Source organism: Struthio camelus, chromosome 3, assembly GCF_040807025.1.
Source record: "Struthio camelus isolate bStrCam1 chromosome 3, bStrCam1.hap1, whole genome shotgun sequence".
Taxonomy (NCBI): domain Eukaryota; kingdom Metazoa; phylum Chordata; class Aves; order Struthioniformes; family Struthionidae; genus Struthio; species Struthio camelus.
In genome coordinates, this window is record NC_090944.1 from 18283559 (window position 1) to 18344506 (window position 60948).

Below are 60948 nucleotides of genomic sequence, written 5' to 3' on the forward strand. Positions count from 1 at the left end.
GTCTGGGAACATTGACCAGGCAAGCAGGTGAGAAAAAAAGATTGGGTGGTGAATCATACCCTCTGTGAGGATAAATAAGACTATTAGCACTTTCCTCTCTTCCTCTGCAATGCCCATTCAGCTGTTAGCACTTTCCTTTCTCCCTCTGCAATGCCCAATTCAAGCTAACAGAGCATCTGTATGTGTGATATATTGTCCCCAGCTGTCCACCAAGCACAGGACAAACAGTATGAATGGCACATTGGAGCAGCATTGCCCTATTGCAGAGTGTGTTTAACAGGGCATGACAACACTCCCGAACAATAGCAAGTCTGCAAGTCCTTGCTGAAACTGCGAGGGAGTCATTTAGGCAGCCAAAGATAAAATATTATACATAGGAATCTGGCTGCAATGACAGAGCTAATACCTCTTAGAGAATTAGGCTAGCAGTGCAGAGGCTGAGCTGCTGAACAGTCATTGTGCAGAGGCATCATTTTGCACCAGACCCTGCATCCCACAGCTGCCTGCTCTAGGGCATGAATGAACGTGAACGAGTGATACCAGTGATACCTTCTTCTTCTGTACTTAGACTTAAATTGCAGGTGGTCTGGGCTAGTAGTGAGGCCTCTCTGCCCTGCCCCAGTGTTCATGAAACAATCTAACTCTGTGACTGCACTCTTCAGGCCAGCTATTAATATTTGTGGCCAAACACCACAGTGGAGGGAAGGCTTTCATGTTCATCATTAAATATGTATCTAAATACCTCAACTGGAGTGATGGTTTTCTTCCTGTCTTGTTGGCTATGTACATTAGCAAAGGAAAAACTTAACTAGACCTTTGCAGAGCTTCATTTTTCTGTTACACTTGTGATATCACAAGCTTCATCACTAAACTGAAAACCAAGGCATTTCTTGTGGCACCGAAGCTGCAAATTGGAATGTCAAGCAAAATGAAGACTTATGGGGTTGTAATTCCCCAGGGGAAAAGAGGGGCTGCTTCTATAAAACACTCCTGCAAGCTCCTTGCAAATCTTTCCAGCAGGCTCAGCCTCTGAAGAAGGAATTTACAAGATGGTGATGATTAAAATCTAGAATTGTGAAAATGGCTAACAGCCCTTGCTTAAAAGGCTACTTGAGTCCAAGGCAATTAAGGCACAGCTAATAGAAAGGCAGTATTCAGTACATAATTTCATCAGCTGTCAAAAACACAAGGTGAAACAACAATACCATCTTCGATATTCCTTCTTATCGCAAGTTGCAGACTTGTCACTTTGCATCAACACCTCAAACCACTCAGATTCCCTTCCAAGGAACGTTCAGGGCCCAACAAAGATCTAGTTAAGTGCATGAAAAACCCAAAACGAATAACCAGATTCTGCTTTCCTTATTCAGGTCAGGTATCAGTGCTGAACAAAGGGGACAGAATCTGGCCTTGACATCCCAGACATACTGTGAGCTGAGGCAGATGTTGTACTGGCTTTATCCACTATTAGTTACTTTCTTATGCAACTCCAGTCATTCAGCGTTCCCTAAATAGAAGTTCACACCTTTTCACCTTCAAGGCTGGCCTATTTCTGCTCTCTAAAACCTATTCAGAGATGCCTCCCTCCTCCCAGTAAGCAGCCATGTTATAAATATCTCTGTGCAAGTTTCCTTGAGTCCTAACCTTTCTTGACAAATGGTGCTGTTCCTTGACCAGCAGTGACAAGCCTGGCTGGTTTTTTCAAAATGCCTTTAAAAGTCTCATTGTGCTGCTACAATTCTACCAGCGCAGAGAAGAAGCAGTGTCAGAGACTAGTTGTCTTAGGTACTGGATGAACAGATTGAAACAGTATGAATCATGAGAGGGGAGAGGGGACCCTAAAGGGATGAAATGTTTTGCCTAGGAGAATCAACAGCTGACCTAGAATCACAGTGGAAGGCTCCTGACACCATGCATCACACGCACTAGTTGGCCATGCTTCTCCTGCCTGAAAGTAGCTTATTAAAAAAATTAAGCAATGGCAAACTGCAAGGCTTTCACTGCCTTACAATGCCTGCCAAGCAGGTTTAGTTATTACTTCAACAAAACTTCAGTCCTATCATTTGCAATGGAGTTTCTGTCGGCACAGCTGAATTTTCCCACTAGGAGAAGGAAAAGCCAAGGCTTCGCCTGTTCTGGCTGTGGAAATGGGGGGAATAGGACAGGCAAAGAGACCCAGGGGAAATCCTACAGTGTCAGGGAGCAGGGAAATGGGGATGTGCCTGGAATGCTGCTGCTGCTAGCTCTGACTGTTGGTTTCACCCCTCCACTCCCCAGCTAAACCAGGCTGCGTTCCTGAGCTGGAGCTCAGGGCAGGAAGGCAGCACCTGGCAGTGGCTTTTCTCTTCCCCAGCAGCTGATGCCCCAGGTTGTCTGTGCCTGAAGGCAGCCCTTGCTGGCAAGCTCTGATCCCTGTTGAAAGCATCACTGGGAGGTGAACAGCAGCCACCACTGTGTACTGGTACACTCCCAGGACACAGAAACAAGGGGTGCAGAAGGGATCGAAAATGGAAGAAGAAACGCCTTCCACATTGTGCATAAGCACCACAGGTGCTTCAAAGTAACAGCCTCAGCCTTGTCTACATACAAAAACTGGCACTCTAAAAGAAATATAAACCCTGTAGTGTAGATGCAGTGATGCAGGAAGAAATGTGTTTTATCTAGTCCCATATGGGAGGGAAATGAGCTAAGTGGTGTATAGCACCTTCACGCTCTGAGCTGTTCTGATAGCGCTATTTCTGGGGATTTCTAAATCCCCTCCTTGTCCCACATAGTTATCACATGAAACTAATACCAGAAGCATGTATGAGCCAGGCCCGCAGAGGAGATTGCATAGCAGAGCAGATGTTCAGGGTGGCTGATGGTATTATCCACAACCAAGCCAGTAATTAGAAACATTTATAAGGAACATTAGCTTTCTTGCCTTAAGGCATAGAAAGATTGAGGGGGCACCTGAAGCCCAGTGTATTTCTCCTGACAAAAAAGTTTTTTGGTAGGAAACCCCTTCTAAAGCTTTCCCACCAACTGCCCAGCAATAGCTGCCATGGCAGAGCCTGTCCTACACCCCACCGGCTAGATGACATCCCCACGGACCCAGAAACAGCTGATGGCTTAAATGGACCATGTGAAAACCCGAAGTTCTGGTAATCTCAAGAAATAAAAGCCCTATGACTGAAAAAGATGCTGTCAGACTGTTAAATATTTAGCTGCCAGTTACTATGGAGAAGGGTGGTTCTGTATGCGTGGTGAGAATCACAGAGGGCACAGTTTAAGGAGACTGAAAGGAAGAAATGCAATAGGGATAATGATACATGGTAGGTAGAAGATGTAAGGATGCAAGTCCAGCACCTTTTAGGCTGTTCATTTGTTGCCATGGCTGTATTTCCTTTGCTTCACATTCTATGTATCCTGTGAACAGCAGGCACTTTGTTATCAAAAGGAGAAGAAATACTTGGCGGGGGGGGGGGGGGGGGGAATCCCTTGTGAGTCAACTATGAATGAACATGAGGAAAGGAAGGAGAGTCAGGTGCCCCTGGCATCTTTTCAGCCTCATTTACTTTTTCTTATCTGCAGGGCAGAAAACATCTGAAGAGGGAGAGCCAACAGTTTCCTCTGCTAAACAAAAACGGCATGAGTGAAGGGCAAACATGGTGCTGTTAGCATCTGTGGCCAGATAAGAGCTGTGCAAAGATGCTGATAAAGATGATCTTTCTTATCCAGCTATCAAGCCCGGGGATTTGGCAGAAATGCCACATGTTTAATGTGAAAGGAGTGCACTCCCCAAATCCCGTCTTCATTGACTGCTCCGCTGAAGGGCCCAGCAAGGTCCTGGTGATAATTCTCCCTGTCCAAGGTGGAATATTGCCATCTTTGGAGGGGTTGTACTTGTTTCTCTATAAACTGCTAAAATATAGCCAAGAGAAATTAATGGGGGTCCTTCCCTTACCCTGGGCCAGGGAAAGGAGAGGAGACTGATTACCAGGTGTTTTTTTCATTGAGTCATATGCGAAGGTGAGCATTCTTCAGGGATCAAGAGGGCTCTGCATCTTTTTCCCTTATTTCTAAAGGCTCAGTCCTAGCAACCCGCCCTCCAGACCAAGCACAGAAGTTGCCAGGCAGCTGGCCAGCTTGTTAATGTGGAAAAAGGACTGACAGTGCTCTGCACAGAGCACCAGAGCAGAGCACACACACCAGACAGGGATGGCATTTGCCTGCCTCTCTCCCTCTCTCTCAAGATTAAAGAAAGAGATCTTTCAAAATAGGTTTGCATGGAAGAAATAGTCTTTATTTTGGGCAGCTAAGAGATTCCCTGGATTTAAAAAAATTTCTGAAATGAGACACTGAAGAACAGTCTTTCTGTCAGCTCTTGATTTTAACAGGTGCCTGGATTATCGCAGCTGAACATGGTTCAGGGTGGCAAATGGCAATACCGCCACGGCTGCTACTGGAGGTAAGGCCGCTGGAGGCTCACAGGCAGCAGAGCATTGAGTCATTGAAATCCCACCTGTGTGCCAAAAGTGATGGGGAGAAAGGCTTGTGAGGAAGCAGGAATACCAAACTAAGAGGACATGTGAATCATGACAGCTGATTTCTAAAAAAACTAAATAGCTCATATAAAGTGCTTCCAGAGCTTGTTAAACTGTTGAGCAAGCTCGAAAAGCAAACAATTCCCCCTCCCAACACTTAATCTATTAACTCACCTAGGAAGCATCCCTTTCCTTATGGTACTTACTACAGCCTGAGTGGGGAGAGGAAACGCACCTCAAACTTGACAGTACTGTTTTATAAGAGTAATTTGTTGCTCTCACAGTACAAAGCTGAGTTATCGAAGGTGTAGGAGGAATAAATGCTCTACAAGTGCAGTCTAGCGCCATCAGTCCTAATAACTAATAGATGCTTGCGGGCTTTCAAAGTCATTTTTCCTTTCTCTTTTAAAACAGAAAAACAAAGCTACTTCCCATGACTGACAGTTATGGAAAATAAATTCAGCTGTTTCAGGCACAAAAATGGGCCCAGCATGCGAATCAGCAGTGACTCAGCTCCCTTTCACCCTCCCCACTTCTGAATTTGCCTCATTGCTGGCAAAAAGGGGTTACTCAAGGCACAGGCAGCAAACAAGGCCCATGCGCGTAGTGCAGCATTGCCTTATCAGAGCGGGTATCTGCGGTGCAGCGTGAATTCAGTCATGAATAAGTCAGATTCTCTTCCGTGGCAGCGGGGGAGCGGATTATATTAAGATATATATTGTTCCCCAGGCCAAAAGCATCATGAAACACAGGTAAGATGGTTCTGTGTCAAGCCGAGAGAAAGGCTGTCAGTAATACTCAAAATAAATAGTCTGAGACCTTGCCTGCTTTTACTTATACTGGGAATTGTTCCACTCATGCTTCTGCACCACAGACACGATGCATCTCCCCTACAGCTGCCCAAGAGAAAAACAGACACTGAAACATCTCCCTAGGAGAAGGCCAGCTGAAAATTTTCCATCCGTAAAGACTGACTTTCAGAGAGATTCTGGTAATATGGGAAAATCCTAGGGGATTAGCAGATCTAGGATGGAGAGGATACACAGAGCACATCCACCCCAGTCAGGATACAGCCGGGGTCTGCACCTGGGACAAGGGCTGTTAGTGCAATGCTGACTACAACTGTCCGTGCAGAGAGACGGTACCTGTAACAACCAGGGCCAGATGTGGTGAGATCGGAAGGGGCTCCTGGGCTGGTGTGTGCCCACACCAGAGCGGGCAGCCCAACTGGTGTGGAGAGAGGGGGGAGTCTCAGCCTCCACGTCTGCCTGAATGCCTGAAATCCTGAATGCCCCGGGGTCTGCCACCTGAGCAGCGCAAGAGCAGGAGCGATGGCTAGAGCCCGTGGTTTCCCATGCAGAGACGCGTGACAGTCAGGATATTATCAGCACAGCACATTATGTGAGGAAAACACCTCACACGGTGCCTGAATAACGCCTAATGTTATGGTGCGATAAAGCTGCAATTCAGTTGCAATTTAGCTAGTTGTTCAGCTGCTGTCCAGGAGACAAAGGCATCGTGCAGCATGTCTCAGTTTGTCTACAATCAAAGCTATAATTATGTGTTCACAGTGGCGAGTTACCCAGGCCCTGTTTACATCAAAAATTAGCACACTACTTAAAACTGCAAGAGGGACCGAACAGTCTAACAGGTCTCTTTCAACTCTAGTAGGGCTCTGTCAGCTGAACAAGGTGTTGAGGAGGCTCCAGCCAGACACACAGATCTTCCCAGCTCTTGCTTCTAACCTCTCTCAAGCCAAAGCTGCGTGCTGTACCACGAGGTCTCTGGTAGAGCTTTTTAGAAGCGGGTGAAATGCTCAAGCTATCGAGCTGAGTAGGTCGGATGTTCTTCTGTCCAGCCTCCATTTGTACTAAGAAAATTGCATGTTGTCCTTTCTCAGCCTTTACAGTTCCCCATGACAGCTGCCCTCAGGCTCTTTTTTGCAGTTGTGAAGGCTGGACAGACCCAGAGAGATGCAGCAAGCAAGCCCAACAAGTCTCCTATATCACATGGCTATCACAGGTGAAGCTTTAACTCTAAACATTGTGACATTCCCTGCGTGCAGTGCCAGGGACAGCGCTGTGGAGGAGGTCAGCACCTATCCTCATTGCACTGCTTAACATCATTGCATATTTTGTGCTTTGGCTTAGAAATGTGCGGTATGCCAAACTCCACATACAGCAATGAGGGTGTACGATCACAGCCAGGCTCCAGACATCAATCACAGGGGATCTGCACCTGAGCTGGAGCTAGGAGCGCGACCCTCGCAGCGATCCTAGCCTTAAACCCTAGTTGTCAGGAAGGAAACATCCTCCCAGTGCAGGGCATGGTCCCGGTGTTTAAGAAGCCCCATTTAATAGGCATAACAGGCCGGGTGAGGGTATGCTTCTCTGCACTGTCATCTCTGTTCACCTGGTGTCCCACATAGTTCAGTACTGGTCCTCATTTCACCTGTGAAACTCAGTCATCTTCCTTCAGTTTAAACAATAGCCTCAGAGTATAACAGGATGGAAATTTTTGACATATTTTCCCTTGAGGGCTTGATGACTGACTGCATAAGCTGTGTGGTGGGTAGGACAGTCACTGCAACATCAAAACTGTCACGCAGGGAGGAGAGAGATTTGAATGTAGGTCTCCCTAGGGGATAGTAGGTGAAAGATGAGCTTGATCCCCTCCTGATTTTGTGAGTGACATCTAAGACATGACTTTCAGAGTCATAGGATAATCTAGGTTGGAAGGACCTCATCAGGTCACCTGGTCCAAAGATGGGCCAACACTGACATTAACTTAGGTGAAACAGAGGCATGAATTTCCTCTCAACATGTGGACAGCTTCTGACTGTTAGAACTTCTCTTTGGTGGCAAATGACATGCCCGGAAAAAAACCAAAACAAAAACCCCTCAGCCTTACCATGGGCTGGGCTTTTCCATTTAGTGCTCTGCTCCCCAGAGACACAACCCACCGTCTCAGTCCTGGAGTGGGAGACTAAAATTTGGCTTGTGGGGAAAGAGGGGCGTCCACAAAATCCTCAGCAAATCAAGTATCAGTTAGAGGAAGCAGGTCTGTTACTTTCTAGGATCTGCAGCCCTTAGCCAAGGAACTCAGCTAGCTGGGAATCTGTCCCAGAGACGTCACAGAGCTCTGCAGTAACCCAGACGATGGGGCTGCGTGCCAGCGTGACTCCTTCAGCGCTTGGAGATTTTTTGCTGAAAATGTCTGATGGTTTCTAGAGAATTGGTTGTTGTTTTTTTTCTTCAGGGCTATTCATTATTTTTGTAGTACCATTTTCAAGCACAAAAAGAGTTGTCTAGTCTGAATTGTTTAAAATAAACAAAAGGCTGAAGAGCTTTAAGAGAAACTTTAAGAGAAGCTTTAAGGAAATTCTATAGAGCAGTTATGAAACTCTCAAACTCTGGAAAATTTCAGTCTTGCAAATAGTATGGATTAAACAATCTTGTTAGCATAGCTATTTGCATTTGATTTTCCAGACCTATCTTTTGTCCAGAAAACCATCACCAACCTGTGCTATCTACAGTTTTGCTGAGACACCTTGATCACCCTACACACAACAGTTCCCTTGTCCAGAAACGCTCATTAAAGATGGTCTAAAATCTACCAGCACTTTACCGGGAGTGTGAGAAAGAGTTAAAATACGATTAGGTTATATCTGCACAGCAATAAAAACAGGCGTTAGCTATACCAAGGGCAATATTTTAATAATTTCAGAGAGATCCAAAACAATCCATTATCTAACAAGTGTTTCTGTATGGGAAAATAATCATTCCAAAACCTTCACTTAAATTTCCTTCAGTTTGTTAGTAGTAGGTTTGAGAAGCTGGTGGCCAAAGCCCAGACAGAGCTGCCACTTCATTTCACAGAATACACAACATTTGCCAGTGCCGTCCAGCAGTGATGCAGAGATGTGAGTTAATAGGCCATACATTAAGTGCAGTTCGAAAGGCCCCCAGCCCAGCCTCAGCGCCACTGCCTCCTCCGTTAATTTCATGCATTAGCGCAACTCAGCACATTTTGGGCTGTGAGCACTTTCCACGTTGTTTCTTGTTAGCTTTTGAGAGCACAGCCACTCATTTCCCATGCAAATTTAGCATGTGAGACTGCATATTTTTCTTAGTTTTATTAAAACCATTCACGTACAAAATTAATTTGGGGCCAGTCTGACCGCAGAAGAGCCGAGAGTTCCAAAACCCGTGCGTGACTGGTTTACAAACTAGCCACCTGGGAACGCCTAATAAATGTTTGCTTTAAATTTTAAACATTTGGATCTTTAACATTAAGAGCAACTGATACGGCCCCCTATCAGTCCTGCGCTCAAACACTAGCTGAGTAAGGACTGAGAGCAGCCTGAAATGTTTATCTCGTCTTGCCCTGGCTTCTTTGCCTGCAGGTAATTCTAGCCCTCTGTGGTTCATCCTGGCTGATTTTCCGCTGAAACTTGATCTTTTTTAAACAGATCAAAGGAGCAAAATGAGAACAAGAAACTTTTGCAGTGAATTTTCAGCCGCTGCCGAATGAGCTATGGCTCCAGTTTAGGCATTGCTCTTGGTCAGCCTGCTGCTGCTTGCAGAGGAATGTGCTGGGGTTATCACGCTCATATCATTTCCCTGCTGCTACGGTTTACCATGTGGACAATCCTAGCGGGAGGGCACCAACCTGCGAAAGATCAGTGCGGTAATAACACAGGAAGTTCTACCAGTGCGCCAATAGTCATATGACTGTGTTGATATCAGTGTAATTATGCTGATAAATTTACCTCCTTAGATAAGCTTATAATAGTCCTGAAGAACGCAGAGTTCCCGAGCTCAGTCTCACCTGTGGAGGGAATCGGTACATTATTTATGCTTTGTCTGCTGTATGGTATGGGGGAATCCTGCGCTTGCTATGAGGCGCTTGTGCTAGAAGAGTGCCTGGGGCACCCATGCACACCGGCCCTGCAGGCCAGCATGCCTCGAGGGTAGCAGGGACCCCTTGTCCGCACCTGCCCCGTGCTCACCACCAAATGCAGCTCACGAGCAGCTCACCGTGAGCTGCCCAGGGGTGCACGGCAAGGGCACAGCAGCTCCCTGCTCCTGGGGTCCCCACCTCGCTCACGCAGCTTCAGGCAGGATTTAGGCAGCGGTTGGCTTAGGGGCAAACAAGCTGTAGGTAAGCCCTTCAACGCTTTTAAATGATTGTGTGCCCCACTTTCTCATGATCACACGGAAGAAATCTCTGTCAGGCTTATTTCCTCACCTAGCATATGGCACATAAAATTTCAGAAGTTTATGCTTCAAATACAAGCCTATACCAATTGAGTTAAAAAAATGGCTGAAACCGGTGTCTCATATTACATACTACCACTTGCTCTAGCTGTATTACTCTAAAGATGCAAGTCAAGCTAGGCATGTGCAGCGGGGTAGTGGCTTTTTATTAAACACAGTGCTAGGGCTGAAAAAGACAAAGAAGCCTTCCCACACCCAAGCCCTTTTCAAGTCTGAAACAGAGGCAGCAATCTTCGAAGCTAAATATAGGTTGACAACAGTTGCTCTAAATTTAACATGACAGTGTTAGTCAATGAGAGCACTGGAGGGGCCACCGGCGTGTGGGAACCAAGGCGGGCTGTTAGCAGGAGGCCGGGCATTAGTCACACCTTTGCTAAATTCCAGATTGCAAAAAAATTATTACAGTTCACTCCCCTTCTTACCATTTTACACGTACATGCATCTCTTGGTCTTGCCAGCGTCTCATTCTAGTTTATCCTCAGGAGTGTTTTGAGTGAAACACTGGAATCATCAGCGATACAAAGTGTCTCCAGCTTTCTTTTTGTCCCTAGCTGAAAGACTCCTTGTTCTGGGAACACTGGGATAAAATGCAAGCATCGGAGTGTGAAAACTGTGAAAACTGTGAAAACTTTGCCTGCCCGCCACCTCACTGTGGGGAGACAGGTTGGTACAAGGATGTTTTGACGTTAACTCTCTCCCACTCAGTCTCCTTGATGCTCTAGACGATAGCGACTTTAGTGTCTCTCCCCCCAAATGTCAGAGAAATTCAGAGTGTATGAGAAAAACTTATGGATACTTCTAGAGTAACCTGAAACTTGGAGGAGTTTCTTGCAGATGTCCATGGGGGCCGGGTCAGTTTAAGTCCTGAAACATAAAGATTGTTCTACCCTCAGAAGAAAAAAAGAGAATGCATTAATCTGTCAGGGTGGCTGTACAACTTTTATCACTAACCTAAGTTATACTTGCACAGCAAGCCGTGATGTTCCTTAGTATCTTCAGGACTGATGAGACTAAAGATGCAAACTGCCCATTTACTCAATCTGAAATGCGAGAGGATGGATTTTCTTTTCCATTTTTTACACAGATAGATAGCGTGTCTACATCTAGCTATGCACGCCATTATGAAAACTTCTAGTCTAAAACTCACTCTGTTTCCACTGAAGGAGACAATCGGATATCCCGGAAAGGGTCAGACTGCTGACATCAAATCCCAGAAAAGTCTGCAAAACAAGACCTGATTCTACATTCCTGACTTGTTCTGCTGAGGTCATGTATGTGAGGGAAAAAACCCACTGCACAAAAGCTTGGCACCAGGAGAAAAGGCTATTCCAGGACCTCAGCCCGCCAGCACCTCCCTCCCTCCTTCCTGCCTCCTTGGAGACCGCAGTGGGTTTCCAAAGGTTGCCGCAGCCCCCCCTTGTCCCTGAGAGCTGGGAGAGGAGGGGACATTATCATGCAAATGAGCCCACCAGGAAACCCACTTTGTTTCCAAATTCCTCTCTCCAGCCCTGCCACATCAAGCTTTGAATGCAGGGGAGGATGAGTGGCGTAAAAGCAACGGAATCAAGTATTTAGAGCTAAATCTCATCCACCGGTCCCCTTTATTTGGAACCAAGATTTAGCACACACAAAAACAACACTCAGGCTGTTTAAAAGTGTATACATGTATTTACTATGTGCTGCAGGCACCAATCTAATATTCTTCCTGCTATGCCGCTACAATTCGATACGGATATTGCATCAGGGCCTCTGGTTCCAACCTCTATTCTTACATCCCACCTTTTATCATGAGTTCAGTATTTCATTCATATAAGAGAAGCAGGTATGCCTGCACTTATTATTATAGCAAGTGGTATTTTCTGCTGAATTATGCATGAATAATAAACTGCTGACACATATAGGCACCTGTTAAAAGTAAGCACAAAGCCTCTTGCTGCGCCGACCCTGTGGAAAGCTGAGAAAGGTCCTTCTTATTGGGCAGAGTGAGAGTGTCTGCCCACAAAACTTAATGTATCTGACTGCTGCTTATCTCAAACTGTGGCTTACCACTGGCACTGCAAGCAAATCTAAGAAAGCTCCTTCCTCTCAACAGGAACTCTGAAAAAATCAAGAGGATAGGAACAACTCATTCTCTCCTCTGGTTGGGCGGAAAAAAATGTCCATCCATTGCATCATCAGGCTACACAAACCAAGCCCATAGAGGCATCTCTCTGGTAATATCGGTATATACACATCTCCCCCAGATCCTAGGCCTGATGATGTTGTGTGTACACCTGTACTCACAAACTATCTCACCCTAATTTGAACTCTCTGGCATTCTCTGTCTAGATGTAGTTAAGTTGCTCAGACTCCCTCTGTAGACAACATTTCTCCCTCTCCTTCCTTGCCCCAGCCCTGGTGCCAGCGCTGGCGCTGGATGAGCCAGCTGAGCTCACCAGCCTGGCAGAAAAACCGCTGCCTCCCTGCAGCAGTGGCAGGATCCGCTCAGCCGCATGGGGGACCCTACTCTGGCTCTTTCTGCTGGCTACCCAGAGTAGGGAAACAACAGATGTGGCCTAGACAGCTACATTTTAGACAAGTAATGCTCGAGGGGGCAAATGTCACCCGCCACGTCAACCGCTGCAGGAACAGACCTATCAGCACGTCAGCTGCTCTGGGGTGAGGTGAGCAGGCAGCGGTGTCAGCAAAGCCTCGCTCACGCGGCTTCTCCCTCGAGCACTCCCGGAGGCCAAAGTCTTCCCTTCCCTGGCAGCGGAGAATTGCTGCCTGTACTGTTTCTACCTGATGGCTATAAAGGGCCCCTGGACGATTAGCTTAGACAAGACACCTAACTTTGAGATGGCTGAAGTTAGCTGAGATCCTTCCCTCCCTTAGTCTCCACACCTGAAGATATCCACGAGGAGCTTCCTCGAGCAGCTGCCCTGGTTTCAAAGAAGAGACTCCTCCAGCAATAGATCTAAGCCTTTCTCCAGATGCTTCCTTGAGGTAGGTGCTTATTAGCTTCCTCCACTCCACCATTTCTGCTAGCTGCCTAAACACTGAAGACGACCTGATTCGCTGACCTAGAGCAACTATCTTCACATACAGACCGGATGAGCCAGACCCGTGAAGAGTTCTTCAGACCAGCCAGGGACAAATGACTTGTCTTAGACAGAGCTTTTGAAGTTAGCTCAGTAGACTATTTATTTAATTTCTGTTTATGAACAGATACTGCTACAGAGCCAGCATAAAAAGGAAAGAACTGGATTCACTAGTGCTAACCTTCACTAATATCCGAAAGATGAAACTGAGCATCTTTTACTTTCTGCAGTCAAGGAATAAAACCCATGAATGACTTAAAGTCGGTGACACTGACACTAGTAAAATACTCCTGGATTTCCTCAAAGTACTTCTTTCTTTTCCGGTACACTGAGTTTGTGCTCATTCTTTATTGAATTGCTAAAACAGAATTGAAACCCACCCAATGAACAGTAAGGCAAATGGAGCTGTATTAAGTTATTGCTGCAAAAACTAAAAGCCGTATAAGAAGACATTGCTTCAAATTCTGCTCTTGCTTACATCCATGCAACCCTACTGTAGCATGTGGAGTTGCAGGAGAGTAAGAAAAAAGGATGGAGAAAACATGCGATCTCATTTCCTTGCAAAACAAGTACCTTAATAAACATTTTACCAAAACTACCAGTGATTTTTACTGACGCCCAGTGAAAGAGAAGTTATCCTTTGTTTTGCAGTTTAAACAGACAGTCTCCACTTGTTCACCTAAAGACTACTTACAACTTCTGTTACTGCATCTCTTAAAGGAGAGAGGAAGGTACTGACCTTCCCTGAGGGACTTAATTTTCAGTCTGCCCCGAGGAGATACCCTTGCACTGACAGAGTGTCCAACTGGGTCACAGGGTAAGAGCGTGGAAGCGGCCTCCTCGCTTGAACAGAGAACAACTGAGACGAATGGGCCTTTGAATGAGGTTTTTCTGCACTTCCAGGACTTGCTGCTAAGGGTGGGCTCATATCATCACCTGGGCAAACTCCCCCAGTGGAGCTTGGGCTTCCACCAGCAGAAGCATCCCTTTGTGGAGCCTGAACATGTGCCTCAATAGAGTAAGGGAAGGTGCAGCCTTCCCTCAGCTGGGGACATGTGTGTAGGCATGAGGACACAGCAGAGAAAGTCTCTGAGTGCTCAGCCATGTGCAGGGGTGCGCTAAGAGATGAGCTGGTTGTTAAGCGTCTTTTGATGCTCTAAGGAACTGCTCCCTGTCTCCTCTTCTCCTATCAAAAGGCTACAGAAGACCAGGCAGGGGACCAGAGGAAGACAAGCGAGGGACAAGCGAGGGTGGGATGAGCTGTGTGTCCTCCCTGCCAAAGAGGAGATGTTAATGAACAAGTACAGTATGTGGCACAAGGCAGAACACATTATCGCTCCGATCCTGCCATCTGACCCCGAAGGGTGGACTCCCACGCTAGGATCTCACTCTGTAGGCTTATTCATGACTTCACAAGTACTGGCGAAAGTTCACGCTCAGTTAAAACTGAAATGTGCTTTCTTACATTTTTTCCCCCTTGGGCCACATACTGTAGCCCCGACTTGGACAAAAGTCCAATTTGAAATAATGAATGTAATTACCTTGTAAGCACGTTAGTGGAAAATATTGATAGAGCTAATTATACAGAGATGCAATGCTAACTCTTTTCCCACTGTTTAAAATACAAGTATTAGTGCTTTCGCCTTTGGGATTTTGTGAAGATTAGTTATTGCTGTACAGTCTCAACAAATTTATATGTTTGGCAGCTATCACAGTCAGCTTGAAGAAAAAGTTTCCCATGCTAATTTTATTATCATTGATTGATACTGTTTGGAAAAGTGCTAAAATATGTAGAATTGGGCTTTTGAATGTCTTTGTAAGAATGGAGAGTTTGGCCATGGCCCTTTAAAAATAAAAAGTCAATATTTTTTTCAAAGAAGTGATTTTAGGATTTTCAAACTGAGGCTGAGAAACTTACCTTTTTAGTATCAGGAAATATTGAAATCCTTGGAGACAGATACCCAAAACATGGTGCTTGGGTATCTTTTAAAAAATCCTTTCTGAATTGTCTAAGTGAAAATGCCATTATCTTTCATTAAGGGCCATATGAAGCAACAGAATAAACTCACGTCATGAACTGAGTGTGTAGTCTAGTATTTGAAGTCTTTAAAATACACACCCGGAGTTTTCCATATTATTTATGATTGACTTTCCAAAGGTAGAACAAGAAGCCCACAATCTATATATATGGTGGTCTGTAGGAGAAGTTCTATGAGCTTCAGCAGGCGGCTTACAGAGCCCTCTGTGTACAAAGCAAGAACAGTTAAATGTAGCTCGTTTGCCTTGAAATTTGTGAATGTTTCTGAACAACCCAGCGCATCCTAGCAAATATTCATATGCTAGATAAACAAGAGGCTTGGTTTCTTTCTCACACCCCTGCAAAAGGAGTCAAGAGGATTTGCAAAAATATAAAACTGTCCGGAGCAGACCCTCAGGCAAAGCTGCAATGTAAAGAGATTTCTCTTAGAGGTACTTAAGGGAGTTTTTCCGAAACAAAGGGAGACCTCAGCACTTTATGCATAGGCCTCACTCACTGTTAGACCAAAGTCTATGTAATGCATTTTGTACCAGACTGAGGAACACCTCACACCTCTTAATCTCTAAGACTCTTCTTAATAAATGAGGAATGCAGATCATTTGCTACAGTTGCAGGTGGACAGCCGTGATGCTCTCCACATTTGAAGCCAAAACACCACACAGAAGGGTTCAAAGTGACATATGGTGTCAGTGAAACGCTGCCTGGCTGTTAAAAGAGAAGGCAAAGACAGCTCTGCTTGCTTCTGGCGTTGTCTGACGCCGTCTCTTCTGCCTGAAGCTGTCGGTGATGCAGCTACCTCCACCACCACACGCAGGTACCTCCTCCTCCCCACAAAGGTTCCTCCACCACCACACGCAAGCCTTTGCACTTAGGCCTGCATTGGCCCAGAGCTCAAGGAACAGAGGTCACGCCTCAAAGTGCAGAGATGATGAGGGAAGAAAGGTTGTAACCCTGCCAGGGCTGCCCAACATAGAAAAAAATAAATTTTCTTGCATTTCTATGGAATTAATGAGGCAAGCAATTAGAAAATCTATTGACATGCCTTGGAACGTGCAGTGTAAGTGTAGCCTCCTGCTTCTGATTCACCAGCAACTGCAGCCCATCCACAAGCCCTGCTGCTTCCAGCAAAGGTATTCACTCAAAGGACAGTCCACGAAGTAAACATTGCTTTCTTAAAGAGATATTTGGCCCTAACCTGAGCCCCACAGCTGCTGCTACCTTTCAGTTCTCTGCAGTAACAGCACTGCTTTGTTATTAAACAAGCCCAAACCTCACAGAACCAACGGGTGCAGCCACAATCCCTGGCTCTGGCCACCAAAGAGCAGTGACCACAGAGCATAGGACCCACAGCCTGCACCAGGAAGACCTCCCCCCCCCCCCCCCCCAGCAGCACGAGAGTAGCTTGTGTCCCCCAGCTGGTCTCTAACAGCAAGGGGACGCTGATCAGTCCCCTGGTTATTGTCCAAGCGCACTGCCAGGCTCAGCCTGCACAGAAAACTAAGAATCTGGCTTCCCGCACAGAAAATAAATCCACCAGTCCTGCTAAAAAGAGTGTGTGCAGGCAGGAAGTGACTCTTTTCCACTCCAACACCTTTGAGGTTTATTTTTGTAAGCTGAGCTCTATAAAATTAAAACAATGCTCTCACAAACGGTCAGCATAGAATCTTTTAATACTTTACATAAAAAACTGCATACACAGCTCATAGTTTTATGTAAACATCATATACATCTCATTGTTTTTGCCATGTCAGTTTATTAAAAACAGAAACAGTCTCAGTACCACTGTTGGGGAAGAGGGAAAGAAAAGTAAACAAACATAAATGGATACATTTGTTCTCTGAACCAGAGAAACGCAAGATTATTTTCACCCAGGTTTGCCACCCTGTGAAAATAAGTTTTAAATAAACCTAAATACTTTAAACTGCCCTTGAGTATTAAACTTGATGTACTCAATGCACAAGGAACAGTGCTTTCACCCATTTTTTTCTCCCTCAAGGCAAAGATACAGTGGTTTTATTTCCTCTTCTGTCAAAAGAAAAAAAATCACAATTTAAAAAAAAGGACCCAGATGAGGTTACTGCGTAGAGTGTTTGCAATGCTACAGTGTTGTATGCCGATGACAAGTGCATTGAGTGTTTAATTTAAAAAAAATAAAACCCAAGTTGTGCAAAGTAAATTCTCTTGAAAATAAACTCTTAAATAAACCCAAATCGACATATTTGCAGAAGACATTAAATGAAGGAGCAGGCACCAAGATCGTAATATATGGCAATATCACCCCCTCCCCCCTTGCTCATCCTGCCACGTCCATCAGGAAGATGATGTCCAGCAAGAAGGATGAAGCAGTCCAGCTTCTCACTTTCCAGCCTGGCGACTTCTGCAGCTGGAGTCAGTTCAAGGCTCACATTATCAGCAGGCATCAGTCCCTCCGGGCAAGCTCCTCCACACAAGGCAAGTCCCAGCTGGGCACCCCCTCCCCGCTTCACTGTAAATAAGCTCCCCCTGCCCTACCCCCATTTGCACAAAACAGAAAAGGTAAGATATATACACGCATGGCTGGCGATGGCCCGGCCACAGGGCACAATGCTCCGCAGCAGGCCAAGGCTCAGGCCACGACATCCGCCAGGGAGGTGGGATGCTGCCGGCAGCCCGTGACGCAGCCCCTTCCCCAGCCCACCCACGCAGGGGCCGGGGGAGGCAGACACATGCACACAAGCTGCAAGAGTCTCTTGGAGCACCTCAACTCCACTGCCCTCCTCCGAGGAGGGCAAGGAGGCTGTGCAAGAGCCAGGAGCCACAGGTGGTGGGCCAAGGGGGAAGAGCCGGGCACACGGTTCACGCAGTCCAGTCTCAGCAGCTTTTGGTTGGTGAGGGTCAGCAGTTAACTCGCAGGGAGCAGTGCTGGGAGGAGGCTTCTTCCCACCTTTCCTCCCCCCCCCACCAGACCTCAGGGCATGCAACCCCCCCCCCACCCATCACCCCCGTGGCCAAGTCAGCACAACTCTCCTTGGCCAAGGCTGAGGCAGCATGTCCCCTACGCATGTGCATAACCCAACTCCTCTCCACCTGCCAACAGGTGACCTGGGGGCCATGGGCCAGCTGCACCCTATAGGACTTTGCAGCAGTTGATGCAGCCATTCTGGGTGCCGTAACGCTTCTGCAAGGCCGCCCGGGTGGCGGTCTCGAAAACCTCCCGGACGCCCTCCTTGGTCTTGGCCGAGCACTCTAGGTAGTCGTAGGCCTGGATGCGAATGGCCATGGCACGGCCATCCTCGGTGCGCACCGGCTCCTGCTTCATGCGGGCTAGCTCGTTGCGCACGTGCTCATCGTTGCGCAGGTCTTTCTTGTTGGCCACCAGGATGATGGGGACGTTGGGACAGAAATGCTTGACTTCAGGCACCCACTTCTCCGGGATGTTCTCCAGCGAGTCCGGGCTGTCCACAGAGAAGCACATGAGGATCACGTCGGTGTCGGGGTAGGAGAGGGGGCGCAGGCGGTCGTAGTCCTCCTGGCCGGCCGTGTCCCAGAGGGCCAACTCCACCTGCTTGCCGTCCACCTCAATGTCGGCCACGTAGTTCTCGAAGACGGTGGGCACGTACACCTCGGGGAACTCGTCCTTGCTGAAGACGATGAGGAGGCAGGTCTTGCCGCAGGCGCCGTCCCCCACCACCACCAGCTTCTTGCGGATGGCAGCCATGGCCAGGCTCGCCAAGCTGGCCTTGTTGTGCAGCAGGACGATGGCAGCGCCCTCCTCCCCTCGGCCGCCGCCGCCTGCCCCTTCCTCTGCCTTGTCACAGGGCACCGTGGCGAGCCGGGGCCCGCGCGGCCAGGCGGGCGCAGCCCTGCTCTCCCCGCCCGCCTCCGGCCTGCGCCCTCGGGCACCCGCACGGCCGGGAGCGCCCCCGCTGCGGCCAGCGGCGCCGGCTCCGCTCTGCTCGGGCCTCGGCGGCGAAGCGCTGGCACTGCTGCTGCTGCTGCTGCCGCTGCCGCCGCCCGCCGAGCCCTGCTCCGCTCCGCTCCGCAGCCTCCCGCTCCGCGCCGCGCCGCCGCCACTGCCGCAAGCTGCGCCCAGCGCCGCTATTTAAAGGCGCTGGCCACTTTCTTAATATAGCCGGCCAATGGGAGCGAAGCGAGTGAGGTCATCCCCGGCGGGGAGCGCCGCGATTGGCGGCGGGCGGCGGGCGGGGCCAGGCTGCAGCGCCGGCGGGAGGGGCGGCGGCGCCGGGGGCGGGGAGGCCGGGAGGGGGCGGCTCGCGGCGGCGGCGGCGGCGGCGCCGGGCCGGGGGGAGGGGGCTGTTTGGGGCTGGGTTATGGGGTGGCGGGGGCCATGTTGTGCGGCGGCTGCGGACGGGCTGTGAGGGGACCGGGCCGGGCCGGGCCGGGCCGGGCTGGGCTGGGGGGGGCGGCGGGGCCGGGTCGTGAGGGGACCGGGCCTGAGGGCGGCTGTGGCGCAGGCTGCGCGGGGCCCGGCGGGTTGTGCCGCCTGCTGGGGCCGGGAGGGGGTTGTGGGGGGCCGAGGCCGGGGCCGGGAGGGGGTTGCGGGGGGCCGGGGCCGGGAGGGGGTTGTGGGGGGCCGGGGCCGGGGCCGGGAGGGGGTTGTGGGGGGCCGAGGCCGGGGCCGGGAGGGGGTTGCGGGGGGCCGGGGCCGGGAGGGGGTTGCGGGGGGCCGAGGCCGGGGCCGGGAGGGGGTTGTGGGGGGCCGGGGCCGGGAGGGGGTTGCGGGGGGCCGGGGCCGGGAGGGGGTTGCGGGGGGCCGGGGCAGGCCCTTGTCGCGTCCCCGGTTGCTCCGGTCCTGCCGCTCTGAACTTCCCTCCCCAGGAGGGGGGGAAGCAAGGGGGGGGGGAAGAAAGGGAGAACCGCTGCACCCCGGATCCAATCTTTAAAGCGCAAGCAAAGGAGAAGTGAAGATTATTTCAGGCAGTTAAATAAAACCAAAGCACTCGCTGGATATTACTAACAAAAAAAAAAAAAAAACACCCAAAAACGCAGAGCTCAGCCACTTCCCTTCCTTAAAGGAAAAAATTCATCATGTTTTGAGTCTGTCTCCTGCCAGCTCTTGGCCAAAAGGGATCTGAGGAATTATAAACCGGGAGAAGTAGCAGACTTGAACTGAAATGCCCTCTTAGTCTCACTTTACAGAGATAGCGGAAGTCACAGTAATGAAAAAATGAGTGTGGAAAATAAATTGAGTGCAAAAGGCAGGAGTTTCAGATAGCTTGGAGGATAGGGTGTAAGTACCGTAATATAAACAAATGGCTCATGCTGGGTGCATTAATAAAGCTGTGCATTGTACAGTCTTATACTGTGAAATTGCTGGTACTGATTTGCTACATCCCCGCTGCAGCTATGGCTGTTTACTGGCTGTTGTCTTAAGCTTTTTTTCTGCAAACATTTTTGCCTAGATGATATTTTGTAGCTACTGCCTCTCAGGGTTAGATCCAAAGTGTCCTCTTCTGCTAGCCAGTACAGTATATATATATATATTTGACCGATATGATTCCGTCTGTATAAAAAAATGCACTTAAAGACCAAATGAGCAGTTTGACAGGTTACTTCCAGTAGACTGCTGCAAAAGTGTATTGTCCGTAAGGCAAAGAAGTGGTTATGGTTCACTTAATCCTACACAGTGAAATATAATTCATCTTCTATTAGGGTTTTTCTGATTCCCCTTTCTCCTTGTCAAAAGAATGTATCTCTGGTTGGTGATGAATTTGGTGACTGTGATGACCAATTCCATCTCTAATTTACAGGATAGTTTTGTGCCTTGATCTTACATCACTATACGCACTTGTATAGTATCCTTCACATGAAAGATTTCATCTGTGCACATGTGCACTTGGCAGCTTGAAAAAACAAGTTAATAGGCGTTTTGATTTTAGGATTAGGATTTGAAACGTGCAAGTGGTTATCATAATTTCAAGCTGATGTTTGAACAAACAAGGAACTGAAAATGCAGTCACACACACACGAATGTTCTCCAGTACCTCTGACCTTTTAATGGGTTTAATTTCCAATTTGCATCGTCCCTTTACGTTTATGGTCATCACTCACAGTTTTAAATTCTTCATGAAACAGAAGTGACGTCTGTAGAAAGGAGATCTTCCACGTGCTGCCCCCTCCTTCTTCTGATGGCACAGTTGCAGCTTGTAACTGTTTTCACTATGAATATAACAGCAAGCGTGTAGACCCTTTGGATAGGTAAATGGAGTTACTTTGCTGTATAATATAAATCTTCTAAATATATTTGCTGTTTTTGTTGAAGCTCTTCAAAAATACTAAACTGAGGATGGATTTTACGTTGGAGTTCAGTGCCATCTTGTGGCTCGAATGCCTGTGTTCCTTATGCGTCAAAAGCAAGAAAACGGTCTCGGGGTCAGAGAGAAAAGCTGCAAGTATTTTATAGATAGTGGTGGGTGTTGTTTAAATACATTTTTAAATACTTTTAAATCTGCTTTTTTGGGTGCATGAAGAACTATGCCTGAATATTTGGATTTGTCTTTTCATCGGTATTAGCACTTTGTTAAATAGGAAAAAGAACCATTTGACTGAGCAGTTAGGTTGATCATCTCATCTGTACGGTGCCATGAAAGCTAGGGAAGTGTGCAGCTCATTCATTCCAGAGCGCACAGCTTTGTTGCTCACCCAAAGTGCTGGTAGCAATTGTCTGTGTGCCTCGGCGTTCAGTAAGTGAACATGCATTCATGCTTTCAAACTCTCTTAGACTTCAAAACGGGGAGGCCTCATCTAAACTGTCTGCTGGGGATTGTCTCTGGTCCCAGTTTCCAAACTATGCTCAGAAAATTAATAGCAAAGGTCTAGCTGGCCTAAGTCCAACCCATGCCAGGAGCCACTGAACAGGGCAGATGTAGCGACAGTACCCAGTTGCAGCCTGAGCAACTGCTTAGTTTACTAGTGTAGGCTTGTATCTGTAGTCTTCTGCAGTTACATTGAAGCTGGTGGGCATGATACTTCATGTCTCGCCTTGCAAGAAAAACGCCAGGAAAGTCCGTGTGGTCCCTTGACCTAGGAATTGGAAATGCCTGCACAGACTTTATACTAGGAGGCCCAGTCTTGTGACTTATTTACACTGAAGCCTCACTCACTTCACTGTCCCAGGACACATGCCAGAAATGGTCTCTACAGGGAACATCGAAGTCACTGTAGTTATACATTTAAACTTAAATGTGTAAGACATGTGATGCTTGATGTCTGGCCTGGGCTTCAGACACAATGGAAATTTGCTACATGCTGCCTTTCTCCTGCGGTGGATTTAGCCCATAAATATTATCTGAAAGCCACAACATGAATCCCCACAATCTGATTTTTAACTGACGTTGCCAGAAGCAACAGTGTGGTGCCTGCACTGAACTGTTGAACTCAAAATGAGGAGGCCCTTAATTTATATTTTTGGTTTTATTTACTTCTCTTCTCTGGAGCATCCTTTCTTCAGGTTATACGCAAAAGCATGAAGAGAGCCAATTTCAGGAACAGTGGAAATCAAGAGAGGAGCTATACATAGGAATTCTTTTCTCTTCCTGCTTAGACCCATGCATCAGGGGAAACGAGAATCTGGTCAGCATCACAGTACCGTGAGTGCCGCAGAAAGAGGAATTGTAGCAAGACATGAGCGCAGTGGGTACTACTCTGTGGAAGTGCTTAGACTTCCTTCTTGAGGTAGTGGTTGCGAGCAGAGATGGAAACTCTGGAAAGGGAAAAATGAAAATAGGCTCTGGGTTGGGGTGGCTTTCTCCCCTCCCCAGGGGATTTTGTACAGGCTTGAGTCTATATGCAGGCATGGTCTGGAAGGGACCAGGGAGTGTAGCCAGCTCACATATTTTAAGGCTGAATTTGAGCCTTATGTTGTGATTTTTGTATATCCTGCTCAAATTTACATGATATGCTAAATTATACTTCTTAAGCAAGCTGAAACTTCACTTCCAGTAATCCTCAAATGTAAGCCCTCTGACCAGAGAATGTATTAGTTATGCTGCACCACATATATCTGTATGATTGATGAGGAGAGTATGAAGCAGGAGTAAGAAGACACCACTTCTTTGCTTTCACTGCTTGTGCTGGTGGTTTTGAGATAAAAATTCAGCCTTTTGCTTTTTACACGATTTAATCCAATTGACATTTTTTGCTCAAGAAGACAATTCCAGTACAATTACTGGAGATTGTTTCCAGATTATAGAGCCCCCTATTCTTTTTCCTAAGCAGATTTTGTAAAGGGCACATCTGTAATTCAGATAATTCGTGCTCAAGCCTAAATCTGTACCGAAAGCATGAAAGTCTAGCAGGGAATGTAATCTCTGTCCATTTTGTCGATGTGTAGGCAAGTAAGTACATTGCCTGCTGTGGCAGAGTGGCAACTCAAGTCCTGCATGCAGACTTGTACTGTAATGCTAGTAACAAGCATCCTGCAGTCCTCACCAATCCCCATGCAGGCAAGACTGTGAGTAAAGAAAGGAAAGCAGGAGCTAGCTAGGTATGAGCAGTTCACAGTCCACTGCTAAAAATCCTCTAAATAGCTGTGGGAAGACAGGCAGAAATGATAAGTATCCGGCTCTCCACGCTGAGAAGAGTTTCTGTCACGTATAGGAACCAGAACACTTGTTGCTCATCATGGTACGTTCATTGCTTTCCAGTGTCCCTGAAAAAAACCAGAATTTAACTCTCAGATCCTCTTGTGATCAGTGCTCTCAGCAGAGAAGCCAGACCGATCTACCTAGACACTGGGATACCGAGGTTCAAAAGAGGGAGTAGAAAAGACCTGTGTGTTTTCAAGCAGAGGTTCAGGCTAAATACAGCACAAGGGAAAGCACATCCCAAACAAGAAATGGCTTTATGATCTTAAAGAGCTATAGGGGACTCACTGGCATTGCTCTACCTGAGAATAAGTGAAACAAGGCAGAATCCAATGGCTGTTATTTTGTCAAGTTACTATAAAATGTGGGCTTTAGTAGCAAGACTATCAGAGTTACACTTGAACAGTACTGAGGAAATACAGTGTGGCAAAGTAAAATTAGACCACCATCAGACTACTAAAGTGCCCTCAGGTATCCAACTCACTCACATTAAAGACAGAGCAAGATATGAAGTTCCCCATCTTCAGGCTAAAACTTTTAGACCTAAAACTTTCCTCTCAAATGAAGAACTCTTCAGTAGCTATATGAAAAAAAAAGTGTTGACCTCATAACTACATGCCAGCAGTTAAGTGTCCGTCTCACCAATAATGCGTTTGCAGTCACTTCTCTCTGCAGAGTCCAAATTAAGCTGTCTCGGTTTCCTTCGTCCTTAGTTTTTAGCGGATGTGAGCACCTTGCAGTCTTTATCTACTAGGGAAACTGAGACGCACACAAAAGAAATGACTTGTCCAGGCCAGCAGGATAGCAGCGAATTCGGTCTTCATCTCTGAAGTCCAAAATGGTTCATGCTATCACTTAATTTGAACACTAGACAGTTCTTTCTCTATAGACTGTCACCTTGAGAGATTTCGTTTGACTACTGTGAGGGTAGTCAAACACTGAAACAGGTTACCTACAGAGATTGTGGAGTCTCCATCCTTGGAGTTATTCAAAACCCAACTGGACACAAAGCCCCGAGAACCTGCTGTAGTTGGCCCTGCTTTGAGCAGGGGGTTGGACCGGGTGATCTCCAGAGCTGCCTTCCCACCTCAGCTGTTCTGTGATTCATTTCTCTAAGGTGTATCGGCAGATCTGGAGAAGAGTATCATGAGGGTCTGACTGGCAGGACTTTGGTCTAGTGCTGGTCTACTCTCTAGTACTCAGCCCTGCGCACAAAACCAGTTTAGCACACCTGGTACTGACATGAGACTCAACATGAGACTTTAGGTCTTTTGCAATAGGAGCAGGGAATTTCTAAAGCAAATATACTGTGATTCATTAGTGGATTGCGTAACCTGCACTTTATTGCCAGCAAAGTAGATTTCCTTTAAAAGCCGTGATCTCATCCAGTTCTCTTTGTAGATTGGTTAGCTAAATTTAGAAACATCAACCTATTCCTTATAAATACAATGTTCATCATAATGATCTTCGTAAAGTGGTGGTGAGTCCTCTATATAGGGGAATCTGTGATCTAAGGAAACTGAAGCGATAACAAGATTGGAAGAAACCGATCTAATACTGAAAATCAAGAAAGGAAGATTGATGCTGGAAATTACTATCCTGTAAGTCTAGCAAACTTCTATTTTATATAAAATAACAATGAATATATGAAGAGAGAGAACATTTTTTTAATCCCACATGAGAACAGATCTATGAACAAAAGCATCATGGTTTTACAAAGAATAGCTATTGCTGTTGCTAGAATTTCACTGGTAGACCATGATGGGAAAAATGTAGGCAATAAAACCTATCTGGATAGTTGTTCCGTACAGTGTTTTATATTCCATCTCACTTACAAAATTAAGACATTCAATCTAGAAAATGAAATCTGTTATGGACTGAACACTGTCCATAAACAATGCATGAGATGATAAAACAGAAGCATAGGACACTCCAGGAATCTTGGTTACATCCAGACTTGGTTTATATCTTGATTTTGTGATCTATGAAAACAGTCAAGAGCAAGGTAATCACAATTCAGAACATTCTAATACCAGAGGAACTGAAGGGCAAAAAAAAAAAAAAAAAAGGGAAACACAGGTAAAATGGAAGTAAGGAGAGAAAAGATGAGATAATGGGAAGAATTCCAAACTAATGGGATTTCTTCTTCCATTCTCCTTGTACTCTTCACAAAAGCACAAAACCTAGAAAAAAAAAAAGAGAGACAGAGAACTGGAATAATTAATTTTGTACCTCATCTTGGTTTTCAAGGCATGGCTGCCCTTAGGAGAAAGCTAACTGTTGTCGGAGATGACAGCTGTGGTAAGACAAGCCTCCTCTTTGCTCTGTGCCATGAACAGCTTCCCAAATGCTATGAGCCGACTGTGTTTGACACTTATGCCACTGACATAGACGTTGATGGGAAGGATATGAAGCTAATTCTCTTTGATGTGGCAGGGAAGGATGAAGCCACTTACCAAAATCTCCGCTCAGTTTTCTATCAGGACACGGACATTATTTTAATGTGCTTTTCCGTGGACAAGCCAGACTCACTGCAAAACATTCTTGATATTTGGATTCCAGAAATCCAACTCTTCTGCCCCACAGTACCTATTATTCTGGTGGCTACCAAGATCGAGCTAAGGGATGATGAAAGTATCAAGAAGAAACTAGCCACTCCAGGCAAAGAGCCAATTAGCACTGCAAAAGGAAAAGCTTTGGCTGCTAGCATTGGGGCATATGCTTACCTGGAGTGCTCTGCCAAGACAAAAGAAGGGGTTGATACAGCCCTGGAGATTATTAGCCAATGCGTGTTAAATGAGAAAAGGAGGAGAAGGAGGAGGCATCATAGGTCCTGCCGAATTTTGTAAGAAGAGTAAATATTATTTTGCTGTTGGATTTCATGATGTGGAAAGGTAAGTAGATGTCTTTGTTGCTGTTCTGTGGATGCTTTTTGGGCTACTCTTTATGTGATAGAAAGAAAAAAATCCTGCATCTGGCTGATGGAAAGTCTGCAAAGTCTCACAATTGAAAAGTTAGATTTGAAAAGTTAGATTTCCATGTTAAGAGATGGAGATGACCAAGTAACAGTTCTCCAGTGAGGTCCTTTGATCAAGGGAGATACACACCAGCAAGAGCAGGAGCTAGACCAGTACTACTGGGACACTTGTGAGAACATGGAGTCGAGTGACTCTAACCTCAGCTCCTTGCTAGCAGGGCTCACTGGTAAGCAGCCATGCTGACAAGGTTTCCTAGTACGCACACCATTCTGTACACTTCCTTGTAGGATGTCCTTAGGGAAGGGAGTCTCCATGCACATATGCAGTAATCTGCTGGGTTAATAGCAGTGAATTTCTGACTGGCAGAACAGGTCTGACTTTCTCCAGGACTCATTTGCAGAACTGGCCTGGGCTTGGGTCCATAAGTGCGTTACGGATGCAGTGTACAATATAGAGTGCAACAGAGGCAGTGCTGTCTCCACCTCTTCTTCAGGCACAGGGAAATAAAACTGAGTTAGAACAGCCTGGCTCTGGGTTAGTTTTGGATAGAATCTAGTTTTTGGTAGAATTCTTACGTGCAAGATAAGAGAGATTTGAGGGCTCTGGTAAAAGACCAGACTTCATTTTCTTAGCCTCTTTGTCCATATGCTCTGAATGTATCTTAAATCTTTCTCTCTTTCCTTAGCGCTCACAGGCAGAAGAGGTGAAGTAAAGGGAATGCCAGCAACTACACTTTCAGCTTTGCAAGTCACTAACAGTCTGGAAGGAGACTGAGGTGTGTTGTCAACCTAAACCAGAGAATCTCAAAAAGGCACAGAGATGGACCAAAATGGAAAGGCTTGGGGTGCATCTCTGTACTCCTCCCTTCTCTGAAGCAGTGAATGCTGCCAGCACAAGAAACTGAGTTATGAATTCACATTAAAGGTGCAACACTGGGAGCTGGTAAATAATGTGAATGCAGGATTTGAAAGGACGCGTGCTGTAACTGAGTAAGCAAATGGAAAAAAATTCTAAGGTGAACTCCTTAGGATCCTGAAATAAAGGGACAGAGCTGTGAGTGTCATGAAGTGTGACTATCATGAACTAGGAGAATACGGCAGGCTAGCATTTTTCTTCACTGACTTCCTCTGTGGTGGCTTCGTCACGCTGGCAGCTGGGTTACAGTTCCCCAGGAGGAAACAAAATGAGAATAAACACAAATTTCTAAACTGATTATGCTACCTGGAGCTGTGCACTTCACAAACTAGCTTTCCCAGCTGGGAAACCTAGTAAAATACACACTTAAGATATTTTCTTACCCATTCTTCCCACCAGTATTTGTCTGTTGATGGTATCATGGTATCATGGGTAGAAATGCTAGAGTTGGCCCAGTATTCATTACTGAATGGTTTGCTACTTTCCTTCTACATCACTTTTAAGTAGTAGTTTTGAAATCTACAGTCTGGGGCATAACAATAGATATTTCAAGGATGATACTTTACAGTTCTAAAAGTACCTTTCTTCCAAGAGTCTCAGAGCACTTTTCAACATGCATTACCAACCCAGTTCTTGGTAATAAGTAGGTGTTTTTTCCATTTTCAAAAATGAGAAACTTAAACTGCATGGAGATTAAGTGAACTGCCTGAAGTAATTGCAAACCATCTACTTTCTGGAGCTTCCTTTTTTTGAATCTTTTTCCTTGCCCTTTCTTTTTGCCCTCCTGGACCATTCTCAACCTTCATTTCCTTTCCCCTCTGTTTATAGTAATCTGCTCAATGCAACCTGATATTGTTCCTAAATTTAGAAAAGAAATCCTGTTCTCCACTTGCAACTTGGATGTGAGTTTGTGTTGTGCATAGGTGCTCTCCTGATTCAGGTAATAACATACATTAGTGCTTTTCAAAGAGCTGTATTTATGTAGATGGCTTTAAACTGTTATTTCCATTTTATAAGTTTGTGTGTGGGTGAGGAGGATTAGACTGTAGATAAGTAAAAGAACGCAGGTGTCTCAGGTGTCTCTGATGTGGGATATTGAATTGGAGGGATACAGTTTTGCAAAGATGCCAAGCACTTACTGCTCCCGCTACTTTGAAAGTGGAGACCACTTTGAGCTTGCACTGAGTGTTTCTCAGTGGAACACTGGCCAACATGTTGTCTGGCATCTTTTTTTAATCTAAATCAACAAATATTTTCCTTCAGAAGGGTGCTTTCTTCAAGATAAGAGTAATTGGTTTCACTGTCACTATATATCTCTGAATTAAACTGTTCTTACATTGATCTTAAAATCTACTTCTTAAGATTAACATTTTAAAATATTTTTTATGTGAAATAAAATGCTGACAATCTGTTTGCACAGTATACTCCTCTGTAAGTGGAAAAGGAAAATCTCTGGGAGCTTTTTGGTCATCACTTACGCTAGAACTGTAAAAATTCTCTTTTTGACATTTTTGTCAAAAATCTAAATGCTTTTTCTTTTTACCTGTCTCAGAGCACTTTTGCAAGAGCAGGTTACCAGCTGGCTATTCAATAAATCCTTTGGACGGTTGTCCACATTTTAGGACGTGGTTCCCGTGAGAAATCTGCAGACTGGATTATTTCCTGACTCCTTTTAGCATTTGAATGTGATTCAAAAAGGAGGGAACATAGACATTAGTCAGAGTATTAGCCTAAGAAGTACATATCTGGGTTTACTGCTCTACGAGCTTCCTGCGTGACTGTACAGAAGAGACTGTGCATGTCTACACTGCAAAGTCACTGGAAGGAAACCGTCCATGTTCCTATGGCACCATGGAGCTCAACAAGTTCATCCTTCCTGTTTCGGATTGTGTCTTTGCGAGGGTCTGCAGTTGGCAGTGCACGCACCCTCTAGCTGGTTTTGAAGTTCCTACCCCAGCCTGCTGGGACAGGTTGTATTCAGGCATGTGAAGAAGCATGGGAGAGCTAGAAAATCTGTGTGACACTGGCATTGGGAATGTGACTGTCTATACATGCCTATATCTTCAAATCGGGAACAAAAATCAATAGTGGTGAATCCATGTGGAAGGAAACTGCCAGCACTCAAAATCGAGGCTGAACTTGAGCCAGAAGCGCTATCTTCTAAGGCAAGTCTTTCTTCCCGTGTTAGAGAGGAGAGGAGAGGAGAGGAGAGGAGAGGAGAAGGGAAAGGGGAAAACACAGACTGTTTTATCAAGCCTATTTTTTATAATTCTATGGATTTAAATAAATTTTTGTTCAGGAGAATTAAAGGAGAGAAGTACTGTGGAAGAGAAGACCAAAATTGACTGAATCGTTCACATATCATTCAACAGTGCCATTTCTAGGGTGAAATGCACTGCTTTTTTCCCCTCACAACAGTTTAAGACAGATGTCCAAATGAAACAGCAGGAGACATTTATACTAAATTAGGTGAATATGATCATATGCATGGCAATTAAATGAGAGCTTCTTTGCAATTTCAGTGAAGCAATTATGCAAATAAAGGATGCTTATGGCTTTCAGTTAAATGAGAGAAAGAGAGAGAGAGAGAGAAAGAAAGGAAGAAAAAGAGGAAGAGGGAGGAAGAAAGAAAGGAAAGAAGGAAGACAATATCCATACATAGCAATAATAAGACATTATGCAAGAATAATTTTCCAATTTCAGTGCAAAGAGTTTATGTATTTCATGCAGTAGTGTTATTAATAGCTAGCAAGTGTAAAACTGCCATCCAGACAAGGTTTGTAGACAAGCTGACTTTGTTGGAAAAAACAGGCAAGCTTTTGGACATTCACGTCTTCAAGCTCCTCTTCCAGATCTGGTCTGATAAAGAACCTGTCTTTTCCCTATAAAACTCTATATACTATGATGAGCTACAGAACCATAACAAAACTAGAACGTGCTTTGTACAGAGATTTGGGCGAAACCTATAAGCTTCAGTATCATCTATGAAATGACACATTATAGTGCTTTAGCAAAAACATACCACCACACCATATAGGGCTTTGGGAAGAAGAGAAGTATGAAATACTCATTGCCCTTTTTGGGGGTGGAATGGAGGGAGGGTAATACACCTTGCTTAGCAAGACCATTCTCCACTTTGTATTTGTTTCCTGTGTCAATATTAGGTCTTTGTAGCGGCCAGTCTATCGGTCTACCTACTCATTCACCTATTTACTCAAGATTATCATCAGTCAGGAAACATGCTAGATCTTATGAAAATAAATTCTCTTAGGATTTTGTCTCAAGTTTCTTCATAATATCTTACCACTTAATCACATTCATTTTGCAAAATGTACTGCATCTGATTTAAATAATTCATCAGCTTAGAGTGTATCTATCTCAGCAATCACTCACAGAATGACAACTGTTACAAGAGCCTATAATTTATTACTATGTTTTGATGGAAATAAGAGGCTCGTGCGTGTTATTCCTCCATAGCAGCTCAGAGTAGGATATGAAAGAGCAGAAGGACTAGAATTTTGTTTAAAAAATGTAAATTTTACACATCTCGAAAGCCCTGAAAGCTTCAGTATCCAGCTTCATTTCTGCCATGTCCGTATATGCTTTATCTGCCCAGTCTGGCATTTCACAATGGGAAGATGTGGAGACAGGACTCAGTGGTCAAGATGTTTTCAAGGCCTTGCTCTGCTTTGGAGCTGAGAATAAACACAGTCCCCGAATACATGCCTTACGCCGCTGCCTCCTGTGTCTGAGCGAGACTTGTCCTGGTGGGGATGGCTCAGCACACCCCTCAGGCTCTGCCCCTTTAGGGGACAGTAGAGGAATATCTGGTTCATGAATCACTCCAAAGATTGGTTTTTGATCAGCTCAAAGCCATCAGGAGCAACTTCATCAGGTGTGTCTGACCCAAGCAACATCGCAAGGTGGAGGTACCTAGATGCTGAGGGGGATTTAGCTGCCAGCCATCATTCGACTTAGATTGAAGGGGAATCTGCAAGCTGGAAGGCATTAAAAAGAGTAATCTTTTCCCTTTTAATCCTTTTGCTCAGACAGTAAGGGGAAATCACCTTTGTGGAGGTTGTCCTTGGTTCAAACCTAGCTGCTAGCCCAAGTGAATGCATCATTGTCAGGGGCTGCGGAAGCTGACAGCCTGATAGAGGCGAGGCTGCTGCAGCTCCATGTCTCCGGGTCTCACCAGTAGTGAGGCTGAGCATGTATTCGCAACAGGTGCACACACACAGGCTGCTTCAATCCCTGGCTCCCAAGCCTCTTATCCTGCTTGCAGGGTAGTCCAGCTGGATGCTAACAATCGATTACACACTGGCGCACACACCTACACAACATGCATGTGCTCCAGTCCCTCTGGATGCCAGAACTTAGACCTCCACACCCACACGCACACAGAGTCCCTCACCCAGGGAAATAGGTAGAAATGGAGCTGATTGAGAAGGGAGGACAGACAGCAGTGGTCGGGTGCAGGGCATGGCCAGACAAGCGTAGTGACCGGCCACCAGTTTACACACAACTGGACCCTTTTATCCCCTCTCTCTCTATTTTCCCACACTTGTTCCTCCCCAGACCACCTTGATCTCTTCTTTTCCCTTGGGTTCCCCCCTCTAAACACTGGATAATAAGCCTTGTCCCAAGATGCTCTTTCCCTGCACCCCATAATGGGTCCCATACCCCTGGGCAGTAACATCCCTCAGGCTGTAGCAGCCTCTCGTTCGCTTATCTTGCTGGGCTTCACACCTGGACCATGGAGCTGCTGAATCTCCTGGGACAGCCCTGGAGGGGCCGAGGCCAGGGCATGGGCTTGTTTCTTGAACTGGATTACTGGGGCTCCCTGGCCTGCTACTGTGCCTCTGTGACCCTTGCTGTTTGCAGGGATGATCCTGTACTCGCAGGTCCTTACAGCCATTAGTAGATATTTTCAGGTTTGCCTACTGCTACCCTTGCCCTCAAGCACTGTCCGTCACTGACCACTGTTTGCCATCACTTATCCCTGGAAGGAAATGAAATGTGGCTGTGTTTCAGGCCTTTGGCGGGGAAAGTCTAAATAAATATTAATCAGTAGGCAGATGTAGAAGAGAGAGCTAATAAAAAACACATCTTCTGGAAGGCTCTCTGTCCACCATTAAGTAGTTATGGGCAGGAGGATAACTTTAAATTAAGGTTCGACTGAAAGCATTGCTCTACTATTAAAAATGATGAATGGGTCCAGCTATGTTTTCAGTGACCTGCTGTAAGCATGGTATAGGCTGCCTTAGTAATAAATTGCTAGCAGGTGGCAGTGCTCTGAAACATAAGGTAGGCAGCTCAGACTTTTGTTTCTCTTCCTACCTGTCTTGTGAGAAGGGGCACCCTCATGCTTTCTTGAGCAACAGGAGCTTTAAGTCCTCTAAGACTTGGTCATCTTCTGCTGCGGTTGCTAGGGCAGCTCGACGTTCCCCTTCACTGAGCTTCTGCCTCAAGGAGGACCGTGAACATCAGGCAAAGGCCCAAGCGAAGGGCAGGCCAAGGACGCATGAATGAGTGACCTCCAGCGTCTCAAAAACAAACTCGTTATTTTCCTCTCCTGCAGCCCAGATAGCTGGATCCCCATTAGCAGACAGACTTGGCTTTATAATTAGATAGATATGAAAGAGTCTCGTGGTAACACATTTTAGACTTTGCTGGCACTTTTCTGTGAAGATTTCCAAGGGGACCAGGAGATGAGATGGCAAACTCAGGCTCATCCTTTGGTTACGTTTCGGTACAGCACATAGCACAAGGGGCAGAGCCATCCTGGACAAGAAGGAAGAGCTCCCAGCAATGGCAGAGTTTCAGTCCCTCACTGCTGGTTTCCACAAACCAATGCTTTAAGATAACAGCAAGTTATTGAGAAGGGTAAATTTCCCTAACCAGAGACCTTCCTGGCCTCTCAATCTGTTGAGAAAAGAGCTAATAGAGTGCCATCATCACAGTCGCTTTCTACACATTTAGGTACCCAGCCTCAAAGATCCCCAGGAGAGAAAGAGCCCAGGGTTAATCCCTTAAGAACTGTGCCTTATGAGGAAGCCTTCCACCTAATACAGGTCCTGATCCTGGCATTCAGCCTGCTGTCCTAACTCAGTTACAAATTAATGCTAGAGATAAATGTTATTTATTTCTAATTCATTACTAAGGCACCTTGTAACGGTTCTCAAGAAAGATCATATTGGCATGTGTCTGGATGCAACACAGCCCTCCTTAAATCACACTGAAAGCAAATTTCTCTCATGCTTGTAGCAAATTACTTCAGGCTCAGTGCTGGTACATAAGGAGAAAATTTGTTACCCTTCTGGAAAATCAATAGGTTCTTGGCAAACTGGGTTTGGTGCTGTTAATTATCTTGATTGTACCATCTGCCTATGCATCAAAGAACAACAGGAGAACCACTCCACCCCTTTGCAAGAGGGCCCTGCCATAGGGAACACGCAGCTCAATGGTTACAAAGCACAAACACCACCAGGCTTACACTGCTTGCTGCAGCTGAAATGCCTTCTGGCCTAGCTGAAATTGAAGGGGAATCTGCATGTGTTTGGAGACTGTGAGTTAAAAACTCGCTGGGGTCTCTGCCATGTGCCCACCAGGGCTGCTTCTGCTCCATGGACTGGGACAGTGCTTCTGTCTGGCACTGAAAAAGCAGTTGAGAGCAGACTAGTCAAAAATGCTGAAAAATTCAGCTGCCTCGGGCATCACTACTCATGTGTGTAGCTCCTGAATACCTTGCCAACATGTGGAGAATGTGAGAAGTCCCAAGACAGAGCTCCCTGCTCTAGATGATCTCTGTAGTTGTCTCTGTATGTGAGGCTCTAGCAACCATCGCTGCCTGAGAGGAGTGCCGGAGGCCCTCTTCAGCCCCCGCATCGCCAAGCTAGAGCTGCTGAGAGTTTCAAAGCAGCCCTCTGCCTGCGTAGGGCAGGCCTGCTGCTCTGCTCTCCTCAGGGGATGGAGAAGCCCAGACTGGAGATGGGCTGGGACATCCCTTAGCTGGCCCTCCCCAGGCTACAGGTCCTGCCAGTCCTTGAAGCACAGCACCAAATTGCAGCCAAAATGGAGAGCTGCTATAGCAAGGGCTGAAGAACAGTTTAAGAGACAGGACCTTTGCCTCCTCCCTCCTAACTGTGCTTGGTGCTTCGCCAGCAGACAAAAGCAAAAAGCTGAGAGAGGACTTTCCCTGCAGGGCAAGGACAGGCTGAACAGTCTGGGAGCCAAACCCCAGGGAGTCCTCAATAAGAGATGAAGCCAGATAATAGGCTATAGCCACGTGCATAAGCAAAGGAGCACTGGCCGGGTTTGCTGGGGGCATAGCTGTGGTAGAAGTACCTACTGCTGCCTGTTTAGAGAGTGCATATTGCAGTCCAGTGAGGCGTGCTGCACTGGTGTGTGCTAAGTAGCAAAGGCTCCAGAGTTGGAGCTGGCTCTTGCCTCAGTGGGAAGGATGAGGGCAGGACCCTCCACAAGCTCCTGGTAACTCACATGGCTTCCACATCCCTTCCACTGGGCTTCTGGCTTTCCCTGTTGCCACCTGGCAGCTTTCATGACCTTCAGAAAGCCGCGCTGATTCCAGCAAGCCAGTTGGGAACAGCTAGGAACAAACAGCAGTGTCTGGCTTACTCCTGTTTGGTATTAATCAGCACTTTTCCGAATCACAGACATGGCTTTGTCTGTGGGATATCAACTATGAGAGTCAGAAAGCAGCAGAAATTAATTCAGCTTGGGAGCTTTGGATGACTCAGACTGTTATGAAAACACTCTAGGGCAGAAATGAGATGTAGGGCAAATTCACCCTCGGGGTAAGTCTCAGCGGATTGTAACTGAGGATAAATTGAATCTGAAGAACTGAAGGGTATTCTATTTACTTTTTTTAAACAGCATTTTAAATTGAAATATTCAAATAGACAGTTAAGAGACTCTTAATGGGCTGCATTTATTTAAAGTGGTTTTGATTTAAATTCCTAAGCATTGCAATCCCAGGCATATATTTTTATTCAAGTGAATTCCCTGCTGAATTTTCCTATTGCGCTAATGTATGAAAATCTGAACTCACTGAATAACACGAGATGACGCACCACTGATACTAGGTTACCTGCAACCCACCTAGTGATCTTGCTGGAAGATGTCTGGAAGACTCAATGCAAAAGCAGAATGCAGTAACTGAATGCACTTTTAAGCCTTTGTAAAGGCAGAAGTTTTTCTTGTACATCACTGATCTCCCAAAGATGCATCTAAGTTTTAACAGCCCTTAGGGCTTGTTTAACCCTGCTGCCAAATGTCTTATTGGAAGAAAAAATACATTTTGGTAGTTGGAAAAATATTAAGGCAAAGGATCGAAAACGTTGAGCCATGTGAACTACTGCTTTGCTCTTTCAGTGCAGCTATATTTCATTGCACTCAATAAACATTTCATAATAATTTCTGGCGTACAGCAGGGAGGCTATAAGAAACCCAAGCTGAATCCTCAGCTCCATTTTCTGCTTTCTGTATGCATTGAAAAGTCCTTCTTAGGTAAATAGAGGAGGACTTAAGTGCCCTGTTGTCTTAACGACCCAGGTTAGGTGTTAGATGTATGAGGGAATGGAGCACCTAAAAAATGGACTCAGCAGAGCAGCCATGCTAAGGTAGCCCAGCCAGCCAGAAGGGTACGTTAGAGACGTTTTGGGACTCAGCCCAGCAGTGTGGCCTATCCATGCAAAGGGGGGACCGTTTCTGGTTTTTCACCCCCTCCAGTCAGGAGGAGGAGAGGCATCTACCCCACTTTGCTGTGTCGGGGAGGTGGGGTGATGTGGGACCAAGGTCCAAAGAGACAAGAGTCTTCCCCTCTCCCTGTTAGCAAGGCATTTTGGGGGGCCGAGCAGAGTTGCCTGCTGAAGACAAGCAGAACGAGGTGCAGACTGAGGCTGGCAGTGTTCCTCTGCCCTCAGCGAGCCGTTTGCTGGTGACTCCTGAGGAAGAAGTGAGGCGGGTGGCTGTGGGGTCCTAGGCAGCTCTGGGTGCTGAGGGGATCAGCCCTCGCTCCTCAAATGCAGGTGATGTCCAGGCAGCAGGTTGCTCTGATGAGGGGAAGGCTGCTGCAACAGCAAAGCACCGCCACGTCGGTCAGGGTTTTGGCCATGCCTTCCCCCTAGGAAACCAATGCCAATGGCCAGGATGCAGAGGGAAGCCAAGTGGCTGTACGTCATACGAGAAACTCCCGTCAGCAAAATCTGGGGAATGATCTGGGAAAATTCCTTCTGAAAGAAAAGCCTTGTGCTGAAGGACACATCTGGATCCCATTTGCTGTCCATAGTCTGTGGCAATACATCAGACTTCTGGAAGGCTCCTCTAACCCACCCAGCCTGTGAGAGACAAGAAACTGGATTTGGCCTGGATTTTTATAGACTAAACTCTGGAACAGGACCAGTGGCTGAAGTTCACTTGCGGGGAAGAGTTCAGAGAGACCAGCATGTCCTCCAAAGGAGCTGCACAGGCTATGAAAGTGAGAGAGGATTTGGCCAGGTCTGCCCCCAAAAATGGTGAGGATTCTCCCCATGATCCAGCAAATCACTTTGGCTCTCATCCAGGACAGTCTGCTGCTGTCCTCTCATCTCCTCCTCTCATTGCTTTTGGGACTGCAGGCACTTTGGGGCAGGGACTCTCTCATTGCTGTGCAGGGATTTCACACAGGGGCTCCAGTCTCAAGTACGCTATCTAGATACTGTTAGGCAAGCCCACAACAAATCTTACTAAATGCAACAATGCTGGGTGGAAAAATGCCTCAATCTTCTTTAGTTTGTAATATGAAGAGGTAAAAGAGAACATCTAATTTGTATACAGAGTTCAGCCTTCCACTTTCCTCCACTCCTTCACCCCGGTTTTCACCAAATCCTTTTTCACTTCTATCCAATAGCTTCAAAACTGACTCCTTCCTGGTTGATGACATTGTAGATGCAGTGTCATCCCTGTTCCAACAAATTTCTGCCTCTTCTATCTCTTGGTCTTTCTCTCCCAGTGTCTCCAAAAAGCCATCCAGGTTCACCTCCCGTTCTCATTTCTCCCTTTATTTTCTGTTTCTTTGGGCTATGCATTCAAAAATATGCAAAAGCCCAGTTATCACTCAACAAGCCCCAGACAGGACCCAAATCTAAGTCAAAGCTGCCCACATGACATGATGATTTCTTGCACAACATGGCTCCTCCCACAGAAAGGATGCTCAGAGTCCCAGGAGGCAACACACGTCCCATGATAGGAGTTTGAGAAAAGCTAGGTAATGCATCGTAAGCCCGGAGACTTTGCCCCTCTGAGCAGTGAAAAAAACAGTGCCATTACCAGGTAGAAGTAACCTGTTGATATTCTCAGTGCTTTTAGCTAATTAATTAGCTTTAGTTATCTGCCCAGGATATTTTCAGAGCACACAGAAAGTATTTGCCTTTTCTGGCACTTTCTCGAGGGGAGGGCGCTTCTGTATTTATACAGCACCTAGCAAATGCAGGCCCTAACTCACGGCTACAGCTTCTCTGTGTTATGGAACTACCAACCATAAATAAATGCTACCGTTCTTCTGCTATAGCACTGGGCTACAGAAAATTTACAATTTTAATTGAACCTTAGCCATTTTCCCATGTGTTTATCTCTTTTCATTCAGATTGGACAGTGAAATGAAAAACAGATTCAGTCTGTGCTCAGTTACACAGCTTGACTCTTGAGCTTTACTCAGTGAGTTTCCAGTAAGCGTTGAGCTCCACTAGGCAGGGCCCTGAACACACATGCTCCGAGAGGTGGCTCCTGCTTCCCAAAGAGCTTTGATCTCAAGACAAGACAAAGAGCTGGGTTGTTAAAGTGTGCTACAAAAGGGAGTACCTCTGGGGTATCCAGCTCCAGCACAACAGCATTTCATCTGGATTTCCAGCATGGCAGGGAAATGGTTATGTTTCGAATACCGCCATGAATAATTCTGTTTTCATGACTGTGTCTGACTTCACAAGAACTCGTGCTGATTTAAGCCTGATAAGCTGTCTTCCTTTTTAATTGCTACTTCTTTAAGCAAAAAATCTTAAGGCTAACATCTTGGCAATGGCTATTAGAGGAATCCTTTTTCTGGGGCTAGGTGCAATAGTCAGTGCAACAGTTACAGCCCAACAGAAGTCTCCCTGCTGCATGTCCAGCAGGCTGCTCTGGTGGGCCTCCTGCACTTCATGGAGGGTGCTGTGGGTATGGCCTCAGGGTAGGGCTGAGTTCAGCCAACAGCAAGCCACTGTTAAGGAAGAGACTTGTTCCCTCTTTGTCTCCCTCTCCCTCTGGCTCTCCTTCTCCCTCTCCCCATTCCACTTTCAGCCACATGATTTTCCCCTCTCTCTTGCACCTGAGCTGGCACTTGTCTGATCACAAGCAAAGCTGACTGATCTCTTTAACCTGCCCCCAAAATGAGCTTTTCTGCCATTTCATTGAATTGAATTGTATCGTGATGCCATATGACCACTAGAATGGGCTCCAGGTAAATAGGGGGTTACGCTCTAGCTGCAGGGGGCCGGCGAAGCTGGGCCAGCAAGATTTGGAGAGACGGCAAGCTGCTAAGTTGGCTAAAGCTGTGCCATGACACAACTTCCTTAGCACGAGCAATAATTCCTTACTTGGCCTCTTCTATACACGTGAGCAAAGCTTTGCTGTTTGTCCTTCTTGGAAACAGCCTGCCACAGCGCAGCTTCCTCAGCTCCTACGCTGCCAACACTAGCCCATGCAAGCCCTTTTCTGGCCCTCCTCCAGCAAGGGTACCTCTGGCAGGGCAGCAGGAGACAGTGGTGCTAACAAGGCCTTCAGTCAGTCAGATGTCTGCCACTGCCATCTACTGGAACATATTTCCTCTGCAAAATGATCTTCACAGCCTTTAGCTTTCAGACTAAAGCCCTTAGCTCCAACAGCTGTCTATATGACAATGGGATCATTAGCTATGCATTAGACACAACAGCACAGGGGATGTGCACGCCTGTGCTTTTGTGCTCTTCTGCACTGTCTCAAAGCAGTGTCTTGCACTGTCTGAGCTAACAAAGCTGAGGTTTTAGCCCAAGGGTGCACAGTGAGCTTCCAGCCTGCCTCCTTCCCTATGCGCCACACACGTATCGTGGATATTCCCACAGCTCTGCAACTGCCTAGCCCCTGCTCTCAGCCCCACATTCACATCTCCTCTTGAGAAAAGTGTTTTGATGTTGCCTGTGGGGTCTCTTGCATTGCAAATCTGAGGAAAGATATTTTTGCTCAAAGTAAATTAAACAAGAGTGGAAAAGCAGGTAGGGGGTTGTTGGGCAGGTTGGTAGCTTGGCCCTCAGGACAGGTGCTAGGGGACTCGGTGCTAGAGGAAGACTTGGTGCTAGGGGAGAGCTGGTCTGAGAGCAACCCATTACAGATCTTGAGGAAGACTAGGGGGGATTTTTCTAAGGACCATTTCTGCCCTGACAGTGTCTTGGAGTCCAAGCATCACTGAGGGGATGAAAAGGCACCTACTGCTCCCTCAGCTGTGGTCTTGCTTGCACCCAGCACGTGGAGAGTCTGATGCCACATGTGAATCCCCGGAGGGTCCAGTCCAAACTTTTCAGCTCACTCCGAGGGGCGATGCTCTCTCCCCCTCCACCGGCCTTGGGGATCCCAGGGACCTGGATCTGAGGGACATTTCACAGTGTGCCCCAGGCGCGTACAAACTCCTCTGCAATGCTGTGCTGAAGGCACGGCTCCTACCTGTGTGGTGCCTGAGCTGCCCAGATGGTGCCGAGGGCCTGGCATCTGTTCAAGGACACCGAAGTGGTGACTCAGCTGGTTATGACTTACATCAATGGCCTTCCAGCCAGAGTGAAAATGTATGTTTCCTGCAGGCACCACACACTTAATATTGATTGTAGGTAAGAAGGACTGCTTGGCCTAGGGAAAAAGTCCCATTACTGGCAGCCTTATACCCTTTGTTTCTTCTTCAGTGAGATGATTTCCTTTCACTTTACAAACACGAATAGATTAAGCTTCACAATAGCCCCGCAACGTTCATATGTTTCACTATCCTCATCTCAAAACAGGCTGGGATGTGAGTAGAGAGAGAGGTGAGCTGGCAGAGCCCTGGACTAAGGCTGCTGCAAACAGTGCAATACTCTGAAAGATACCCAGGGCAGGTCTGAATGCCTAATTCAAGGGCCAAGGGAAAGGTAGTTGCGATGGTGCCTCCTTCTGCCAGGGCTCATACCTCTTGCTGAAAATCTGGGTTGATTTTGCAGCTCCCTCCTCAGAGTAGAATAGGAATGGTGACCTGTCAATGAAGTAGAGCAGCCACAGGCTGAACAGTAGGAACAAGCAAAATTGTTGAACTGTTGTTCTACTTTGTCCATTATTGACAAAGATGTGCTATGGAAAAAATAGACTATACACAAAAGGATAGGCCCAGAGGGCACACACAGAAAGGAATCACTGTCATATGAACAATCATTATTCTGGCATTTCTGAACTTCTGTGTGTTTGACTTTGCCACTTAGGTATTGTCTATGTCTAGTCTTTCTCTAGGTAATTCAGACGTGCAAGCCAAGACTTGTGCAAATAGAAATTCTTTTTCAGTCTACGTCTCATTTTCCCTTTTGTCAGCTCCCCTTTTGCCTGTTATCTCACCATATGAAAATCAGAGCACAATCCATGAAACTGAAGAATAAGAATTAATGACCAAGTGTTAGAAGAAAAAGATGGTCATTTATCTGTCAGGCACTCAACCCATAGGATTCAATGCCTCAGAGGACAAACTTGATATAGTAGCTAGATTCTAAAAACGAATGGGCTATTTCACCACCTGTTAGTCTCACTGCTAGTTCACAAACCTAAGGCCACTCATTCATTTTATGATTCTGGGTTTGAATCCTTTTAATAGCAAAAATCATTCGTTCATGAGCAATAAGTCAAAGTGCCTAATGTTGTTCAACTAACTACTCGATAAATGCTAAAGTACAGGATACAGATCCCTCTGAACTGCTAAACCGAGTCATCCTGATGGGTAGATTTATCATAGCCCGTTCAAAGTTTCTAATACTAGCACAAGCTGTATAAAATAAGGCTTTACGATCGTCTTCCACAGAGTCAGCTAAACCTTAGAAGTATGTACCTTAGGTAGGAAGCTAAGGCTAGATCCATGACTTGATGTCTGTTTGGCAGCTGGTAATGAGTATCTCAGGGGTTGAACCTGGAGCAGATACTGTTCGGTATCTTCGTCGGCAGCTTGGATGATGTGACAGAATGTGCTCTCAGCAAATTTGCAGACAATACTAAATTAGGACGTGTGGCTCATATGACAAATGTTAGAGCTTCAATCCAGAGGTACCTGGAGAAATTTGAGGATTAGACCAACAGATACCTCACGCAGTTCAACAATGAGAAGCATGAGTCCTGTGCCGGGGGTGGAATAACCCACACATCAGCACAGGCTGGGAACTGACTGGCTGAAAGGAGCCAGGGTCACAGTGCGTGCCAAATTGAGATGAGCCAGCAGCCCATGATGTGACAAACCACATACAGGGCTACACTAGGAGAGGTATGGCCAGCAGATCAAGGGACTTAGTGTTCTTCTAGCCTTAACACTGGGGAGAACACACTTGGAATATCTCATCCAGTTTTTGGACCCCCCACCCCTCCCAGCCGCTTCAAGAGGAAATGAACTGGTAAGGTAAACCCAGATAATCCCAGTGGGTGAAATATGTTTATGCGATAGAGGAAAATGAAAATCCTCACAGATTCTGTTCTGCCTCACCCAAGGGGAAAATTCTCCTCAACCACAAATGATGACAATCACTAAGAAATTGGGCATATGAGCAAGGCATATCAAATCATGAAAGGATTTTCTGTACCACCTTGCACACTGACCTAGCCTTGACTGTCCCTAGCTGTACCTTTTTCCTAACTTCCTCAGAAGTTCTGGATATGACTCCAGAATACATTTTAGTTTCGTGCATCAAGGTAATACTCATGTCTGGCAGTTGCAGGTTGCCATCTGAACCCCTCAGTCACGGGGTTCAGTTATACTCAGCACCCTGAGGTAGACAGCAAGTCACGGTTATGTTGAGGGCAACGCTGACAGCCTTGTTTTCCTCAGAGCCCATGAAGGAAGGGGCACAGGACCTAGGGATCTGAAGTGCTCAGAGACAGATGGGATCGATGTGATCGCACAGTACAACCTGCAAAGTGGAGCTCAGCAACAGCTATATGGTTCTGCCTACCATCATGTTTATTATTGTGCTGTAGGAATGAACAGTAAGGATACTCTGCCTCTTCCTGACACTTCTACTGCAAAGATCTGATGAAGGAAAAAGAAATCCCAATTTGCATATGCTGAGGTTGAAATAGATAAGCAATCACTTTGAAAAATGACTGTGTACACAGATAAGCACCTCCTACACATGCACTTAAATCTCCCAACCAAGGAGAGAAGAACCTGGTGCTGATTGTTTACATTCACGTAGTAAAATTTCTATGTAATTATTTTTCTTGGATGGAAAATAGAAACAACCACGTCAAAAGAAATCTCACTTCATTTTAATGTCCATTTTAGTGTAATTGTCTTTCCATTCTATGAGGTTTCTGCGCCTCCACCTGTAAAACCTAGGTAATGTAAATAAAAGGAATATCTCATAACCATAATAGCCATAGAAAATGAAATTGGTACAAATAATGATACTTGCAGCTTTTCAGCTCCTCTACATCCATACACAAACCAATAATATATAAAGGTTACTTATCTGAAGTTTTGAGTCTCTCTGTGTTCGTTATTTTGCACAGGTGCACAGAGAGAAAGGACGGGCTACAGGATAAGATGGTTGACCGGACCTTGGGAGAAACAGTCACATTTTCCATACATTTTCTGTGACTTTGAGAAAGCCACTTAATCCATCCTTTGATTTGCTCAACATCTGTAGTATACTGTACATCTATAATATCAAACAGTGATAACAACTCTCGTCCCACAAGAATTCCCACAGACAAATTCCAACCATAATTGTACTTAGGTATACAATGATAGGTGGCTAAGGCCACAAATACTGTGCATGTCTAACCTTTAAATAAGCCTCTAAATTCCCATTTTTTTTATACGGACTGTACATCTTCAAGAAAGGATAGTCCCATGTGCTAGGCTTTATAACTTTGTGTAAAATAGAGATAGTTTCCAAAACAGATGATAATCAGAGAGACAATATCCTCATTTTCATATAAGTAGCTGAGATGCAGCTACGTTAAGTAGTTTGCCTGACATCAGCTGAAGAGGCTGGAGCAGTGCTTGGAAGTTAACATAGAACTCCTCAGTCCTTTCAGCACAAGATAGGCCTTCTACATGCTCTCCACCAAGTGGAAGAGAGGGAAGACAAGGTGTCACCAGACAACCGCATCACAAGATTTTCACATTGTCATAGAATTCAGGAAGGAAAATGGTTTCTTCATTCACCTCTGTTGTTGACTTATGTAAAAAGCAGTGGATGGATATTCTTCTAGACAGCATTTAAGCTAAGGGATTTAGAAGATAAGCAACAACCTCCAGATCCTATTATCATACCTTACATTTGGAAAAAAAAGACTGTTCTTGCATCTCTGTAGTTGCTGGTATCAATACTCAGGGGAATGGAAGAGGTGGCACTGTAGAATGAGGCTGTAATCAGATATGCAGATCTTTGAGATTTGCAGGAGGAAGCCTGGAGGACCAAGTGACCCTGTTCCAGGAATGCAGTGGACAGATCCATAGAACAAATGCTGAGATACAGCAAGTTGACCTGAGTAACAATGTGGTATTTTGAGATACCACAAGATATTTCAGGGACTAACATCTAGATCTTTTTAGCCTATGACAGGCCAGGCCTCCATCCCAGACAAATCTGCATAAATGGTGGAAGAAAGGCAGCATATATCTCTCTTTCCTTATAACAACAGAAAGAAGGTTGTGATTCATGATAATGGAAAACAACAGTTACTGCAGTGTGTCAGATTTGGGTGAGAGCATAGCCCATGACTTTTTTGTGCTCTGACTTTAGAATCATAGAAATTGTTGGAAGGGCTGTGTCCTGAAAACGTACAAGGACTGAGATCTCACCACCTCCCTGCACATGGCTCCAGGGCTGCACGGCCCTGCAGGTGAAGAAATTTTCCTAAATTCCAATCTGAACATCTCAAGCTATAACTTGTGGCTGTTACCCCTAGTTGTCACTATCAAGAAGAGCCTGGCTCTGTCATCTTCACAACTCTCTCTTCAATAGGAAGGCCCAATACTGTATTCCAGGTGTGTCCTCAGCAGCGTCCAGTCTCAAGTAAATTTCCTTGATGTGCTGGCCACACTTATCCTACTGTAGCCCATTATGTGATTTCTTTAATTCACAACGAGAATATGTTGCTGGCCCGTATGCTGTAGAATTTTCTTTTTCTCACTCAGTCACAAGAGAAATTGTATGTCTTTCGGGGAATTGCAGGAAGGGTGACTGCCAGTACTTGAGTGATGTAGCCTGTGTCCTCACCATGGACACGTCTGGTGGATCCCAGACGACAAATGCATTCTCAAATGAGTAAATTAATAGAGCCTTAAAGCACTTCCTGTCGCAGTCAGAGGTTTTTCTATAGGAGATGTGGGAAGATTTGGGGTAAAAGGTGTTGGCAGTTTATGATGAGTTGGAGAAAGAACTGTTGTGACTGTGCATCTGAGACTGGAAGGAGCAAACCATGGTCCCAGAGCAGACACCTGGGTGGAAAGGCATGTTTTGTTGTGACCATATCTCTTTTGCCTATGTTTTGCCTATGTTATTTATCCAAGAAGCTCTGCAGTCACAGTGGGCAGAGAGCTAGGTGGAAGTAATTAAAGGCATTGCCAAGAACGACTTAGGACCACAAACTGCTATACGAATAGTGTTTCATTGACAATCTTTTATTGCCTGTTGCCTTGAAAAACAAGTGCTAAGGTTTTGGAGGACTCTTATTCCTAGGACAGAAAACTAAAAAGCATATTTTCTTTTTGAACCTGCATGCAATCTGCCAAGGCAGAGCTGAAAAACACATTCCCAAATTTCAAAGAGAACCAGAGAAGTGATGACTCCAGTCCTTAGCTAGACAGTTTGGTTTCACTTTTGCTCTATTCATTCTCCTTCACAGAAAAATATTTCACAGTGGAGCTTGAAAACCAAGGTGTTGGAATAAATCAGCAGGGGCAGCCGGCTATGCTCTGGGAGGATGTTACCTCAGTTTGTGTTCCTAGCAGTTGGAGCAACTTCCAGAAACAACTGGAGATGTAAAGTAACTCTCTGTAAGAAGCGAGGGTGGCACTTGAAGTGAACTAGGGGGAAATAAAAAATGATGCCACTGAAAATGAACAGGACAATGTAGAGGAACTCAACCTGGGGTTGATCAATAATGGGAGCTAACACCAGGTAAATAGCCGCCATCAACACAATTATAGGGATGATGATTGGGACCTGTGAAAGAAAACATCAGTGTAAGGAATCATGTAATCTTGTGTCACTGAGGACCTGGAAATCCTGAAATTTGGGCAGAGGCTTCACAGCATAGTATTTCCTTTCTTTGTGAGAATAGGTTCATTTTTAGATGAAGCTTTGCTACAGCCTGAGGTACTATCCAGGAATCCTGATTTATGCAGGAATCCAGATACCCAGCCTGCTCCTGCTGTAAGGTTCATTACCCCTCCAAGAGCTATCCTAACCACTAGCCTTCCCTGCCCTCCCAGACCCGAAGATGAAAACTGCTGTTTTTAGTGCCAGGCCCTCTCTTGCTCGTCCTACTGCCTTGTGCCCAAAAGCTGAGCTGTGAACGAAACACAGCTTCATGCACAAACCACATAGCTGACTCCTACCACCCTTGAGCAAGAAGATGCCTTCATGTGCTCACAGATGGGTGGACAACCAACCTCAGAGATTCTTTCAACAAGTCTGGCCATAAAGCATTTAAATTTGAAGCCATTATCATTCAAACGCAGTGAACGTACAAGAGGAAACAATCTTACAAGGTGAAAAATAAATGTTTCAGCTAGAATTTTTCATTGTTTACTTTTCTGCCTTCTGCCCAACACAAGGGCACTGAAATGCACCAAGATAAATGTTGTTCACGCCTAGCAGAAAGAGCATGGAGAAGACCAGCCACTGGCTTCATGTTCTTTGGTGGCATGCTCCACTCTGCTCCCTCCCTGCTGGGCTCTAACACTTCTGGTAAAATGGTAATAAAAATGATTGTTTTCGAAACAAGGGAAATCTTTCCCCTTAGACATAACCCTGCAACACACAGACAAACTCTGCAGGACAGCAGCCTTAAGTTGTCAGTTGATCTGGGACTGTCAGATATGAGCTTGAGAAAACAGTCAGTCCTTCAAGACAAATCACAGAATCACAGAATCGTTTAGGTTGGAAGGGACCTCTGGAGATCATCTAGTCCAACCTCCCTGCTCAAGCAGGGTCACCTAGAGCATATTGCCCAGGATCACATCCAGACGGCTTTTGAATATCTCCAGCGAAGGAGACTCCACTACCTCTCTGGGCAACCTGCTCCAGTGCTCTGTCACCCTCACAGTCAAGAAGGTTTTCCTCTGGTTCAGATGGAACTTCCTGTGGTTCAGTTTCTGCCCGTTGCCTCTTGTCCTGTTGCTGGGCACCACGGAGAAGAGATTGGCCTCATCCTCTTGACACTCCCCCTTCAGATACTTGTAGACATTGATGAGATTGCCTCTCAATCTTCTCTTCTCCAGGCTGAACAGGCCCAGCTCTTGCAGTCTTTCTTCATAGGAGAGATGCTCCAGCCCTCTAATCATCTCGGTAGCCCTCCGCTGGACTCTCTCCAGGAGTGCCATGTCTCTCTTGTACTGGGGAGCCCAGAACTGGACACAGTACTCCAGGTGAGGCCTCACCAGAGCTGAGGAGAGGGAGAGGATCACCTCCCTCCACCTCCTGGCAACACTCTGCCTCATGCACCCCAGGATACCATTGGCCTTCTTGGCCACAAGGGCACACTGCTGGCTCGTGCTTAACTTGTTGTCTACCAGCACTCCCAGGTCCTTCTCGGCAGAGCTACTTTCCAACAGGTCAACCCCCAGCCTGTACTGCTGCATGGGATTATTCCTGCCTAGGTGCAGGACCTTGCACTTGCCTTTGTTGAACTTCAGCAGGTTCCTCTCTGCCCAGCTCTCCAGCCTGTCCACGTCCCTCGGAATGGCAGCACAGCCTTCTGGTGTGTCAGCCTCTCCCCCCAGTTTAGTCTCATCAGCAAACTTGCTGAGGGTGCACTCTGCCCCTTCCTCCAGGTCAGTGATGAATACGTTAAACAAGACTGGACCCAGGACTGACCCCTGGGGGACACCGCCTCCAGGCCTACAGGCCTCCAACTTGACTCTGCGCCATTCACCACAACCCTCTGAGCTCGGCCATCCAGCCAGTTCTCAAGCCACCTCACCGTCCACTCATCTAGCCCACACTTCCTGAGCTTACCTAGGAGGATGTGATGGGAGACAGTGTCCAAAGCCTTGCTGAAGTCCAGGTAGATGACATCCACTGCTCTGCCCTCATCTACCCAGCCACTCATTCCATCAGAGAAGGCTATCAGATTGGTCAAGCATGATTTCTCCTTTGGTGAATCCATGCTGACTACTCCTGATCACCTTCCTGTCCTCCACGTGCTTAGTGAGGACCTCCAGGAGGAGGTGTTCCATCCCCTTTCCCGGGATGGAGGTGAGGCTGACAGGCCTGGAGTTCCCTGGCTCCTCCTTCTTGCCCTTTTGGAAGACTGGCGTGACACTGGCTTTCTTCCAGTCCTCGGGCACCTCTCCTGATCTCCAGGACCTTTCCAAGATGATGGAGAGGGGCCTAGCGATAACATCCGCCAGCTCCCTCGGCACTCGTGGGTGCATCCCGTCAGGGCCCGTGGGTTTGTGGATGTCCAGTTTGGACAAAAGATCTCTAACCTGATCCTCCTCCACCAAGGGAGAGCCTTCCTTTCTCCAGCCTTCCTCTCTTGTCCCCAGGGTCTGGAATTCCTGAGGACTGGCCAGTCCTTAGCAGTGAAGACTGAAGCAAAGGCTGTAAAAGGTTGATATCCTATGGGGACTGGTCTGGAGGACTGTGGGAGTTTTACACAGTGTATGAAACATTGCTGCAGAAACGGAACAACTTCTGCTTGAATCCCATTTGGCCAACAAGTTGGCTAAATATCCTCATCCAGCATCCTAATCTCAGGACAGAGCCACAGAAGCAACTGGCTGGAAGTCCTAATAGGGCACTGCCCTTCTGCTTCATGGCTAGGCCCTACAGCACAGTCACTATTGCTTTGCACAGCCTGGCAATGTCAGTATGTTATCTGTCTCCTAGAGGAACCCCATGAAAACCAGGACATTCGTTCATCCTGTCTTGAGGAAAAGGCACTGCCCAGCATTCACGGTCCCACAAGCCCCCCTGTTCCTTTTCTTTCAAAAGTATTTCCCTCACTCACTGAGGGAGCCCTGCAGCTCAGCTCTCTCATGGTACCAGGGGGAAAGGACAGATGACTCCAAATTCCCTTATACTAGCCTGGTTTGGGGGGGAACATATCTGTCTCCTAGCCATGCCAAAGGACTGGGGGTATTCTTGTAGTTTTTTGTCTTCTGCAAAGCTCTTACATCTGGGATAAGCTCAGGAATCTGACTGAGCTCAGAGAGCATAAACAGGCAATTGCTTTGTTTATCTGAATCATCTTAATTTTCCTCTCAAATTTCTAAGAAAAAGAGGATATGGTAGATATATTTTCCACAGTGAGGGGGCAGTGCATTATTAGCTTGTCAAGCTGGAGAATTCAGCCCTGACTTTTGCCTGCATTTCCGCATTGTCTTGCTATTCGCTGACTTTGCTGGGGCAAAATGTGAATTTAGAAAAGGAAGGACAACCACATTAAATCTCTAAGCACCAGCCGCAGAGCTCTCTCCTCATAATGCTCTCTTAGTCATTTGGGTAGTAAAGGAAAAGGATCAAGGGGTTTAATTTTGTTAATACTTCACCTTGTAAGATCTTGGCAGTTCTGATTTCTTGATTTTTAAATACAGAAGACCCAAAATAGTCATGCCATAGAAAAACCATGCTATAAAACTGCAAAAAAAAAAAAAAAAACACATCATTAAGCTTGGGATGAGATCATGCAGCAATGTCAGTCCTGCCTTCAGTATCCCAGTTGTACATATCTCTGATTAAAAAGAAGAATATTGATATAACTTTAGTAATTCTTACATTCATTTCCTTTCAAGCCCAAATGATCAGAACTTTAAAATGATCTGAATATTACAGATTAATTTGAATATAAGGACGAGTCAAAACCAGTCAAGTATGTAGTTACAGAAGCAATCATGCACTGCAAGCATGCTAGTTCTTAAACTTCTTCTTCTTTCTTCCCCCCAACCACAATATTAGTTGGCAAGTAATAGCCCAGGCTCAACAAATATTAAAAGAAAATACTTCTAAAACAATGTCAAAAACCAGGATCACAGAGGCTGTAAACAGAGATGCTATCCATACCTGAAAAAGTTCACGATGGTGGTGAAGTTTCCCAATAGTATCATTATTAAAGACACAGTGGATGTAAACATCAGAGCAGGGGAGGGTGTGAGGCATCACACATGAGCCATAGACAGAATGTCTGGCTGAAAGCCAAAGCAAAACAATATACTATCGTATCACGTACTCAGAGATATTTATTCATCCCGCTCAGCTGCCAGTGGGAGTTCTGACTGCAGCCAGATCCACTCTTAATCATCAAATAAGCACCATAATATGAAAGCAGTTCATTTCCAAGAAATGTAAACATGGAACCCCCCTCAAGGATATTTTTATTGTGTCTCACTGATTTCATATTAAATTTGCTTAGCTTAGGCAGACAAGATGAGATTTTTCAAACTACCAGTGTGACAGATTAAGGCTGAGAGTCAAATCAGAGCTTTTCTGATCATCATCAGTAAGCAAATTTGGCCTTGTGCATGATGCCACTCCTCTGCCCTCTGTCACGTCTCTCTGGGACTTGACTGCTCTTGGGCTTACTGGGAAGTGAGAAACGGACTACTCCTTAAACATTTATGCAACCAACCACAAAGCAAACTCTGATTTGTTCCAGAAAATTGAGAGAATTATTAACTTGTACATTGCTTGGATTAGTGGGCTATTTTAATGAGAAAGGGTTGGGGTTTTTTTCATTTCCAATCAAAATATTATGCAGACACTTATGCTACAACACTAATGTCTGAGAAATGCAGTAATAATTCAGCTCTTACAAAGTCTGGTACAGTTAAATCCTGATTGTCTGTCAACCGCTCAGCACAGAGCTTTCTGGGATATGGCAGACACTGTCTGTCACCAGTAAGAGGAAACCATGAAGTCAGTAACCATCAGCCCACTCATCTATACCATCCTGGGCCTTTATATACATAAAAGTGTAAAAAGTGGTGTAAAAAGTGTGGAGCTGATGTGGAGTGGTATCCTTTGTGCCTGAGAAGAGAAATGCCTGAAGGTGCAGGGAGGAAAGTCCAAACAAGTGAAAAGGTCCAGGAGGAACACAGCATGCCTTCTTAAAACAGAGAAAATCAAATGCAGCTCAGTCCAAGTACTGAGAGGGAGAAGTGGAGCCAACATGCAGATATCTTCACTTGCAGAGATGACATGGTGAACAAAGCCATAGCCAAGACTGCTAGGATTTCTCCTGCCATTCCCAGAGCACAGCCAGGTTTCTATTGCCTGTTAGGTGTATAAGCTAGGTCACCCCAGAGCCTGTGCCAGATGCTCCAATATGGCAGAATTTTGGTTGTTTGGCTTCAAAGCTGCTCATAAAATTCAGGGAAGATGTAAATCATGTGTCTGTCCATAGAAGCTTTCTGAAATTATGTGGCTGCAGAAGGAAGTCAAGAGTGAATGTATATATCACATTAGAAAAAACAAGGGAAGAAGGTCTTTGAGCAAGAAATAAACCACTGAACAGCTATTGCTCTACCGGATGAAGCATGTTTCCCTTTCTGCTTTAGCGTCACATGAAAGTAAAGTTACTCAAAGCAAACGCTTTTTCACCCTTACCATATGTCCTTCCCTTGCAGCAATGTAGCACAAGCGGCCTCCGCTAAAGAATGTGCCGTTCGATGAACCGAATGTAGATAGTGCCACTGACAGGGAGATCAGCCATGCCCAGCTGCCCAGGACTTTGTCCCTGAGGTGGAAAAGAATTCACATCATATCATCCTGCTCATAAATGTATCAAACACTGATGTTAGAAACAGTTAGGCTTCTTCTCTTTACTAGTCTCACTGAAAGGCTTTTCCAAAGTCTTTCTCTCTAATAGTTTAAAGCCTTCTCCCAGTTTCCAAAATATTTGTTGTTAGTAACTTTGTCCTTTTCAGAAGAGACAGCTCTTCTTCCTGCCTGGTATGTGTGTACATCTGTCTACTTTCCAGTGGTGTACAAAGCTGTCACAAGAGGCAAAAAACACTTTTTTGTATACATATGCTGCAGTGTGAATCCTGGCGGTATTGCTATTACAGCAAACAATATTAGAAGGGAAAATGCAGAACGACTGTTGCCACCAAACCTGAAGGAGTATCTTTCCTTATAACCTCTTCCCCAATATCTATGAGAATTTAACCCTTCAGATCTGCGTGTACATTCTTCTGCTCCTCTGTGAAACATGCTTAAGCCAAAATAAGAGTTTGAATTTCAGAAGTTTGACTCTGAACCACGTGCAGACATTTGCAGCTTGGTTTCTTCATAACAAAAGAAATAGTGGAGGTAGATATTTAGAGGATAGGATAATCTTCGATCTAAAAGTGCAATTTGTCTTTCGGAAGGAAGCAGCACAAAGATAAGAATATTAATTGAGTAACAAAATGCAGGTATTTTGGTGAAATTATCACACACACACACACATACACAGTTCATGTAATTGCCTAAAAAATCCAAATTCAAGTAATTCAAATTCAGTGAATCCGAATTACCTGTTTTTTAGAATACCTTATTTTCCCATCTGAATTTTGTGACTCTAAGCCATATATACTCTTTTCAGTACCACCTATCCCAAATGTTCAAAAATCAAGAATTAGGCCTTACAAAATCATGGTAGCAGCTTATGTACCACAATAATTTCAAAAATATAGTGTATTAGATCAATATCTGACTTCTGGGCCTTTAGGGTTCAAGTTATTAAGCTACTTGCCATAACCGGAACTAAAAATTTCCCTCTTTCAGAACAATGGAATCTGGACATTTCATATGATCAGATGACTCTAAACCTCAAGATCTCAAAAGAGAAAAACATACATCACAAAATTTTAAATAAAATCTTTAGCAATTGTCACAGTATATTTTGCGCTTATGAGATTGGCACTTTGGTGTTCAGGTGCTAAAAATGAACTACAGGTGCTACTGTGAGTAGCTTGCTTCAAGCATACTGAGATCTGAAGTTGCTGTTAAAGCACTGGAACCAAAGGAATGCTGAGAGGAGTTTTGCTAGCTCCTTTTTTGGCTGGACCTCTTACCACCAATGTCTCTCTAACAGTGTTTGTCTTATAGAGGGAAGAAATGAATGGAAATGCCACTTTCTTCCTCTGGCTTCTTTATGCTCCTTCTGTCCTTCCTTAATGGCCTAATTATGCTACTGCGTCTCTTGCTCATGCACCACAAACACTGCACCCTTCTCAGCCTGTGGCTGTCTAGCTGTCCTCCAGGCTTTTTGAGTGCCCTGCTTTCTGATTGTTAGTTCAGTGTTTCTTCCTGAATTGCACTCTTAGGGGTGAAAAGGTTAATCAGGCAGGAAAAAGAGATGTGTTAAAAAGGAGGAAGCTTAAAAATAACTTGTTCATCAGGAATGACGGAGAGGAAGTGCAGAAAAACCTCATGACACTGCAGCTTAGTGAGGCTTTGTAACTTGTTCAAACAAAGCACCTTTAAAAACACCTGCTTATAATGACATGAAAAGATGTTAGAGGACACATCTAGCAACAGTTCAGTTAAATTTTCAAATTGGAGATCTTGTGAAATGCACATAGAGGCACTGATGACTTTTTAGGAAGAGGAAGAGCAGCATCATAATCACTGGATATAATGTGTCATTGTTTCTGCCAGGCAACTCATTTAGGGCTATTGTGAATTCTGTATCTTTGGAAACATTTAGACAGAGGTGGGATGTTCTGGTGGAAGATCAGCTGGTTAGAAGTCACTAGTGGAATTCTGTTGCCTGCATCTCTCGTGAAGGTCTCTTCCTTCTCATCTTGAAATTCTTGCCCTGCACAGAGCCTGTTTGACACCACTCTACCCTTCAGATGGTGGTAGATACAAATAGTTTTTAAGCAACTCTGGAAAAGCACAAGGCAACTTAAATTTACAATTACCAAAGGCAACCTTAATCATGCAGAACACTTCTCCTTCGCAAAGGATGTTGTAAAGGAGATCATTGTCATTTTCCTTTTCATCAGTGGGGAAATAGAACCAACATACTCTCGTCTCGTCCAGTTTCTAGGTACCGAGTGAACAGGATTCACCCAGCTGGCTCTTGTTTCACTCTCATAACACTGCCTCTGCATTAATGGGGCAGCACGTTGTCTTCTCACATTTTCTGAAAGTGCCTCAACTGTAGGACATTTCCCAGTCCCCAGGTCTTGATATTCACCCTAGCTGCATTGCTAATGTTTATGGGGAGATGCTGTAATATGCACTTCATGCCCTCTTTACAGCCAGTCTCCAGGGGGGAAAATGTGGGCTGGAAGGGAGACACAGGTTCCCAGTGTGTTGAAGGAGCAGGTCGTGAGGGGCATACTACAGAGCACCTCAGCTTGGCAGCCAAGGCGTACCTAAGTGACCACGGGCGAGACGGGGCAGGTCAGCCTGGCCTTTGGTGAGGGAAAGGCTGCACACTGCCCTGAAGGTCACAAAGAGCTGACTGGCAGCATGCTTACGTGTAACATGTAAATGCCCAAAACGTCTTCCTGGCCGGACCAGTGCAGCGCTATCATTACCATTGGGAACAGCACTGAAATCTCCTGAATCCCAAGGGGGAACCCATTTGTTATTGGATCATCTTAGCTGTTACCACAAACAGAGCTCACCCCCAAGTGACAGCCACTGCTCCTGAAGACAGCAGTTCAGATGAAGTCATGGCTGCAAAGTAGCTCACATTCACCAGTAAATACAGGCATGTCACCAAAGGAATAGCAATCATCATGGCTCTTGGAAGGGTCACCTGGAAAAGAGATGACAAGAGTGTTAGTTGCAGCATATTCAGGCCTGCACTGGGATTTTTTTGATTTTGTCTTTGCGGATGCCCCTATTAAAACTCAATCACTCACCAAGCTTTCCCACAGAATACATTTGCAATAGACTTAGATCCATGTCCTCAAGGCAGTTTTTACACCAACCTTCAAAAAATGACAGGTAAACAGTGATTTGTAAAAAGCTAGTCTTCTGAAAAAAGAACAAATCCTATTCAAAAAAAAGTTTCGCTTATCGCTGCCCATGATGTCTGTTCCATACTTCTTAATTATTTTAATATTGATTTGTTTGTTGCTAGCTCATCATGTCTCTTCGAGTGCTGCATTTTCCCATGAAAATCTCACTGACGTGGATGAAGTACCAGTGTATATTGCAGCACACTTAACAGCTTGAAAGGTTAAAAACTGGGCAGCATAAGGGAAATTTGCTCTAGGAAGGAATTAATTTTTATCTTCCTAGTGACAGAGCCACAGAATCACAGAATGGACAGCATATTATCTTGGGATTCCACAGACTTTTAAGGCTCAGGAAAATCCACAGACTGGCCTTATGCAGCTGAGAGAACTGGCTAAGAGTAGCCAGTAGGGTGATCACAATGCAACTATGTACACCTGAAATCCTGAGATACCAATTTTTGCATTCCTCATTCCCACTGTAGGACAGGATAGGGCAATTTCTCATGCTGTTGTCCTCCACCCTGCAAGGGTCTGAATATCAGTGCTCACAGTCCTTAGGGAGAGTGTGCAACACGAACCTAGGATATTTGTTGCCATTTATGTTAATATTTAACTGTACACTTTCATTTAAGTTTGTAAAATCTTGTGTGCTGCACTGGGAGAAAGCACAGTCTATTCCCTCTGCACTCACACAGCTCTTTTTAACGGTGTTGTTCAGTGCTGTATTGCCTGATCTGTGAGAAGAGGAAACGTAGCATGGAGAGGGCCAACGTGAGATGCAAGTGAGCCGCTTTAGTGCCTATAACATAGACATCACGGTGCCTAAGACGTAGATTTTGAAGACAAGGATCTTTCAGAGTTAGACTCCCTCTCCAAGGCAGCTTACTGTGAGGCTCCTCCATGCAGTGAGGACAGAGAGATGTTTTTGAAGCATACATTATGGATTAAGAGTCTCAGGGAATCCGTGCTGTTATAAACCTTTATGGATTACAGCAGAAGTGAGGTGGTAGCGCTTTTCTGCACAAATCTGCATGCCCTGTGAATATTAAGACGAGACTTCATCCGCAAAGCATCCAAGAACCTAACAGCTTTTTCCAGTCACTGAGATGCTTTAATGCTTTCTTGTACGTAGGCTGCTGTTTTACTTAAAGACCAATTTTTGATGTCTCCATAGACCCTTTGGATACATCCAAATGTGTCCTGCCCCAGAACACAAAGCAAAACAGGAGGAAAGCTCAGTGTTCTTTCGTGCTCTAATCCCTTGATTACTCCTCAACATAATAATAGATAGAAACAAACATATTAGGAGAAATATTAAGTAAGTAAAATCCAGCTCGCTCACTCACCTCAGGCTTCTTCAGTTCTTCAGTTACATAGTTCAAGTTGTTCCACCCATCATAGGACCACAGTCCCTGATAAAATGCCACTCCAACCGGCCCAATACCTGCAGTCGTGTTTTGAAAAGCATTCTGAAAACTCTGAGTTTGTCCTTTGGCAAGCAGCACCAGTCCTCCCACCACAATCACAAGCAAAGCCAAGAGTTTGGCAGCTGTAAAAATGTTCATAATAGATGTCGCCAACCTCACGTTGAGACAGTTGATGATAGTTAAAAGCAGGATGCAGGCAGCAGCTGTGAATCTGATGACAATCTGAGGAGATGAACATCCAGGGTAGAACGGTGCAACAGCATATTCAGAAAAACTCAGACAGATAGCTGCCAAACTAGCTGGTCTCACCAGGATAACAGAACTGTAGGCAAAAAGGAAAGCAGGAAAAGAACCAAAAATCCTCAAGATGTAAATATATTCTCCGCCAGACTCTTTAATTATTGTCCCAAGCTCAGCATAAGACAAGGCTCCAAACATGGCCAGGAGACCACATGAAGCCCAGATAAGGAGACTGCTGGCCGGACTCCCCATATGATGTAGCACCCACTCAGGGGACATAAAGATCCCCGAGCCTATCATGGTGCCTGCAATTAATGACACTCCACTAATCAGGCCGACTTCTTGCTTCAGCCTTAAATTCTCCCTCCTTTCACTCAGATCTGTGGGGGAATCTGTTGTCTTCCTTTTCCTCATCATGGAACTATTAGGAGGTGCTACTCCAGAGAAAATATGGAATACGACTGCGTCTTTTGAAGAAGGGCTATCTCAGGCTTTTAAGGTTAGGTTAATCATTACTACAGTCAATTAGCTGAATGCTGTCAAGAAATACAAACTTAACTTTTCTCATTTTCCATTCTTTTTATTACCCATTTATCCTGCTCATTTATGATGGTTCAGATCCTGCCAAGTCTGATTATCCTGGACTGTCACTGCAAATAATGGTAATCAATAGCACCACTTGAGAATCACTCAGCCCCTTACAGGAGTGTGACCCAGATCACCTCTCCTTTAAATTAGGCTTCACATGGCATCCGAAAAAAATTTCAGATAAGCAACATCCCCAAGCAAATCTGTACTTTATTCTTTGATTAAAAGTTAATGCTCAAGCAAGTGCTGTAGTGCTGACTCACATTTCCATTCCCCACTATAAAGCTGTCAGATAACCCAATTTGCCATTGCTTTGTTCAACAAGGAACATTTTCAATGTCTTAATCAAGGACACAAAAATATTCTACTACAAACAGTCCAGAGACACACTGTAAAATGGGAGGGAGCAATTCTCGTTCCTTCAAAATTTACAAAGCACAGGAGGAAAAGAGTGAAGAGGAGCTATAATTAGATTTTGTTACGGGCCCTTTTGTCAGCATGTATGAGGAATTAGCATGCTCACCAGACCATATCCTTCAGAGGACTTAGGCACTGCACATAATACACTGATTTCAGTGCACACCCCAGAGAAATGTAGAGGCACAAGCTGTTGGAAATGCCACTGATCCCTATTTATCTAACACATGCAACATTTCACACTTTGGGGGGGTTCCTGCTAGAAATCAGGAGTTTGTTACAGTGTGTGGGGGTGTATTTTGTGATCTGTGATATGTACAAAGTATTGAGCAGAAGGGAATGTCCATATGGGCTCCTTTGAACTTAAAGTAAACTTCATTGCCTGCAACTGTAAAGAAGGAAATTCACTTTCCCTGGTGGTCTCTTCCAGACTTCTGTTGTGATAAGTACCAGAAAACAGGAGTGAGACCTTCCTCAGCCTTTCATAGAAAGAGCAGATTTTGAATCTTTAAAACTACGTGTGGTCCTCAGGCATACGAAATCAAAAAGAAAATCTGTAAAATAAGCAAGCAGATAAGTATTTTTAGTGCTTGTCTAAAAATGCCCTTGCTTTTAAATCATTTGGAAGATTTAACTTCTTATCGTTCCTTACTTATTTTAAATCATCTGGTTAGTTTTGGAGTAACCCATGGATAACTCCGGGATTCTTAACAAAACTCATGGACCCATAAGAAAAAGAAGGTACACAAGTCACACAATTTCTCATTTTAAAGCAAAAATAATAAAATAAATTTTAGACTGCAAAGACAGGTTTAATTTCTGCAAAGAAGCAAGAAAGAACACAAATTCCATTAATGAGTAGGTTTTCTTAAACGTATAAATCTTGTTATCAGATAGATAGGAAACGACGAGAAAAGTTTTTTTTTAAAGGGATACTATTACCTTTTAAGGGAAAAAAAGCTTTTCTTAATGCCAGCTCACGAGTATTCACCCAGGAGGAAACGGATCCTAGCTGAGTTCTCATAATTTCAAGCCACTTAAAAATTCACAGTGGATCAAACTATAACTTTAACAAGAATGAAAGGTTACTTCATCTGTAGCAAGTAGTCTTTCAGTCTTCCAAGCAAAGCTGTGAGCGCTGAGAATAAACATATGCACCTTTTACTGCAAGCATGAAAGTTAATGTATTTCAAGTTAATGGTTTCCGAAGAGTTAGAAAAGTTAGAGGGAGGCATCTCAGTAATGTGAAGTATTTTGTTCTGCTGTTACTAAGTGATGGTACTCTTCTATTTGGTTTAGCTATTTGTTGCATATTCTTTTAAAAACTGCTAATCGTACAGTGACAGGCAGTACCGGCATCCTTCGGAGGTCTAAAGGTCTGATTGCTTTCTGTGCTATAGACACTCTACTTCTGTGTGCATCCATCCATATATTATTTATATCAATCCTACCTGTAAGCGTATTCATAAAATATGGCTAAATCCATGCTACGGGAAAACTTATTGAGACTCCAGGTGTTTGAGTGTTCTTCTGATAGGGTTACAGATATATTTTGATAACTTTCCTCCTGTTTTAATGATGGAGCTTTTTTTCTAAGGTGTAAACTCTTTTCCTTCTTCATGTTGAACAAATGAGAGACTGAAATAACAAGTTCTCATATACTGTCTTTTTGAACCTTTCAAGTTCTTGCTCTTAGAAGAAAAAAGAACTTTAAAGCTAATATTGTAGGAAGAATCAAAACTACTTCAATATGAATGTAACGATGATAACAACTTGAGGCTATTCTTGCTGAAACTAAGACGGTCTGATTTCTTTAAGTTTTTTCTTCTGTTGACTTTGTTCACTTTTTTGACTGCTGTCAGTGGTAAGGAGTAGCCACAAGACGTTTTTGTCTAATGAATTGTCACAATTATCAATGCGTTTGTCAAAATTGGCTACATAAAACTGCATCTCATTGTTCCACTTTACAAACGTGTATGAGCAGGAGCGGGAATAAACTATTGCTTTCTCCATCTGGGGAGCAGCGAGACCTTATTGTTCCAGAAGTCCTGTAATAAATCCACTACCTTAACAATTCTCACTTTTCATTTACCTTTGACACTGTAATGGGTGGTTGCCATCTACTGGTCTCTAAACAATAAGGCAGCTTTGTCCAGCAAAACTTGGCTCAGTCTACGTTTGATTTAGATATCTGGCATTACTGATTAAAAAGAAACGCTGCAGTGAATATTAGTTCTTAAACACTAAGTAACACAAAGCCATAGAGTATACTGGATTTATGAATGAAAATTCTCCTGAATACCTTTGAGACTCTTTATATCACAGTAATAGCTACAAGGACTAGAGAACAGCTAATTTAAGGTAAAGGCCAATGTCGGTAATAGGAACTAGACAAAACATGTGGGCAAATATTTTGAGTTATTTAATTTTAGGGCCCAGGAGTGGTATCTGGAACACTGTTATAGGTGTGGCTTCCCTGTAACATGCCTGGAAGAGAGTTGGAAATCTCAGAATGGGGATTAAAAATAACCCCTAATCTGAGGATAGTGTGGCCAAAGACACAGTCTGTAATTTTCTTCTGAGGTAAGCACCACTATTTACACTTACAAAAAATGCGCAGGGATCAAGATTTTCTAGAATAAAATAGAATAAAATAGAATAAAGAGGTTGTATGAGATGAGCTAGAGGTTCTAGAACTGATCCAGGACAAAAGATGTGGCTTTGATGGCCTCCTCTGCTTAAGAACGTGGAAATCCAGATACCTGGGGAGAATGTCCTCACCACCAAAATGCAGGTTTGGGGCTCTAACTGTGGCAGGTCTCGGTATCTGCGCTAGGGAGGAAATAAGGGCTAGAAAAGTGGAGTTCCTGAAAGAACTCAGAAACGCAGAGGCAAAACTTGTCCCAGGAAAACATGCCCATTTCTATGTGGAAACAGGAAAAATAAATAGGACCTGGGTCTCCGTTAGAGGGGTCTGCCTGGGAAAGAGCACCCAGGAGTATTTGACTCTGAGCTTCCTGCTGCCCAGTGCCTCCTGGCTCCTCTCTCGCCTGAGCCCTCAAACCGTAAAGCCTCAGGCCCCCAACATGGCTGGAGCTGATCTGGACTTGCCAGGTCTGTTTGTGGTGCTGCTGGTCCCTCTATGGCCAGGGCTGGTAATGCTTGATTCCTTGCCCAAGGGGCCAGGGTCTGCAGGCAGCCTGCAGCAGGGGCCTTAAAAGATGAGCTTAACGCTTCCTGGTGTTGCTCAGTCAGGGTCCAGTATTATTCTGGTTCTGCAGCTATTTAACTTTGAAACATTTGCTTTACTTTGATTAATATTCTGCATGAAAAAGTTATTTGGTATCCCACATTTTGCCAGTCGGATACTGAACATTTTGTTTAGTTATCTTACCATATTCAAGGGGAAGCTAATAGAGTCATATTGTGTACGTTCTGTGCTGCCTCATTGAGCTGG

The 60948-nt window shown here is 45.2% G+C and overlaps 3 protein-coding genes across 6 annotated transcripts; 1 reads left to right on the forward strand and 2 right to left on the reverse strand.

Moving 5' to 3' along the window:
• Nucleotides 1–16570: 16570 nt before the first annotated feature.
• On the reverse strand, nucleotides 16571–18971 carry RHOB (ras homolog family member B). Its single transcript, XM_068937081.1, has one exon. It carries the CDS (start codon nucleotides 18618–18620, stop codon nucleotides 18030–18032), a length of 591 nt encoding a protein of 196 aa, XP_068793182.1. The 5' UTR covers nucleotides 18621–18971; the 3' UTR covers nucleotides 16571–18029.
• Nucleotides 18972–19237: 266 nt separating this feature from the next.
• LOC104149825 (ras-like GTP-binding protein RHO) lies at nucleotides 19238–30587 on the forward strand. 2 transcript variants are annotated; one of them, XM_068937082.1, is made up of 4 exons: nucleotides 19238–19277; nucleotides 21186–25109; nucleotides 25759–26402; nucleotides 27172–30587. In XM_068937082.1, exon 3 carries the CDS (start codon nucleotides 25761–25763, stop codon nucleotides 26355–26357), a length of 597 nt encoding a protein of 198 aa, XP_068793183.1. In that variant the 5' UTR covers nucleotides 19238–19277; nucleotides 21186–25109; nucleotides 25759–25760; the 3' UTR covers nucleotides 26358–26402; nucleotides 27172–30587. The 2 variants fall into 2 exon arrangements, with proteins under 2 accessions (XP_068793183.1, XP_009681998.1); XM_009683703.2 differs by lacking the exon at nucleotides 19238–19277 and having other exon boundaries at nucleotides 19780–25109.
• A 13404-nt stretch (nucleotides 30588–43991) lies between these two features.
• Nucleotides 43992–57787, reverse strand: LOC104149970 (b(0,+)-type amino acid transporter 1). Of its 3 annotated transcripts, none has more exons than XM_009683919.2 (6): nucleotides 56166–57787; nucleotides 54481–54614; nucleotides 51464–51593; nucleotides 49922–50046; nucleotides 49411–49498; nucleotides 43992–45856 (listed from the first exon to the last, which is right to left on the reverse strand). In XM_009683919.2, the coding sequence occupies exons 1-4, from the start codon at nucleotides 56901–56903 to the stop codon at nucleotides 50017–50019; spliced, it is 1032 nt and encodes a 343-aa protein (XP_009682214.2). In that variant the 5' UTR covers nucleotides 56904–57787; the 3' UTR covers nucleotides 43992–45856; nucleotides 49411–49498; nucleotides 49922–50016. The 3 variants fall into 3 exon arrangements, with proteins under 3 accessions (XP_009682214.2, XP_068793184.1, XP_068793185.1); XM_068937083.1 differs by having other exon boundaries at nucleotides 49922–51281; XM_068937084.1 differs by lacking the exons at nucleotides 43992–45856; nucleotides 49411–49498 and adding an exon at nucleotides 50304–51281 and having other exon boundaries at nucleotides 49978–50046.
• Between the last annotated feature and the right edge of the window lie 3161 nt (nucleotides 57788–60948).

Bases quoted from the DNA above. Each gene is read 5' to 3' on its own strand.
- LOC104149825 (XM_068937082.1), top strand. From the start codon at position 25,761: ATGGCTGCCCTTAGGAGAAAGCTAACTGTTGTCGGAGATGACAGCTGT.
- LOC104149970 (XM_068937083.1), bottom strand. From the start codon at position 56,903: ATGATGAGGAAAAGGAAGACAACAGATTCCCCCACAGATCTGAGTGAA. The intron at 51,594-54,480 runs GTGAGCTCTGTT...TTTCCACCTCAG, and splicing joins GCAGTGGCTGTCACTTGGGG to GGACAAAGTCCTGGGCAGCT. The intron at 51,282-51,463 runs GTAAGGGTGAAA...TTCCTTCTGCAG, and splicing joins CTGCAAGGGAAGGACATATG to CCACATAATTTCAGAAAGCT.
- RHOB (XM_068937081.1), bottom strand. From the start codon at position 18,620: ATGGCTGCCATCCGCAAGAAGCTGGTGGTGGTGGGGGACGGCGCCTGC.